Below are 54,757 nucleotides of genomic sequence, written 5' to 3'. Positions count from 1 at the left end.
CCAGTCAAAGTCCAGATCTAAATCCAATCCAGAATCTGTGGCAAGATCTGAAAACTGCTGTTCACAAACGCTGTCCATCTAATCTCACTGAGCTGGAGCTGTTTTGCAAAGAAGAATGGGCAAGGATTTCAGTCTGTAAATGTGCAAAGCTGGTAGAGACATACCCTAAAAGACTGGCAGCTGGAATTGCAGCAAAAGGTGGTTCTACAAAGTATTGACTCAGGGGGCTGAATAATTACGCACACCCCACTTTTCAATTATTTATTTGTAAAAAATGTTTGGAATCATGTGTGATTTTTGTTCCACTTATCACGTGTACACCACTTTGTATTGGTCTTTCACGTGGAATTCCAATAAAACTGATTCATGTTTGTGGCTGTAATGTGACAAAATGTGGAGAAGTTCAAGGGGGCCGAATACTTATGCAAGCCACTGTAAATGCAATCCATTATTATTATATGGATTAGAAGTCTCCAATTATCATTACCACCAAAGGTGGTTGAGAACAACAGGGCTAAGAAAAGCAGCTGCTGGCCAACCAACTAGATATAGTGGTGCTTCGAAAGGAACAGAAGATCACAGCTTTGACATGTGTGGCAATCCCAGCTGAAAGCAACATCAGGATGGAGCACAGGAAAAGTAACAGTGGCTAGAAGAACAACTGGTCCCGGTGGCAATAGAAGCATTAAGAGCTGCAACTGCCAAGCTGTGAGAGTGGCTCTAAAGATTCCACAGTCACAGAGGTCAGAGACAGAGGTGTCTGTTCAGAAAACTGCAGACCTAGGAACAGCAAAGATACCGTGCAGAACCCTCAAACTCCCAGGCCTCTGGCAGAGGACCTGGGCTTAAGAACCATGCTCTAACACTACCTCAGAGGGGTTAACTGGTAATTATAAGACAATACATTTCAGGACATTTTGTGGAATAATAATAATGAGAAGAAGGTAAGAATATTTCCTCTAGTAATCAAATTTAAAATGACATAAACTGTAAATCAAAAATACATGTGAGTGTAAGAAGATGTGGAGAGCGTTTTTGTTTTTAATTTTGTTTTTTTTTACTTTGCCTGATCAGAAATTCAGTTTTTCTTTGTGTGATAAGGGGTACTTTTGAGGAAGACTTTGATAACAGTGTGTTTGTTTATAATAATATTATTTCATGTAGCACCAAGTAATAATAATGATATCAGATTATTATTTTTACAATCCCAAGTTTACATTGGAAAGTGTGTCCATCTGCCTGAGCTTCCAGGTGTAGGGGCACCTGAAAATGAAAATGTGGTTTTAAATGCAAAATTGCTCAAAGTCTGTGCAAATCCAGTGTGGGATATCTCAAAAGCATGAAGAGAAAACAAGGAAGCAGAGACCCAGAGCGCCCATCCTTGAGTCTAGTTCTGTCGGAGCTTTCTTTCTGTTAAAAGGGAGTTTTCCCTTTCTACTGTAGCCATGTGCTTGCTTATAGGGGCTCGTCTAATTGTCAGGGTTTTCTCTGCATTGTTATAGGTTAATTGCATTACAATATAAATTGAATTGAATGGAACAAGGCGAGATGCAGGGTTCCTGGGTGCACAGAAAAAACAGAGGTAATGTCTATAAAGTGTAATGTGCGGCTCTGTTTTACAGCACAAAAGAACTGTTTTTGGAAGTTTCACACAGAATGACAGCAAAGTCTCACAACATGAGAATCAATATGACATTATATTGGACAATTCGAACTTAAGCCTGTATCAAGCCATAAAGCTAAATAATCTAAATGTGTTTTTCAATTCTTTGATCAAAATTGGTTGACATTTTTGGACGATTTTCTTATGTTTTTATTGCTTTCCAACAATTGTGTAATGATCTATGAGTTAATAATTGTCTCTGTTGTTTTATACAAGCCTAGTTGCCTAGGTGCAACGTTGTGGATATATCTCGGAAACGGGTGTCTGAAATATAACATTTTTTTTTTGTTTTGGCAATAAAATGGTCCAAAATGAGTCAGAAAATAATGTTGAATAATTTTAAGCATACACTATCACAATGTGTGAAGTGGAGGGTTAAAATTCACGGCGAGATTCCCGCCGGACCACTTATCTGCAGGCACTTCCTGTCCCACCCACATTTTCGTGTCGCTTCCGGGTGGTGGTTACAAGCAGGCTGCTGTCGTTATCTCAACGCTGTAAACAAGTTACTCAACGGTTTAGCTTCAACGACACATCAAGCGAAAAGAGATGCATATTAAAACAGGTGAGTTTGTGCTACATTTCGGTATATCTGAGTGAAACGCTTCACTTTCAGACGTGTTATTTATGTGTTTGGCCGCGGCATTAGCGGCGGGCTAGCAGCGCCGAGGGAAGCCTTTCTCCGCTTTGAATGAGGTGGTGGGGGGGAGTTACGAAACTTCGGCTAGCGTTCTGGGTGGCTTTTTACAACCGTAATACGTGTAAAAACAAACATATCTAATCGACCCGCTGTAGTTAATGTTCATACATTTTTCGATGGTCAAAATGGAACCTTTAGATACATAAAACCGTCGAGTTTTACGCTCCACATCGTGACGCTGCTAATTAAAGTTTGCTAACACCGGTGCTCGCTGTTAGCTTCTATCTTTTTAGCCGCAAGCACCGCTTACATGAACCAGCGGGAGTTGTTTTCCACAAATGGAAACTATTAAATCATTTCTGACATCTTTGTTTTTAAATAGTCGGGAGACTGAAGAGTCTGCGGAGGTAGCCGGCTTCTTGAAATTTCGGAGCGGTATATGAGACTGGGTCGGCCGGGCGGTGAACGGTCTCACCAGTTCTTTTGAAATGTGGCGCTTTGGAGCGGGTACGCTAATCAGGCCCGCTGTAAGCTATGTGCTTCCTCTTTTTATGTTTCAACTTGTGGTGCATTTGAAAACGGCCAACAGTAATGTCTGAGTCGGTCTGAGTCTGTTTCAGTGGCGCCATGCGGACAGAGAATGCTTTAACAACCAAAACGGGAGAGCCTTCCCGTAAAGACTCTGCTACCCAGTCACTCCTTTTCATGATGAGCCAGCAAGTGGGACAGCGTGACACAGGTCATTGGGCAAGATCAGACACGGGGACAAGTATGGTGATGACAGCTGAGAGCTGTGATGGGCAACTGCCAGTTAGGAATACAATTAGTTTACTCTTAACCAACGGCAACATTATTTATTTATTAATTTGAGATTAGTTGACCTGAATTATACCAGCATCTTGTGTGAGATTGCATTAATGGTCACATGGTACGGCCTGAGGTGAAGTCTGTTTAATTACATTTTTTCCACCTTCAGACTCAGGAAGTTGAACCCAAAACGTTTTATACTGGGCTTGATAAATTGCTCATCAAAAGTGTTGATGGTAGATTTCTTCAGAAGAGTTGTTTTGATTCCAGCTTTTGTTTTTGTCTATTTTGGGATTGGTCTTTTTTCTGTACAACTTCACAAGTAGCCAGCTATACAGGGAACTGTTGTTCAGCCTCACCTCCTCTGCCACACTGAAGTCACATGAAAGTGTGTCATCTACCCGCAATGTTTGTGTGCATGGTAGAGACAAGTGCAAAGACCATTATTAATCAATGCCAAGTGATAAGTCTTTATATGTACTACTCACTACAAGTATGCTTACTAAAGTAAGGGCAAGATACTAGTAGGACAGTAATGTTGATTGGAAGTGATTATGATTTAGTGATTTCACTTACAAATCACTCAGCACTGGAATTTTCTGCTCGTATGCATGATAACATATTAAAACAGCAGATACCTGATCAACTTGTCAATGCTCATTTTCTTCAGGTACATGGGAAGCCACCAACACTGTGTGTGAGCCTGATGGTCTATGTGACCAAGCAGTCCTTGTTTCAGCCGCCAATTCTGAGCCACACATTCGGAACCGCCGCTTGTCTCCTGGCTCGGGAAACTGTGGAGGTGGTGGGGGTGGAGGATGCATCTCTGGAGGTGACCAGCTGCCACGGCAGCTTTCACCCGATGGTGACCTGATGGGTCCCAGCCATGCCTTTAGCTTCCGCAGGGAAAAGGAACGCAGGGGCCCACAGCACAAAGGTCGTAGTCTGCGCAGGGAAAGTCAGAAGGGTGTTGGCCGTGTACGTGAAAGGCCACAAAAGGTTAATCAAAAGGAAAGATGGGTCGAGGACAGTTTGTCTCTACTTAAGCCCCCACCTGCCTTCCCAGTGCAAGACAGTCCTGCCAAGCTACAGCCTGCTGTTAGCTATGCCTCCAAGGTGAAGGCGGGAGCTGCAACTGGAGCACTGGAGGAAGACCGACCTGCCATCGGCATGCTGCTACAGAACCAGTGGGGTCTAAGTTTCATTAGCGAGGCAAGACCAGTCACAGAAGGCTCCGGCCCCAACTCCCGTTCCAGTACCCCACTGCCCACAGATTCTAAACATCCAGCAGACCTACAGCTCGACACAGTTCTCACAGTGAAGCCCCCAGAAGAAAGGCCAATTCCAGTGTCTACCTCCCTCAACCCAATTGCATGCGCAGAGGTCGACGAGAGCAATGGAAAGCTGCTGCTCAGTTGTCGCCACCTAGTGGAAGCTCTGAACTATCATAGTAAAGGTAACCACTACAAGAAGCTTTAAAAATGACATCTGGCTAGAGATCATTAAATCTGAAATTATGGTGAATAACAACTACCTCTTTTCTCCTCTCTCACTCCATAGAGTGGAACGCTATCTGCAACAGACAGAAAAAAGGTGAGTTTTCCTAATTTATGTGCATTCATTTTGGCGCAAGACATTATTCCCTACTATTTTCTCACACACACTCATTAATGGTAATTTGCTAAAATGTGTAGCATAACAGTCTTTTTCAAAGCGGTCTAATTTTTGCTGTTTGTATGAAGTGTCCCTTTTGACTTTTTTTTTTTTTTTTTTTTTTTTGGCTTCTCAGATCCAAAAAGGGTGATCTGGTACAAGGACGCCAAGGAGCACCCAGCCTAGCAGTGTGACAGGCCCCTAGTGGAAACACACACAACTACATACACATAAAAATACATAAAGATGGACGAATTTGAGTCCTGTTCTCACACACTGCACTCAGGATGATGTCTTCACGCAAAGCCACACTGAGACACTTTGGACTAACTCCTTTAAGATCTTACAGCAATGGACTTTTTTTAACGCCTTACAGAAAGCCTGCCTTAATTAATCAGACCTGTTTTCATTGTCTCTCATTACCATTTTAAGCTTGTATGTGTAGATTTTTTTTTTTTTTTTTAACTATAGGCGCTGTAATTTAATTTGTTTCCTTTTTGAAAGCTGCCGTTTTTATCATACTTTGTCCTCTGTGAAGCGAGTGGTCAATCAAGCACTTTGTTCAAAGAATTTGTTTACCAATCCCTGTGTGCAAGCCCTCACCAGAGTGACTTTCCCCCTCCCCCATCAATTACAAATCAGAAGAATGTCTCATTCCTGCTTGAGTTTTACCGTTAATGTATGCAGAGGACTTCTGTACCCAAGTCTTCAGTTTACAGGAGGGTGTAGTCAAAGGCACAGAAGAGTTCACCCTTTATCACATCACCATATTAATGCTGTGTTCCTTTTGTTTTCATTTGGTCCCAATTGGGTGAATGTTACTTATGAATCCATAAGGGATGTCACCATTTTCAGTATGTTGATTTTTGAAAAGAATTTATTAAATAAAAATTACACTGGAGAAGGAGGAAGAATGTAAGAGAACAGTATTGCTTAATAAAAATGAGTAAACTTGAGTGGATCTCTTAATCATCTTTATTTCAACACAAATTGTCATTTACTGCTGGCAGCCTCACAGGGTTGAAAATCTCACTTATTTCATGAGAAACTTTCTGTTGTAACTGTACATAAGAGCACATGCAAATGTGCAAGAAGTTATACTAGCAAGTTCTGGGAGGGGGGCTCAGCGGGTACATCTCCAGAACCTAAAGTTACAAAGGTGGGAATTTTAAGAAAAGTAACATTTTTGGTAATACAAAGCTACTCCATACAATCCAACACCGAGCTCTGTGTGTGAGCTGTTTAAATGTTAGTCAGGCACTAAAAATATGAAACCAGCTCCTTTGATATCAAATATCTGTCTGGATAAACCCTTCAAAATGGAAACTTGCAGTCTTCCTGGTTAATAGTCTGCATTTTTTGTTGTTGGCGTGTAAAGGCCTTAACCAGTGAAGCTGCGTAGCATAGCTCAGGAACTAAACTAATTTACAGTCTGAGCATTTGAGACATTTTTCATGAAGGACCATGTTATAGCAGTGTGTCTCTTGGATGTGTTTGAATAGTTTTTCAAACATGTGATGAGATCAGGTTTTGGATGTACAGAAAAGTATTCATCTGTGGAGCTGCCGTGTTATGTTCGAGGCCTGGTGTACCACGCTAAATGTGTCACAACAGACCACAAAATGATGGTTCTACAGTCAGTCTCTCCATGTCACCTCCACCTCATCTGTTCTATACCTGCAACAGGAGAGAAACCCACGGTCATTTACTGCAAGCACAGTAATATGAACACAAACACAATAAGAATGAATTTTTCCATCCTAGAGTCAGGATTAGCAACTTTTAAACCCAACAGCCACTTTAACTCATACAGACATATAATCTACCTATAATGAGTAAGGGACATAAATGTGATTCTTTGGTGGGTTATTAAATCACAACTGAAAAGGTCTATGAAGCCTTACCTTTGTGTGATCCATGAGTCTTCTAGCTCTGTCACCTGACCAGACCGAAACATCTCCCAGCCGGCCTGAGCGATCATCGCTCCATTGTCAATGCAAAATCTGTGGCAACAAACTGATCTTTGTTATGTGCATCTGGATCTGGATCTTTCAGACAGATCAAGATCCTGTCACACCAATTAAAAAAAGGCACAATGAAGAGCTCCATTGCATGTGTTCACACAAGGACAGCTTCATATATCAGATGTTTTTGTGGCTATGAATGGTACACTTTATAACCAAAAGTATTTGCTCATCTGCCTTCACACACATATGAGATTGAGTGACATCCAACTCTTAATCCACAAGCTTTGCAGTTATAACAGCTTCTGAACTTCTGGTGTGTCTATGGAAATTTTGGACTATGCGGCTCAACAGCCGCTGACCCCATTCTGTGATTATATGTAGCCTACCTCTTTATGTCCGAGTTGCTGTCATTCCCAATCATTTCTACTTTCTTAAAATATCACTAACAGCTGACTGTGGAATCAGCTAGGAAATTTCATGACTGTACGGTACCTGGAATTCACAGAGCTTTGAAAATAACAAACACATCGACTCTCAAAAGTAGGGTTGGTGAGAGTATACTGTACTCGGTCTTAGGACCAAACTGCTGCTCGTGCGTGTAAAAGTGAAACTAATTCTAGTGAAGTTTCAATGGAAATGAAAGTGAAGGATCTGAGTGTTGGGCAGACTGGGTTACCTTTCATCTGTGGCAAACAGCTTTGCTCCTCTCTCCTTACACATCACTCCCATCATCTCCTGCAGACGCAGATTACCTGTGGTTGGAACATGAGATAAACACATTTCTGAGAGCGTGAATTCATTTCCATTCATAGCAACAGTAAACAGAGAGGAGTTTCAATAATGGGCTTAGACTTTAAGGGATCCAAGGCATTCCTGGGTGACTGTAACAATAAGTACATAAACAAACAGTAGTTAGAAACAACAAACAACAGAACCTTGGAATCAGTAAGAAGGACTAGATGTTACAGTCCCTGATAATGCATTGCTTTAGATGGAGAGACTCTTGAGGGATGGCTGTTATGAGGAAAGGCAGCCCAGAAACTTTGTCAGCAGCACGCATCGTTGCGTGCCTCAACTTTCGGTCTTTTACCCAGGCTAATCTGCCATTTTCCTTCTTTGGTTAGGTTTAGGGATTAGAGATCTGATCTAGCTTATCATTTTAAAATTTGGGACACATCATCAGTAGTGGACCTTGGATTCATCGGGTGTTTCGGCCATTATCACTAGACACCCTCATCCAAGGAGGCCCTGCCAGGGTTGATCAGGCCCTGGAGTGTGTCACTGGTTTATGTTAACTTGTTATTTCTCTTCTTCTTTCTTCTGTTTAGTTTCCTACAGTTTATTTTCTATATATTCACTGCAACTGAGAAATAATACTTACCTCTTTAGCATTTATGGAGCCTAACCTCTTCAAAGGGATAGAAACTGTGATAGAGAGAAGTAAGACAAAAAGGGACAAGATAGGAGAGAGCAGAGAGGAGAGCCGGAAGGGGGGCGCCCGATCTGGCTTCTCACACCTCCCCGCCGGATCGGGCTGTACGCTCTACCTCCCCACTGCATCCCAGAAAAGGGAAGAAGAGCAGAGGGGAGAAGAGCGGAATATTTCTTTTCTCTCGTAAGCTGACTGCCTTAGCTGCCCAAGTGATGTCAGCCCTTTTTAACCATAGCCAGTGACTGGTCCTCTCAGCAGTGTTAGTTAGTTCTCTTATAGCCTCCCGTTGCGGCTGTCCTCTGATCCCAATCTCTCTAAGCAGCTTTGCTGTTGTGCTGGCAACAAAGCCCCTGCACCCCACTTCCACCGGGTGCACCTTGATCTTCCAGCCTCTGTCCTCTGCCTCAGCTGCCAAGTTGGCATACCACAGCTTCTTACGCTCAAACGCTTCCTCAATTGCTTCCTCCCATGGTACCGTCAGCTCAATGACGTACGCAAGTTTTTGGGAGTTAGACCAAAGGACAAGGTCTGGTCGCAAAGTTGTTGTTATGATCTCTGTGGGAATAATTAGCCTCTGATCCAAGTCCACTTGCATCTGCCAATCCCTGGCAACCTTCAGCGGGCCCAGGTCTGGGGTTGAAGGGCTCGTCCTCGGCTTGTCTCCTTCCCGGACAAATGTTGATGAAAACTGACGCTCCTCTTCGTTCGTGAAAGGTTGAGCGTTGATGGATTTTCTTTTGCACTCAACTTTCTCGGCTAGACACCTGAGAACCTGGTTGTGTCTTCATGTGTATCTGCCCTGAGTAAGGCTAGTCCTACAACCAACCAAGATGTGCATCCTGTACCCCCTCCAGGGGGCATCCAGGGAGCATCCTTTCCAAATCACAGCTGCAGATTTATTGGGGAAGTTAGCGCATCGTATGTCGCTCGGATGATGAAACTTAGTCTATTAGACTCCATGCCCCAGATTTCACTCCATGAGAGTTTTCTCTTTTCCACACTCTCCCAATTCACCCAGCGACCCTGTTTGGCCAGTGCCACGGCTCTGGCATGTCTGGCTGTTTCCTCCTGACGATTCACCTCCTCCACCACCATTTTTCGACGTTCGGTTACAGATGCCTTTTGCCACCGAGGTATTACTGCGCCAAGACCAAGTCCTCCTCTGCCCTGTTGGACGTGACCCACCACGTCACGATGCCGAAGAGCGGATTTCGCCTGTAGCACAGGTGTGGCTGAGGTCCACTTCCTCCCCGTTGCTAGGGTGGGAGCAGTGCCTCTCACTATGGGGTCGCGGGAGTCCGTGAGTGACATCTCAGGGCTCACTTCTGCACATTTAAAGTCCTCAACCAGGCTAGGGATAGGCAATGACAGTATCCCGTCGCTGTAGAGTATAATAATTAGAACTGCTGAAGTTCATGTAGACAGCTTTACTGCTTGTGGGAAGTCATTTTATTCTGTTGGATTTTACACAGAAGAAAACTGGTGTTCCAGTTTCTTTACAGATAAAATCGAGCCTTACACTCTGATTGCAAAGCATTTCATAACAGTAAAAATAGCGCACACAAAATGACTGCAAACACTTAAATGCTTCAGCATATTTGCTTTAATATTTTAGAATAAGCTGCAGCTGATCATTTCAGATATACTTACAGCCAACGCCCCCAACAATCAGCACTTCCTGGGAGCCACAATGAGCCATAGCTCTTTCTGTGATCTCCACCAGCATGGAGAACAATGTCTCCTGCAAAGACAGAAGCAATACTAATGGAAAATACTGACATCACTGATGCCAACACACCAATCAGGGCTACAACAAGTAGTTGATTAGCAGAAATTCAAGAGGTAAATATTTTGATAATCCAGTATGCTTTAATCACATCTTAAACAATTCAAATAATGTGCTGCTTTCAACTGATCATTTCAGTAATAAAAATGTAATTAATCTATTAGCTAAAACTCTCGTAACTCTCGCTAAAACTAATTGATAAAATAAACTAAAATTAAAAAAAGAACAAGCTTTTCACACACACTGATTTGAACATAAAGTCATTTTTTGAAACTTATAAAAGTGTGAAACCTCCTCTGGGCCGCTCCTTAAACAGATTGAATCATACTTTTCAGTAATCATACAATGTACAAAACCTGGTGAACCAGCTGCCAGAAATAAGCTCCAGTTGCACTTGAAATGAGAAGGAGCGTTTTTGTTTCAGAAATATGTTCTGACAATCTTATAAAGTCAATGAGGGAAACTCCTTTAAGGTGTTTTATCAGAGGATAACTACACTGCAACACCAAAGGTAACTGGATCAAATGTTTTCCACGTAACCAAAATATGAACTTTCTGACTTTCGTGTGTGTAAAGGTGCTATGCTGTACCTGAAGTGAGAAACACAGGTCTTCTGCTGTACACTGACCAGAGCTCAGCATCTTATGAGCAGCGTCCTGTGGAAGGAATATAAATGTAAAGAACGTAAACCAAAAGTAGCCTTGAGATAACTCAATCAATATGACACAACCAACTTTACAGAAGAGCAAAGGACTTACTTCAATGTAGGACAAAATGCCAGAAAAGGACACATCCATGCCCTTTACTGTATATGGCAGCTCCACATACTGACTCCCTCTGGCAATGTGGAGAGAAAGCAAAGTTTAGAATAAACATAAAAAACATTAAAAGACATAAAGAACACTAAATATTCACAACTATTCAGTGATCTCACTCACTTTTTGGCCATCTGCTCTATGTTGTAGCCTGGACTTGGATCATTGGAAATCTGAGTGTAGAAATGGTTTCATACAGATTTATGATCACACATCTGTTGCACTAAGTGAAATGCAACTTGATGGTTTCATGTTGAGAAGTATGACACAAACCTTAATAACTCTGGCAAACCTGTCTAAACAGTTGCCGACTGCAATGTCGATGGTCTCCCCAAATATTCGGTACCGCCGCTCTGAGTATGCAATAACCTGCACAAAATTCAGGATGAACAAAACTCAAACTGCATTTCTACTTCAAATATACTGCTGCTGATGAGCAGCTGACATGCAGTGCAAATGTTCTGTGCCAAAAAGCTCTGCATGAGGCTTACAGGGAGGAACCAACCTGTGTATTGCCCCCACTAACATAAAGCACGGTGGGGTTGTTGGCTTTGGTGATAAGTCGTCCCATCTCTATGTGTCCGATACAGTGGTTCACACCGAGCAGCGGCTTTCCCCAAAGCTGTGCAACTGTGCGTGCCACTAGAGCCACCGTCACCAAGGGTGCACCCATACCAGGACCTGAAGGAGAACAACTTATTGGTTTGGTCTTCTACAGACATCAGTCAAGAATCACAGTCCCTTTATTTCAATTCATATCTTAAAGACCTTTTAGTACAATAATATTCCTACAGAGCACTTTGCTCTCAGATTGCAGGCTTAATTTAAGTTCCTAGAGTTTATAAAAATAGAATGGGAGCCAGAGCCTTCAGCTCTCAGACTCCTCAGGGTCTGATTAAACTTACTTTTTGTTATAGTTGATAACTAGGGCTGGATCAGGTGGTTTTGAACCCTCCATTAGTTATGTTCTTAGAGTCTAAAGCTGCTATAGCACTAAGCTATATTCTCTCTGTCATAGTTTTAAAAAAACCAATATGTAAGATGTAAGTCAGATAAGCATGTGTTTCTTAAAGCAGGCTTTAATAATTGTCATAGTTGTCAAAGGAAGGACAAATAAGAGAAATTTTGACATGATCCATTTTCTTTATAAGCTGTGGAGCTTGACAAATGTTCTTTGGCTTGTTTATTAGGAAAAATCCCCCATCTCTTTAAGCCATCCTTTTTCTGACTGGGAGCGCTTCATTAACGAAGGTCTGAACTTTAATGGCACACAGAAATTAGTGACATTTTTGAGTAACTTGTGATATAAAACTAACGTTTGTTTGTTAACAAACAATCAACTCTCAGTTATTTAAAATCACTATGACCCTTATTTGATGAGAACATGTTTGGATCAATTTTTGACAGACATCTGAAAAGTTAAAATCTTTTATATTACCTTTGGTGTATGCCACACAGTCGATGTCTGCAGGTTTTAGCCCCGCTTGCTCCAGCGCCTCCTTCAGGACGTTTAGTATGACAGCACGGTGGTGTCTGGCTGTGTCACTTGGCAGGAACCCTGAGATATTAAAAAAAAGCATGCAGTCAACTAACAGATTTTCATATAAGCAGTACGTTGGAGTTATCATTAATATCTTAGAAGAACTCCAACTTACCTTGACCTGGAGGTGTAATGTAAGTCCGTCTGGGGTTGGAAAGCACTTCCCCATCCCTGATTATGCCTATGCCGATCTTATTGGCACTGCCCTCAAATCCAATCACTACAGTCATGGCTGCAGAAAAAACTGTTTCAGAAAGAAGGAAGTCACTGTGTTGTTATAGTGTCTTTTCATTTAAACCCTTCATCTCTCTTAGAAGTCTATTACAGGCAAGAAAAAGGCACAATAAAACTAAATCAGATTATACTAGAAAATTTTGGACTGGACATCCACATATATGTCTGGTATGGTAACTGCACCGTGTCAGATCGCAATACCCTACAACGGATAGTGAGAAAAGCTGAGAAGATCATTGGAACCTCTCTTCCCTCCAGCACATACACTCATCACACCCACTGCATCCACAAAGCCACCAGCATTGTGGAGGACCCCATGCACCCTTCACACACATTCTTTACCCTGCCTGCTTCCTTCTGGCAAGAGGTACTGGAGCATTCGGGCTCTCACTACCAGACTGCAAAAAAGTTTCTTCCTCCAAGCCGCCAGAACACTCAGTGACTGGACTGACACACACACACACACACACACACACACACACACACACACACACACCTTCATACACGTAACTACCTCAAGCACTCAGCTGCACAATCTCATACACACACCTTCATACATCAAGTTACTTTTTGCACAACCCACTGTCATTGTTACCCTTTTCTATTGCACTGTTGTGTCTGCACTGTCTTGTGTCTGTATCGTTCTGTTCTGTCTGGTGTTGCGCTGCGCATGGCTGAAATAACAATAAAGCCACTTGACTTGACCACAACACAACACAAATACAATCAACACCAAAATTTAAGATTCAAATTATTTAGCAGCAAACATTTTTATGCAGATAACATGTTATCGCGCGCATTTGTATTAACCCTGATAATACACCTTTAACCTACATATTTCAACATTAAACGTTTGGACAATCAGTACGTAAAAGAACCAAAGCATAAGCATCCTGATAGCTGTCTAATTAGCTCCTATGCTAACCGCCAGAGAACAGACCGACTTTTTTCCAAAAGTAAATTTATGGTGATGCGGTTTTAAAAACAAAATATATTTACCCACTTTTTAAAATTTCCTTCGGTAGGTCACATTAATCTTAATTCATATCACTTTAATTTTTACGCACGTAAACCTAACTGGCTGGGCTAATTTCTGTAGCTCAGCTCCTCCATAACGAAGCCCAGAGGACCCAAACACTGGTAGGTACACATTTTGCCTTAACATAAGACAACGTAAAAACAGAGCCTTACTTAACTAACATGCCATGGTAATACACTGTGTGCCTTATAGCAGCAAGTACGTATTTATTTTTCAAGAAGACATGCAAATGTGGAATTTTTCTCGGTAATTTTCAGGCATGTGTTTAGACAGTCAGTAGTTCAGCACAGCACGTGGACAGAAGTCTTAGCTGTGCTGTGGCGCGTGTGTTGTGTGTGTGTTTGGGGGGGAGTGCCTGGGAAGCAGCAGTTGTCTGGGCTTTACATCCTGTTGTGAAAGTGCAAGTAAGGTTATTTGCATGTCTTTTCCCTGAAACGTGTTTGAAATGAAGACGCTAATTATTTTCAGCGCATTTGCATTCGTTGATAATCAGATAAGCTCGGAGGAAAGCTTGTTAGCTGGCTGCTTATTCTCCATTCATTCTCGGCGTAGGCCGCCTGCTTTCTTTGTCAGAGAGAAAAAGCTAGCGGTAGCACAGTCTGCTGTTAGCTAAACTTGTTGTTTAACATGGCAAACTTCCTAATAGCTCATTCTGTTGCTGTTAAATTATATGCATGCATTAATTTTACATCAGCTGGTCGCCAATTTCTACAATGTGTTGAATTTAAAGCACTCAACCAGAGACTTGCACTGAAATAAAAGCTAATCTCGCTTCCGCTTTGTCAGAAAATGTGATTAGGATGTAAATAGTCACATTGAAGTTGGCCATTGTAAGTCTAATTCTCGGCATACAGACAGAGAGAACTAGAAAAACTTACTGTACGTATTTATTGCTCCTCTGCACTATGTTTATGTTCGCTTATTTTCGTTTTACGTATGTTTATGCGATAAAAGGACTTAATTTTATCCAAATTGTTAACTGTGAAACATAAACATTGATATCAGCAGCATGTCCAGTATTAGTTACTTTTATTAATAATACATTTCAGATGTAGTTAAGACGCTCCGCAAGGTTTTGAATGTAACCTTGAGCATCTTTGAATATAATAATATAAGTCAGCAACTGCCGATCGTACTGGTGAAGTTTCTTCAAGACATCTCTGGTGTACCTGCTACCTTTACAGTGTTGAAACCTTTTCCATTTTACTTCTATTGTTTTTTCTTTAATTTCCGTTTCTAGTTTTGAACATGTTGGCCTTAATCATGTTTACAGCTCTGTATTCAGCCAAACTACTTATATAAATGCTCTGCTAAATCAATCGAGTTTTAATTTATTTGAATTAAAACTTGAACTAACGCTGATTTTCTGAATTTGTCTTGATTCAGAAAAGAGCTGGTCGCAATTTTCCAGAACACGGGATGATTGTTTCACACTGCTGTGGGTTACATTTTAAAACGCTGATTACGTGTACACAAAGACATAAAAGTGGAAACGCAACAAATCCTCAATGTTGAGATTTAGTTTTCTATTATGTATGAGATTCCTACCTGTGTGTCCTGCATACTGGTGCTGTATTTGACCTTTGTGCACTGAACAGATGCATTACTTAAATTGTTCTTGTTTTGTTTTTCAGCGGCGCGTGTGGTGTTGTGTGTGCGTGTTGTGTGTCTGCGAGGTGTGCTTGCCGTCAGAGTGAGTTCAAGTATGAAGAGGGGCAAGAAGGCAGAAGAAGCAGCTGCGGAAGGAGAAAATGACACAGCCTCTGGTACTACCAGCATGCCCTGATGAACTGAAATGGATTTTTCCTTTACTATAGATAGATTTTCCAACATCATCTATTATCCAACCCTGTGCTATTTGTCTTTCATTTCACAGCTCCTTCAAAGAAAGCAAAGGCAGCCAAGGAACCAGAGGCTCCGATACTGTATGATGACCCTCCTGACAAAATGACCAGCAAAGATGGACGCAACGCAAACATGAAGATCACGTCGTGGAATGTGGATGGGCTGAGGGCCTGGGTTAAAAAGAAGGGCCTGGATGTGAGTTTGCTGTCTGGAGAAGCATTAATTAGCTAGTTTTGAGACTGACTGATACTAACAAGCACATTTGTCTTTTCCCAGTGGGTGCGAGAGGAGGATCCAGACATTTTATGCCTACAGGAGACAAAGTGTGCAGAGAAAGCCCTCCCTGCTGAAATCACCTCAATGCCTGAGTACCCTCACAAGTACTGGGCTGCATCAGGTGACAAGGAGGGTTACAGTGGGGTGGCTATGCTCTGCAAGACTGAACCCATCAAAGTGACCTATGGAATTGGTAAGGGGGAACTTTGTGTTCTGCTTAGTTATTTATGGTGCCCAGAAATGGCAAAAAACATGTACAGCAACATTTTAAAGATGTGTAATCTTCTATGTTTGAAGTAAATGATTATTTGAAATTATTAGTGGATAACAGCAAATAGGGACTGTTTAGCATGAAGCCCCATTGGTAGTTTAGAAGGTCCTCCCATAATGAGCACATTGTGTGTGATTATCAGATTCCTGCTCTTGAAAAACTGTTTTTGCCTTATCAGCATAAAATTTTAGATGAAACCAACAGAGACATTTTTAGTATGCTTTACCAACACATTAAACCTATACAAACAGTTTAAGTACTGGTGAAGCAACTGACTTAATTTTGACTAATGTTCTAGGCAAAGAAGAGCACGATAAGGAGGGCCGTGTCATCACTGCCGAGTTTCCCAGCTTCTACCTGGTGACGGCCTATGTGCCAAACGCTAGCAGAGGCCTTGTTCGCCTCGATTACCGCAAAACCTGGGACGTGGACTTCCGGGCGTACCTGAGTGAGCTGGACATGCAGAAGCCCCTGGTGCTGTGTGGAGATCTCAACGTTGCTCACCAGGAGATCGATCTGAAGAACCCCAAGGGGAACAAGAAAAATGCCGGCTTCACCCCCGAGGAGCGCGAAGGCTTCAGCCAGCTACTGGCGGCAGGTTTTGTCGACAGCTTCCGCGAGCTCTACCCTGAGCAGACCAACGCCTACACCTTCTGGACCTACATGATGAACGCCCGCTCAAAGAACGTGGGCTGGAGGCTCGACTACTTTGTGCTGTCGTCCTCTCTGCTGCCGGGCTTGTGCGACAGCAAGATCCGCAACAAGGCGATGGGGAGCGACCACTGCCCTATCACTCTGCACATAGCTGTGTAAGCTCACTCTGAGTTCAACAGGCTTTGCATAACCTTCAGTCTGTTCATACGTCTGTTTCAACTTGTATACTCCGGTCACCCTGAGGTGTCTTCTCTATGTGCTGCTCACACAGAGTGAGTTACTCTTATAGTAAAATCAGCGTTTCAGCTTAGCAGTTTAGGACATACTTTCTTGTACTTTTTTCCCCCCTCTCTACATAAAATGCCCTTCCTTCCTGTAACTGAATTCTGTCCCTAAATGAGATCGAAATTTCTTTTGACAATTTTATAACAAATGCAACACTAAATAATCAAAATGTGTAAGCTAATTTTCAGGAACTGCCAGATATTTGTTACTGTGTAAAATGAATCAACTGCTGTTAAAAGAAAATAACGTGTCTTGTTGTAAACATTTTTTTCCCAAACCTTTGTTAAAGTTTCTGTTGCCACACTTACCAATAAAAGACTGAATTTCTATAGTACCTTGTTACTTTTATTATTTGAGGAATTCAAGCCAAGATGACAAACACAAACTTCTAGTCAGTGTGCTTTACCTGCAACACAATTCAAATGCAGTCAATACAATAAAAATCATTTCTATGGCAACTTCATGACGTGTGTCCTCTGATGCATTTTCAGATTATAAGACTGCCTGAAACCCTTCCCACATTCTCCGCAGACATAAGGTTTCTCCCCTGAATGTGTTCGCTGGTGTCTTTTCAGGCGGTTGGCACTCAGGAAGCTCTTGTCACACTCGTTGCAGGCGTATGGTCGGACTCCGGTGTGGTAACGCAGATGGATAGTAAGGTAGCAAGACTGAGTGAACTTCTTGCCACAGTGGGGACACTGGAAGGGCTTGTGGCCTGTATGGAATCGTTCGTGCTTCAAAAGCTCGGCGTGGGAGAAGAAACCCTTCCCACAATCAGAGCAGAGGTACGGCCTCTCACCTGAATGCGTCAGCTCGTGTCTGACAAGTGTTGCCTTGTACACAAAACTCTTGTCACACTGTGAGCAGCTGAAAACGTTTTCTCTGGTGTGGCAACGCTCGTGTTTCTTCATGTTGCGTTCTCTCTTGAAGCTCTTGCCGCAGAAAGAACACATGAATGGCATTTCCTTGGAGTGGATCTTCATGTGGCTCAGAAGACCTCCCTTGTAGAGGAAGCCCTTGCCACACTGTGTGCACGTGTGTGGCCGTTCTTTCTGATGAATACGCTGGTGTGCAGTAAGAGCTGCTCGGTAGGCAAAGCTCTTTCCACAGTTGCAGGTATGGACTCGTTCCTCCTGGTGAGTCTGGAGATGCCTGTTGAGGTAGCTGGCACAGCTGAAACTCAAATCACAGCGAGGACATTTGTAAGAATCCTCTGACTTGCCAGCATCCAGGCTGTGGGTCTTTAGGTGCCTCACCAGTGCTGACTTCCAGGTGAACGCGCGCCCACACTCTGAACACAGGTACTCCCCATTTTCCATGTGGGTGCTCTTGTGCTCTTTCTGAGCAGCCAGGGACTTGAAGACCTCCCCGCAGATCACACACTCGTACTGGCGTCCCAAGGTATGTGTCTGCTTGTGCCTCTCCAGCGACTGTTTGAAAGAGAAATGGCGCCCGCACTGGGAGCACGAGAAGGGCTGCTCACCTGTGTGGATGCGCTGATGGGCTTTTAGTAAGGAAAGGAACCTGAAGCTTTTCTCGCAGTCTGCACAACTAAAATTTCCCTCTTCATCTGTGAGTGCCTGAAGAAGTGACTTGTCCTCAGTGATCTCAACGGAGTGAACGTCATAGATGTGCTGCTGAACCTGTGCTTGTTCTGAGTGATGGAAGGAGCACTCAGGACAGGAGAAAGCAGCCGATGAGCTGTCTGCTGCAGAACCTGACAAAATGATCATAAATGAGAGTTTAAAAAAAAAACACATACTAAAAATAAAACAAAATCAATGTTGGATAAATTGTTATAACTTTTGTGTTTTAACAGTTACATGCTTTTATATTTTTTGTTGTTTAATAAGGTACTTCAGGCTTCCCAACATCTTTTTTCACTGCTATGCACTATAAGAAGCCACAGATACACCTAGCCTGTGACCCTAAATGCCATTTGACAGTTATATAAAGCACATTGAGGTGACTTGTTTTGAACAGCTCTAACTCAAAGGTTATTTATATAAAGTAAACTGAATGACATGATTCAAAGGTGACGAAGCTTTATTAGATATGTCATAATATAATACTTATACAAAAAAAAGTCGACTTTGAGGGGGGTCAGGTGGAATTTTTCCCCCTGTATTTTATTTGGAATTCAAAGTAATTCAAATTATTTTCTAGCATTAAAAAAAACTAAGCTCTCCTGTTTCCAAGTAGTTCATTATGTGGCAGCCTGACTTCGCACTGGCTTCATCAATCCTACCTTCATGTACAGTTTTTAAAATTAATTTAAGACTGTACCGATAACTCTATACACAGCAGGAATATTGACCAGGACAAGGTGAACTGGTTGTTCCACAATTGAGGATAAACCTCCAGATAACCTTGCTTTTGCTGTCAGATCCCCTGTGCCATGAAATCACCTGCCCAGTGAGCCAATCCTAACAGAATCAGTGACCTCCTTGATCACTTCTCATGCACACCCTTGTAGATTTGCGTTTATGTGATTTTTTTTTTTATGATCGCCCTTTTATTTTTACTATTTCAATTTCTTAATGGATTTTTTTATTCCTTTATTAGTGTGCTTGCGTTTTTAAAAAGGTGCTATATTAATAAAGTTATAATTTCTACACCTATCAATACTTTGACATTTATAATATTATTTTGTGTTATAAATCAACTTTCTATTCAATCTTATTTATGAATTGTTCTCTCTGTGATTTTGTATTAATGGTGCAAAGATTCAGTAACTTCAAAATGCTAAAGAACACTTGCTCTCATTAGCATCCTTCGACGAGACCACAGGTGACCCATATGAGTGTTCTGCACTGTAAAATAAAAGAGAAAAGAGACATTAATCAAAAATGATTTTAATCAGCCTCTTTCCCATTATTTTTATACTCAATCATATGTACAACTAAACTTGTAATATGTCTTGATGCATTCTCAATCATCCAGGAAAGTAAATCTCCAAAAGTTGAATCTGTTCATCTGGATGTAGCGTTTTGTGGGAGAAACGTTTCGTCACTCATCCAAGTGACTTCTTCAGTCTCAGCTGACTGCAGGTTTCCCCAAACCTTATAAACAGTACATTTGCATAATGACTGAAACCAGCCCACTGAAGGAACAATGGGCTGTGAGGTCAGTTCCTTAATCATACCTAAGGTTTGACTCTCATCATCCACTGGAGCACAAACTGGGTGTCATCAGGACGCTACAACACAGAGCGAACACCATCCCCACAGACACAGCAGCCAGGGAGGCAGCAGAACAGCACATCAAGAAGGCCCTGAGTAAATGTGGTTATCCCAGCTGGACTTTTGTCAAAGCTGGAAAGACACCTAAAGAAAGCTCCAGCCGATCCAGTAGAGAAGGACAACCGCTGCCCAAGTGACAACCTGTAGTGATCCCATATGTGTCAGGAGTATCGGAGCAGTCGAGACGCATTTTTTCTAAACACCGTGTCTCTGTGGCTTTTAAACCCCAAAATACGCTGCGCCAAAAACTGGTCCACCCCAAGGATCGGGTCCCCCGACACAAACAGAGCAACATAGTGTACGCTGTTAAGTGCCAGGAGGATTGCCAGGATTTATACATCGGGGAAACCAAACAACCTCTGGCGAAGCGGATGGCACAACACAGAAGAGCTACCTCGTCAGGCCAGGACTCTGCAGTCTATTTACACCTACAGGCCAGTGGACACTCTTTCAATGATGAGGATGTACACATCCTGGACAGGGAAGAACGCTGGTTTGAGCGCGGAGTCAAGGAGGCCATTTACGTGAAAAGGGAAAGACCATATCTGAATCGAGGAGGGGGCCTAAGGGTACATCTTTCGCCATCTTACAATGCTGTGATTGCAGCCATTCCCCAACTCTCTGTGAATGGTACTCATGGCCATTGATCAGTGTTCTTTGATCAGTGGGTTTTGGTCAGTGATTGTTGATCAATGGTCATGAGAATTTGCATAATTATGATTAAGGAACTGACCTCACAGCCCATTGTTCCTTCAGTGGGCTGGTTTCAGTCATTATGCAAATGTACTGTTTATAAGATTTGGGGAAACCTGCAGTCAGCTGAGACTGAAGAAGTCACTTGGATGAGTGACGAAACGTTTCTCCCACAAAACGCTACGTCCAGATGAACAGAATCAACTTTTGGAGATAAACTTGTAATAAAAAGTGTAAGCAAAACAGGATGCATCATGCCACCACAACAAAATCAGAAACTAGCTAAACCATATCTAAAACATGACGCATCAAAAGCAAGTTTTTACCAGCTTAAAGGCAAAGGCTTCAGTGGAGGAGGGTTTGCACTCGTGATCTCTTTCCTGCTTTTAGTCATCATTTGCTTCTGTAAATTTATCAGCTGGATCTTCATGGTTGGTCTGCGTTTGCGCCCACTTGTGCGGACCTTGACTGGAGTAATGACATGATTGTCAGGTTCAGAGATGAGACCCTGAGGCTCTCTGCCCTTATGTTGCTCACCCTCTGGGCTGCAGTTATCATATGCCTGCACCTGGCACTGCAGTTCAGAGAGTTCAACATTAGCCTCACTGATGTTGGCCTCGGCCATCGCAAAGTCTTTCCCATCTTCACAGCGGTCTGTAGGCACGTTTGCAGTCTGCTCATCAGTGTGAGTTTTTAGATGCCTCGCAAGCGACAGCTCCCAGTTAAATGTCTTGTTGCACTGCTGGCAGGTGTAAACGCAGTCTTTCATGTGCGTTTGCTTGTGCTCAGTGCGTGCTGACAGGGAGTTGAAGGTCTTTCCGCAGATGAGGCAGTTGTACTTGCGCCCAGTTTTGTGTGTGTGCCGGTGTCTGTCGAGGGACTGCCTGAAGGAGAAGCAGCGGCCACAGTCGCTGCAACGGTGAGGGCGCTCCCCGGTGTGGATGACTCTGTGGGCAATTAGTGAAGACGCAAACTTGAATTTCTTTTCGCAGTCAGGGCAGTCATGCGGCCCCGCAGGCATTACAGGCTGAGGGGATGCCGAGTCAACCATGTTCACTTCTGAATGGGCGTTTAATTTTTCTTTTCTTTCTTTCTCATCTGCTTCACCTGACCCCCCTTCCTTGGCTCTCTCTTCAGCAAATGTGACCAATGAATCTTCAGCCACTGCATTAGCACCTCTTCCTTCAAAGCAGTGTTCTCCCATCAGCACTTCAATATCAGTGCTTGGACCCAATTCAACCTCTGCATAATCAGTCACTGCGATTATTTCAACTGCAATGTCATCCACAAATGTCACAGTGTGTGCGTCTTCACTGGTACCCTGTAGTGGATCTGACTCGTTGGCCTGTTCTATGCATTTTGATCCTCTGCTGGGGAGGACTGCAGAGAGTGAGGAAACGATGCTGTCGCCCATACTTGAAGGTGGAACTGCACAAACGGAATGAGGCAGATTCATGAGTTACTTCCACAGGTTTGCAGAAAAATGTAAAATACAATTGATGCGATTGCAGGAAGTGACTAACCATGTTGCTCTAAATGCGCGAGGTTTTTGTGGTGTTGGAGTAGATTTTTCAGATCTGCAGGTTCACAGACTGCATGAACACAATCCTCCAATGCAGAGGATTCAGCTCTGAGCCAGGACACAGTCTGTGGCAAAGGTAATAAATATGCAGTATACTTGAATTAATTACCTAAACACAGGTTTGAACTTCAAAAATAGCTTAAAAATGACCTGAACCATTGGTATTTCAAGTAAAATGTGCCTTTACTGTAGTTCAGGCATTATTAGTACAAGTGATTAAATAAATGAAAAGGCCTAAGTCCTCCTCAGAAGTGCAGACAGTTACCAGTTCCTAAACAGCGTTACTAATGCACGTGGCATTAATAGCAGTGACATAATGTAGTATGTATTAATCACAAACTTTATCTTTTTCCATATGTCATAACAGGTGACACTACAATAAGTAGGTTTTAAAATATTAGGTCACAGCTTTCATTTAAGAGCATTAATTTGTTACGTGTTGACTCAACCTTTTGCAGTTTTCTACACATCTATAATACAGACCCATACAGGTTCCTAAAATTACAACAGGTGTAAGATTCATCACTGGTTTAGGACTAAGAATGCAGAAGCATTTTAATAATATTATTATTATTCATAATGATATATTATTATAATAATATATTGTTAACAAAAATACATTTTTAACTTATTTTGACTCATTTAACATATAATTTATCAGCAGTAATTTCTTGTGTCATTGGGCTTGAAACTTTACTAAAACTGACTGCTCAGAGTAAAGTATGCTGACACAGTGGGCGGTGGAGAGCTAAACAAAGACACCAAGTTAGACAAATACAAGGATACAAGGATCTCTTATCCATTTACCTTTAAGAGTTAGACAAAAAACACATTTTGTGAACTGACGAGCATGAGCATATAGTGCAAAGACTACTGGAATAAATGCTACATGGACAGAAAGTTGTAGGTTTTCAACCAGTTTTGTTGTTTGGATTTTATACAACAACTTTTTATTGTTATTGTATATTAAAAAATATTTTTAAAAAATCTTAAAAAAATCTGAAGCCAGATAGCACAAATATATCCTGGGTATACTGAACTTGCTTCATAGTACAGGGCCCATGACTCGCTGCCTGACTGAGGGTTCAGCAATTTTCCCAGCAACTATCATCAACCTCGAGCAACCAATCACAACCAGTCAGGCACACTCATTTTTCCCTCATGACCAGTGGCTACAAGATGGTTGTGGACTGGTCTTTAGGCCTGAGTGACTGGGGCCTTACTCACTTGATCCTACATTGTCACCATGATTGTCCAAAATGGCAGACAACTTAATGTCACATCTCTATAAAACCTCAGTACATCACTATCACCATGCCTGTAATAATAAACACAAAGTAGAATTGCCAACTTTCTGACATCAAAGACTCAAATGACTGAAGCTTCATATATGCTGTATTAAACTGCATTAAACTTAAGAGCTGTACCAAATAGCTGTAAACATACAATTAATAGGGGTGTTTTTTGGTAATTTTGTGGGAAACCTCCATATAACATTTCCTTTATATTACCACATCAGTATTTGTACAATAATCCTATATAGTGACTCACTAAATCATAGTGATTTATTGAACAATTTTTATTGTTACTCAGTTTTAGGAGTTAAGTGTCACACTGTATTTATCAGTACAACACCTCTCACCTGCTCAACGTCAGGAACAGGCAGCAGTTGAGCCAGTCGACAGTAGAACTCCCAAAACAGCGTCTGCAGATCACGGTCATACTGAGGTCCAAACTCTGCAGGAAAGACTTCCTGTGATAAAAATAATGTTACTGGAACCCAAATAAAAACCACACCCAGGCATTGCAGCAGTGTAATATATTATTTTAACATTTTAACCCCTAAAAATAATACATTTTGGATATTTTGTTTATGTCATCATTATTATCTTTTATGGAATTTTCATTCATGCATTCTTAATTACAATAAACAATAAAGAACATGGTATATTGTAGCTTGATAACAATAATGACAACAGAAATCTGCTTCATATGAAGTTTACTGTCACTACAAATAACACGATTGGGTGCATTTGGTTTAACGGGTTGTAAATTATGCTGCCTCACCGTGAAAAAGTCTTGTCTCTCTTCAGGGTCTTTGAGGAGAGTCTGAATCAACTCAAGAAAGGTAACTGTAACATCTTCCTCTTTTGAGGCTTCTATCTGCAACACGTATAAAAATTATGTTCCTCATAAAGCCATGACTAAGCGGATTAAGGGTCAAACACAGGTGTGCTGAATATGAAAACTTAATCTATGTGTATAAACACTCACATCTACCAGGGTGGCGTGTGGCGATTTAACCTTGTCCAGGTAAGGCATGATAAACTCAGGTTTCACAAGGTCTTCATTTCGACACAATTCAAGGATATACTGTTGAGGGGAAGAAAAAAAGTAGAAAAGCCCTTTGTTCACAGCAGAGTTTACTAGTCATGTAGTTTATCTGCATCCATGAGGGTGATGAGCCTAAAGCCTTATTTTATTTTATTTTTAAATAACTCGCATTAGTACTCACTCTAGCTCTTAACCCTAGGTTCAGTTGAGTCCTGTGTTTGCACATTAGCAGCTCAGGGACCATATCCACCACTAATGAGACAAACTCTGCCACCTTCCAGTAGTTCATCACGTCCTGTTTCTTTAGCACCTGCCACATTGATGCTGTCATAAGCTGCAAAGGAGATACCAGAAGGCGCAGTGATGCCAGAGGTAATGAGTCACCTGTAAAGCAAAAGAAACCACTGAAAGCTGTACTTCCATTTATGCTGAACCAAAAGCCCATCATTTCAGACAATCCAGTTTAAAAAAAAAAAAAGGTTGCATGCCCTGTAAAATTTAATTAATAACAATGAAATTTAATTATGTATGCAAATAATTTACATCTTACATTTAATTGAGAATAGGACAAAAATTGTATATAGACACCATATTGGAAAATCACATTAGCTTGTGATGTTAACGATTACGTTACACTAAAATATATATATGATTTTGGGATGTAAATTGTAAGTTATCATTTACAGTTACTTCCGAGACATTATGTGATTTTTTTGTATTGAATGATAAAAAACGGTATAATCAATAAAACAAATATGGTGTTAGATAATAATATTCTGTAGTTCACAGTGAGCAAAAGCGTTTTCGTTCATTAGCTACTGGAGCTTTTTGTTTTTGAATGCAACCTCCAAGTGAATGTTCAACAACAACAATGTTTCTCAAACTCCGTTACCTTCATTTTCCCCATGTTTGCTACCTAGTCTGTACATTCAGCATTCACGTTCATAAGACATGCGTGTAAAATTATTTGTCAAGGTAACCTTAGCACTCAGGAATAAGACAATAAGCTAGCATACAGAGCTAATTTCAAAGGTATGTTGTATACTTAAGCTAATTTAGCTAGGTACGAATCCCTAAATGTCTGCGTTAACCCAACTGTGACCTGCTCCTAATTGTTTAGAAAATGTGTTTTAGTGTGTTAAGTGTTCCTCCACAAACCGACCTCTGGAGGTGGCCATTAAAACTCCTGAATCCATCTTCTTCTCGGATCGGTGCTGAAAAGTTTGAGTAGCTGCTATTAGCTGTTAGCCTGACAACTACCCACACAGCCAGAGGAAGACACAGCTCTGAACGCGGTCGTTATCCAACTGGAAGCTCTTTTCTAAATTAAGCGAGATGCTAGAGGAAAAACGTATGAATATTAAAAACACACATATTTACATGATACATGTTACATTTTCGTTGCTAAGGGCTTCTTCTTCTTTATATAGGGTTTTTTTTTACGTTACGTTACAATCTTCGTCTTGTTACCGCCATCTGCTGGAGATTCTTTGTATCACGTCCTATGTTCCCCCAAATAAACTTCTTTTGCCCCCACCCCTTTTTTTTCCAAATAGCACTGATGACAAATTATTATATTTCTAAACTTAATAATTTCATACACATAATTTAGACCTCATAGAACGGAATCCTTGGGCCTATTTCACACTCGTTGACATTACAAAGTCTCACACACCACCACACAGCTGTGATTATGAATGACTGGCTCATATTAAGCCGCACAACGTCTTCATGGAGTCTGCTGAGTGTGTTCCATCGGCTCTGGGGCGCTTACCTTTCAATAACACCGTACTGAAAAAACTACCAATAGATGACTCGGACCAACCCGGGTCTCGGGTGGTGCCAGAGGCTTGTTTCTCCCGAATTCGGGCTCTCCAACCGCTGGTCCGACCTGTTTTTGTGGCACTATCCCAGCCAGCACTCTCTCTACTGGGCCTGAGTGCGCATGAGGTGCTCAGCGATCCTCTGGGTCCGGAGTATATGAGCGGCTCCAGGCTGTTCCCGGGCTCCGAACCAGCAGCGCACTGCTACAGCGGGCACCAGTTCGGGCTGTTTGCGGGTCAGCTCGGAGATGGGGCTGTGATGTATCTCGGGGAAGTGGAGTCTTGTGCACACGGGAGATGGGAGATTCAGGTGAAAGGCGCAGGAGTCACACCTTACTCCAGGTATTGTTTGCTTCCCTTAACCTCCTAGGACCTGGCGTGCACATATGTGGACATCACATTTTGGGTTGTCTAGACCAAAATACTAAATTTTGCTCTACAAGAGTTCAGGTCTTAGGAGGTTAATGAACACGTGAATAATCTCAGTTTTCAAACATTATACAGACTCATCTCAAGGACAAAGTTGATATTTATACATCCGGGACCGTTTTTCCTCTTGCTAAATGATAAATAAGGTCACTTCAGTAAGTGACATAGCAAACATTAGTATAGCTCACGTGAAAGCGTTCACCCGGGCAGAGCTGCTTAAGAGATTAACTGCCTGGCACACATTAAATGCTGCTCAATGGCTGTGTGGCTGGTACAAATAAACGCATGCAGCCTCTCCAGCTTATTTGATTAGTGTAGGGGTGTCCAATTAAAAGTTAAGGAGGTTAAGCAGAGAAAGTTTCCTCTAACAGAGGTCCAAAATATCATACTATTCCAAAAGCGTTATATGCACAGCAAACATCTGACTGTCAACTAAAAGAAAGAAAGTAGCTATAATTCAGCAGTCTTGCAATCCATTATTTATTATTATTTTCACACTGACCTGGGGGTAAAAAGCTTTTGAAAAGGTTTTCTTCAAATTAAAAATAAATCAGTAAATAAAAAATGAAAGGATGTAGTTTTTCAATCTTTCCTAACCACATTTCTAGCACTCTTTTTTTTTTTTTTTTTTTTTTTTTTAAACCTGTCCCATTTGGTTCTTTTGCCATCAGAATTATTGTCTAAAGGCGAAGAAAGATGCCCAACGGATTTACTTTACCAAATGGACCATCCCAGCCTTGCCGTAATGGTCCATTTGATTCACCTTTTATTGGTTATTTTATTTTCACTTGCTGAATACGGGACAGACTTGACTGGTGGAAAGAAAGGGGAGAAAGAAAGAGGGAAAGAAAAAAAACTGAGAAGAGGGATGGGGAAAAAGGGCAAAAAACAAAAACCAACAGAATAAGCAGACAAAAAATACATATATCGATCACCTGGATCACCTGTTGAGAAAGAAAAAAGAAAGCAAGCAGAAGAAAACGAGAGTAATAAACAACATCACAATGATATATGGGAATATGATAGTAAATACTAAATATTAAACATTATTGTGCAGCACGTGAGATCGACAGCGCACAGTGTGCTTTGAGGTAGGAGCCAAAAAGGGTGTAGTTTGTGTGTGTGATCACCTGTGTGTACATCTGTGAGCATGGACGCGCTTGTTTTTTTAAAAGGTTCCTTCATGTAATGATCTGCTAGAGGGTGTGGGGGGCCACTGCCCCGTCCTCCAGGGCATGAAGCAGGTATGGAGGAGATCGAAACTCCAGACATCCAGAGGCCCCCAGAACACAAGAGACCAAGGAAGACCAACAGAGGGGCAGCCGCGCCACTATCCCAGAAAGAGCTGAGGAGAGTCCCAGATGAGGGGTCACTCAGCAGCCGCGGAGCAGAAGCCAGGGGGGGTTGCAGTGACGTGCCCATGAGCTCCGCCGGCAGCCAGCTGCGCCTGAGTGACCGAGCCCCGGGCCGAGAGGCCGAGGGCACCCCATCGCTGAAGTGGCCCGAGCGAGCCCCAGGCTCCAGGCCCCGATAAGCAGCCGCCAAGGAGTGAGCCGGTGTGTACCTGGGCACCCACCCCCGGACACAAAGAACCACCAACGCACCGATGTCTGAGGGCGTCCGCCACCGGCAGGGGAAGTGGTGGGGGGAGATAGGCCTCCAAACCTTGGAGGGCCTGAGATGTCCCCAGAGAGGTGGCGTCTGATACCCAACCTGACATATAGACACAGACATACAGGCACACACAGATACAAACATCCATTCCCACCCTCATGCTCTCATAGGCAATTACTCCACACTCAACCAACGTGGAGACAGACATAAAGAGACGCTGTACACACAATCATACTCCCCAAGCGTACTCTAAGAACCGGGTCTAGGTACCCTTGCCCCTGGAGGGGGAAACTGCACCCAGACCCAGGTAGTGTTACCCTTTTCCCTGCGGTGGGGAGAAGCAGACCGCCCCGACTCCGCAGCAGCAGGGAGGCCCCACATTCCAGACCCCAGTCGGACGGCCAACTCCTCCTCCTAGCCTCCCCGCTCTAGCAGGCCGCAGAGAACGGGGGTGTAGGAAGACTCCAAACCTCCCTCCACCTGCTCATATGTAGTGTTGATGTATGTGTGTTCTAAGGTGCATTTAAAACCCAGGAGGGCATGGAGCTACCTGCCAGAGCAGCAGGTAAGCGTATAGCCCCTCCTGCTAGCCCTCAATGTCTACGTGTATTTAAAATTGAGAGGTGGGCAACGACGCCAGGGGTGAGGTGTACACCCTGATGGTCTTTTGGAATCCGTGTAGCGTGCCCACCCCCAAGATCCTATATGTATGTGTAATGAGAGTGTGAGTAATGTGAATGTCTAAGTTGTGGGATAAAATTGAGGCAGAGGCAGCCAGAAGGGGACGGGGGGGGGGGGGGGGGGGGGGGGATGCCTCCTCTGCACCCTGGTGACATACCCCTACCCCAAGGCCCTGCATGTGTGGGTGATTGTGGTGGAGCGGGAAGAGGGAGGCAGCTGGAGATGGGGAGGGAAGGAAGGGAGGGGCAAGTGACCCCTCCCTGGGGCCAGCTCCCCCGCTGACCCCAGTAGGCACCCCCATACTCTGCAACCCGCCAGGGAAAGGGGGCCCAGGCCCATCCCATGGCTTCCCAGTGGATGAAGTTAGCTAAAAAAAAAATCTGCTTTAAGGACCATTGGATGCAGCTAAAGTTAAGGGGGAATAATCTGACATATATATTTGGATTTTCTCAGAGACGGCGATGGCAGGAAGGTGCTGCGCTCTAGCATCAGAGAGTTCCTTTGCAGCGAGGCCATGGCTGCCTTAGGGATACCCAGCACTCGTGCAGCATCCCTTGTCACCTCTGACCTTTATGTCAGCAGAGATCCACTCAACAATGGCCAACGCATTCTCGAGCGCTGCTCGGTTGTCCTTCGTGTCGCTCCTACATTCATCAGGTTGCCACACAGGAAGCAGTATAGAGAGAAAAATATAAGCAATAATGGTGTTGTTAAAAAACAGATGCTATCATGGCTCTTTCTCTTTTCTTTTTTTTTTTCTTTTTTGAAGGTTTGGCTCTTTTGAAATCTTTCTGGGCCGAGATGAATTCTCAGGTCTGCAGGGTCCCAGTGCCGGGCGGGATGATATCCGTGCTCAGCTGCTGGATTATATTGGTGACACTTTTTATCCTCAAATTCAGCAGGCTCACAGCATCCGGAAAGACAGGAATTTGGCGTTTTTCAGAGAGGTGAGAACTAACAAAAATTTCACGTGTTTTACTCTCCGTTTAGGTTGGTTCATTCCATGCTGGTGTGTCAGTTTTCAGTTTCTACTTGTTTATTTTCAGGTGATGACTCGAACTGCTAGGCTAGTGGCCCAGTGGCAGTGTGTTGGCTTTTGCCATGGTGTCCTTAATACAGACAACATGAGCATCCTGGGTCTTACCCTGGACTATGGCCCCTTTGGCTTCATGGAGAGGTATGCAGCAGGAAGTAGAAGCCTTACAGTCTAACTATGCAGTGTTTGGAGACATAGTAACTGAAAATTACATTCTGTGCTTGTATTATATGATACATGATGACCGTCTTTCTGTGTGTCAGATTTGATCCAGACTTTGTCAGCAATGCCTCAGACAAAAAGAGGCGCTACTCGTACCAAGCACAGCCATCTGTGTGCCGCTGGAACCTGGCTCGCCTAGCTGAGGCGTTGGGCTCTGAGCTTGATCCAGCAGAGGCAGGAGCCGTCCTGGATGAATTCATGCCCACGTATGAGGCGTTCTACCTATCTATCATGAGGAAAAAGCTGGGCCTTGTAAGAATACAAGAGGCAGAGGACCGAGAGCTTGTATCAGATCTGTTGCGTGTCATGCACAACACAGGTTAAAAAAAAAAGGATTCTTGGAAGCCTAACCATTAAACCACCTATATGTCCTCTCCCTCTCACTCTGTCACCATTGTGCTTTGGTATTATGCCTTCCAGGTGCCGATTTCACAAACACCTTCCACTTGCTGAGTCGTGTCCCCTGGCCTGAAGAGGGCGATAGTGAAAGAGCCACTGTGGGCTCAGTGGTGGACCTCATCCTAGAGCAGTGTGCCTCTATTGAGGAGCTAAAGGTGGCTAATAAGCCAACAATGGAAGATCGGTGAGGGGGTGTATGGTGGCTGATGTTCTTTTCATAGAACAACCAGAACATGTATATAAGGTCTGCCAATTGCCCACCATATACTCCCAATGTTACTCGAATCTTTGCTTACCACTGTAGTTTCAAATCGTTACATCTGTTTTTCTTTTTATATGCTAGCAATTTGGGAGCCAATCTTACCAAGATAATATGTAAGTTAAATTTAAGCTTTGTGGTATTTTAAATGGGTATATTGTGGAAGACTCTAATATGTATATATGGAAAAACCAAGAAGCACTAGAGGTGGACTTAAAATGAACTTTAAACATAACCATGTCTCTTTTTAGTGAACTGGCAATGATCCTGTCTCTGGCACAAACCAATCCACTCATGTTTGGGATGGTGGCAGACAGCCCAGGTATGACCCAACAGCTTGAATTATTGGGCCGACTCAAGGAGCTCGTCGAGACCAACGAAGATGACCTTAAAAGGAAGCAACGTGATGACTGGATCCACTGGATTGGTCGATACAGGTATGAAAAGAAAGCCAGAATTTTTTTAATGGCTTCTACAAAAGCGGCTGGTGCAGCACATTAATTGAAAAGCTGATTTGGTCCCTAGATCCTCCAATCTGCAAGAGCACTTGAGCACAGCACATGCACAATCAATCACAAGCACAAGGTACTTGTGATTGATTGTGTTGCACTTTGATTTGTTGGAATAGCATCGCTGACGAATGTTTGCCAGAAAAACTGAAAAGAAGATGCAAAACAAAAGAACAATTGTTGTATTCTACATCGGCGGTCCCCAACCTTTTTTGCACCATGGACCGGTTTATGTCCGACAATATTTTCACGGACCGGCCTTTAAGGTGTAGCGGATAAATACAACAAAATAAAACCAGTATAAAACCAAAAAAAAAGAAGAAGATTTATTCATAACACACGGGAAAAGACCCAGGGAAACCGAGTTAACAATAAAAACGATAAAAAAATAACGACAAAAACCGATAAAAACCATGACTTTCACACCTGAGCCTCAACTTTCGCTGACCGTTACCAAACGACTCACAGACCAGTACCGGTCCGTGGCCTGGGGGTTGGGGACTGCTGCTCTACATAAGGGACATCAAACTCATTTTATATAGTGGGCAGCACACATCTTCACACACCCCCGTTCTCTGTTATCCATTGGGGCGGAGGGGCTGGAAGGAGGTGTTGGCCGTCCGATTGGGGTCTGGGATGTGGGGCCTCCCTGCTGCTGCGGAGCTGGGGGCGGTCTGCTTGCCTCCACCCCAGAGGAAAGGGTAACACCTCCTGGGTCTCCTGGGTGCGGTTTCCCCCTCTGGGGGCGAGGGTACCTGGACCTGGGGTATAGAGTATGTTTGGGGAGTGTGATTGTGTGTGCAGTGTGTATTTGTGTCTGTCTTTACGTTGGGTGAGTGCCGAGTGTTTGTATATGTGTGCATGAGGGTGGGAATGCACGTTTGTGTCTGTGTGTGCCTGTTTGTCTGTGTCTATATGTCAGGTCGGGTCTCAGACTCCACCTCTCTGGGAACATCTCAGGCCCTCCAAAGTATGGAGGCCTATCTCCCCTCACCACACTCCCTGCTGGTGGCTGATGCCCTCAGGCGTTGGTGCGTTGGTGGTTCTTGGTGTCCGGGGCTGGCCGCTCAGGTATGTACAGGCTGGACCTCCTCCATGCCTGCTTCATGCCCTGGGGGACGGGGCTATGTCTCCCTACACCCTCTAGCAGATTATTACATGGAGAAACCTTTTGAATACAAGCGCGCTCATCCACACAGGTGTGCACACAGGTGTGCACTGTTCATAGGCACAAACTACACCTTTCTTGGCTGCTACCTCAAAGCACATTGTGCTGTCGGTCCTGCGTGCTGCAAAACAACATTCAATATTTAGTATTTACTGTTAATTACACTTAGCTAGATTAATGCGATGGTGTTGTGTTTATTATGTTGCGCTCTTTTTTTGCATGTTTTCTCTCTTTTTTTTCTCTCAACAGGTGATCCGGGAGATTTTTTTTCTTTTCAAGTGTCCTTTCTCACTGTCCCTCTTCCCCTCTGTTTTTCTTTTCCTTCATCTTTCTTTCTCCCTTTCCTATCCCCCAGACATGTCTGTCTTGTTTGTGACAACTGAAAATAAAATAAAATAAAATAAATAATAACAACAAAGGTCGATCAAGTGGACCAATACAGCAAGGCCGTGATGATCCACTTGGTAAAGTAAATCCGTTGGGTATATTTGTTGGCCTTCAGACAACAATTCTGACGGCTAAAGAACCAAACGGGATAAGCAGAAAACAAAAAAACAAACAAAAAAATAAAATAAATAAATATATATATATATATTTTTTTTTTTTTTTCATGGGACCATGAAAGGAAGCTAAAGTACCGGAAAGAAGCCACGTATGCACAAAACACCGCACCACAGTGCTGCCTAGCTAAATATCTGTTTATGCTGATTTACACATTGTTTCAGATTGTATGAATCAGCAGGAATGTCTGTTTTACCCCCCATCATTTTTCTACCATCTTGCTTTTTTATGTGTTTAAATCTCAGGAGGCGTTTAGGACGGGAGTGTGATAGCACAAGAGACTTACCTGTTATCATAAAGGAGCGACTCAAAGTGATGAACGGCATCAACCCCCGTGTGGTCTTACGCAATTACATTGCTCAGAATGCAATTCAAGCTGCAGAAAAAGGAGACTTCTCTGAGGTTAGGCAACATTTTTTTTCATGAAACTTTAATGTAGTCCTTAAGGAGTGTGAATTTCTCATTGAAGTGCTTGTTTACCTCAGCATTATTGTTGGAATTAATTGAAGTGAGTACAAGTCAGTTAAACTGACTCCGTCACTAGGTGGAGAAAAACATGTTTCAGTCATCACCTGCCTTGTTGCATGTCTAGCAGCTGTTTCATTTCTTTGAGTGAACTTATTGTACCTCCAGTTAGAGGTCATTTAAAGGTTATTGTCAACGTGTCCTGCAGATTGTTAGGGTTCTCAAAGTTCTCGAGAAACCATATTCTGATCCTGAAACTTTGTTCGGACCTGATGGATGTGGTGAGATGGAGCACAGTGGGGCGGAGCTGGATGTTGCATATGACAGGAAGCCTCCAGCCTGGGCACAAACAGTTTGTGTCACATGATCCTCATAAAGCCTCCCAAGCAGGTGGAGGAAGGTCTGTAGGACAGCAATTTTACAAGCAAATGATATCTGTTGTTGCCATTTTGTTATCAACAACTCACTTATTTTCCATTTTCTCCTCAGACTTTATTTCCTGCTTCCTGTTAGGAGGATGTGATGCAGTCCTCTGTGTTCTGGTGTTCATCGTTGTGCAATTAGTTTGGTATTTGTGTGATCAAACGCTTTTATTTCAGTGTGCAAATGTGTCTGATGAAAAGACTAAAAAATAGACAAACAGAAACGTCACTGCTGATGAAGTATGATGGCTCAGGCTACCAGTCACACAATGACCTGCCTGGGCTTGAAACACACAAATATAGTTTTATAGAAAAATAAAATGAACTTTAGGATATAGCTGTAATAGTAACAAAATTAAGAAGTTTAAACTGCTGAACATGATATGATTAGTGGCCTAAGCATGTGAGAATTTGTGGGTATTAGTTAATAACAATATGTTGTTTGTTAAAAAACATGATTTTAGACCTGTTAATTAAAGTCCCAAAAAATCATTTGCAAATAACAGCCAGTATACTTTACAGCATTTTATTCCTCATTATTTTGTAATTTCTCAAATGTGTTTATTTTTTATTATTTGTTCACTATAATCATGTACATGTCTTACATTTACTCAGAAATAGTAATAGCAATACAGATAGATGATCGTTAGTAAGAAAGCCAGTGTGATTTAGTTACATACCATCTAGGGCAGGGGTCTCAAAGTCCAGTCCTCAAGGGTTGGTGTCCTGCAACTTTTCCATGTGTCCCTGTTGCAAAACTTCTGAATAAAATTAGTAGGTCATTAGCAAGAGTATAGAACCTGACTGCATGCTGAAGTGGCAACCCCTAACCCTAATCAAGTAAATTGAAGTAAATGTAAGTGTTTGGAAAAATGTACTTCTAAAAGTACTTTTATTGCAGCATGTTCATTCACTTATGCGCTGCTGTAACATGAATCAACTGACTAAATTGCCACCTCAGCATGCAGTCAAGTTCTATTGAGTCTTGCTAATGAACCTACCAATTATATTCAGGAGAGTTGCAACAGGGACACATGGAAAAGTTGCAGGACACCAGCCCTCGAGGACTTTGAGATCCCTAGATTCTAGGGATAATGGAGCACAAAAAGTAGATAAAGGGAGTTCCTGTTCCAGTCATCAAATCATGGTATAGCCAGTTTTTCAATAAAGTAGGATTTACTTAATCATATTTATATAAGAGAAATGTAAAAAATAACCACAAACATAGATAAAATAATAATAATACAACATGTATTACTACCTAAACCTAAGTAAAAAGTAGCTGTCATGCAGACCCCCGAATGGAGAGAGATATTAACAAAAAGCTACCCTTTATTTAGGCCTGCACAAAACATTACAAACCAAAAGCAGGATGGGAACTAACAAAACCTAAACTAAAAGCTAAAACACAAAACATTACATGAAACATGGAAGTTCATGGAACCTGGAATGTGAAGCAGACAAACCGACAACAGACAGAGGAAGACAGAGGACTAAATACACAAAGGGGTAATGAGGGAATGAGGACCAGGAGGGAAACACAGCTGGGACTAATCACACACACACACACACACACACACACACTTCTCAATTGAATTGAATTGAATTGAATTTTATTTATATGCCACCAAATCACGACAACAGTCGCCCCAAGGCGCTTTATATTGTAAGGTAGACCCTACAATAATACATACAGAGAAAAACCCAACAATCATATGACCCCCTATGAGGAAGCGCTTTGGCGACAGTGGGAAGGAAAAACTCCCCTTTAACAGGAAGAAACCTCCAGCAGAACCAGGCTCAGGGAGGGGCAGGGCCATCTGCTGTGACCGGTTGGGGTTAGAGAAGGAAGACAGGATAAAGACATGCTCTGGAAGAGAGACAGAGATTAATAACAAGTACAATTCAATGCAGAGAGGTCTGTTAACACATAGTGAGTGAAAAAGGTGACTGGAAAGGAAAAACTTAATGCATCATTGGAACCCCCCAGCAGCCTATGCCTATTGCAGCATAACTAGGGGAGGATTCAGGGTCACCTGATCCAGCCATAACTATACGCTTTAGCAAAAAGGAAAGTTTGAAGCCTAATCTTAAAAGTAGAGATACTGTCTGTCTCTCGAATCCAAACCGGAAGCTGGTTCCACAGAAGAGGGGCCTGAAAACTAAAGGCTTTCCCTCCCATTCTACTTTTAAATACTCTAGGAACAACAAGCCTGCAGTGCGAGAGCAAAGTGCTCTAATGGGGTAATGGGGTACTACAAGGTCATTAAGATAAGATGGGGCCTGATTATTTAAGACCTTGTATGTGAGGAGCAGGATTTTGAATTCTGGATTTAACAGGGAGCCAATGAAGGGAAGCCAATACAGGAGAAATCTGTTCTCTCTTTCTAGTCCCTGTCAGGACTCTTGCTGCAGCATTTTGGATTAACTGAAGGCTTTTCAGGGAGTTTTTAGGACTTCATGATAATAAGGAATTACAGTAGTCCAGCCTAGAAGTAATAAACGCACAAACTAGTTTTTCAGCGTCACTCTGAGACAGGATTTTTCTAATTTTAGAGATGTTGCACAAATGGAAGAAAGCAGTCTTACATATTTGTTTAATGTTTGCATTGAAGGACATATCCTGGTCAAAAATGGCTCCAAGGTTCCTCACACTGTTACTGGAGGCCAAGGTAATGCCATTCAGAGTAAGAATCTGGTTAGATACCATATTTCTAAGGTTTACAGGGCCGAGTACAATAACCTCAGTTTGATCTGAATTAAGGAGCAGAAAGTTAGAGGCTTTATGTCTCTAAGACATTCCTGCAGTTTAACTAATTATGTGTGCCTATGCCAAGAGGCACACATATTACTATTCGTCGGATTTATTATTATTATTGTGTGGATGCCTCATGGCATCCACACTATTGTTTTCCTGTTTCTCTTTATTCTTTATCTTTATTATTCCTCTAGTTGCTCCGTTCTTTGCCGATTAACTACTCCCTCAGTTTTCAGCCGATTTTCTCAGTTCAAACTTTAAAAAATTCTGCTCTTTCTGCTAATGTGTGCTATGACTTTTGGTGCTCATAGCTTCTATACTTTTTGAGATATTGAATATTTTTTGCAATATTTTTGCCCATTGAAATGAATGGAACACATTATCAATGTGGTCACTTGTTTCTGCTCGCTGGGCTGAGCTGTGTTTTAGCTCAGTGAGATGAGCAGCCGTTCTCAGACTGGGAGGCCTGGGTTCAAATCCCGCTTATGGCAACATTTCTTTCAGTTAACAATTAAACTTTTTTTTAACTCTTTTTAACTCAATTTCAGCTTTTTCACCCCTTTTCAGCAAAGTTTTCAGTTTTTTCACCACTTTTCAGCACAAATCCCAGCTTTTTCAGCTATTTTCAGCAAAAACCTCTTTTCAGCAGAATTCTGAAAAGAGTTCTGCAGAACTCTTTTCAGCAGAAATTCTGCTGATTGAAGTCTTTAGCAGAATTTTCAGAATTTTCACCTCTTTTCAGCCTAAATTCTGCCTATTCACCTCCTCTGCAAAATTTTCAGCCTTTTCACCTCTTATTAGCTCAAATCTCAGCTGTTTTCAGAAAAAACTCTTTTGAGCAGAGATTCTGCTGATTCATCTCTTTTCAGCGCAACGTTCTGCTTCTTTACCTCTTTTCAGCAGAAATTCTGCTGATTCACTTCTTTTCTGCAAAATTTTCAGCCTTTTCACCTCTTATCAACACAATTCTCAGCAGCTTCTGCTCATTTCAGCAGAATTGTCCGTCTTTCCACCTCTTCTTTGTGTAAATGAGTTTAGCTCAGTGAGATAAATAGCTACCTTGAGACCTGGAGGACCAGGTTCAAATCCTGCTCAGGGCAATGTGTTTTTTCACCACCATACAACTTTTGCTACTTTTCATCTTTTTCAGCTTTTCAGCAGACAGCTTCAGCCTTCAAAGGCATCCACACTATTGAGTTCCTGTTTCTCTTTATTCTTTATTATTCTAGTTGCTTCCGTACGTTTTTTGCCGTGGATCTACTCCCACAGTTTTCAGCCGATTTTCTCAGTTCAAACTCTAAACTGTTCTGCTCTTTCTGCTAATGATGGCTATGACTTTTGGTGTTTATTATTATTATACTTTTTAAAATATTACACTTTTTTCCTTTAATTTGTCCCATTGAAATGAATGGAAACCTTCCACAACTCTGCTAAAACTTGCTTGTTTTTGAAACTTAACTACTTCCTCATACTTTCACCTAGAAACTCCATTCAAACTTTAAAATGTTCTCAGATTATTGGGCTATGCCCGTTTGATTCAGCTTTTTCAGATCTTCTACCGTTTTAATTTAATGCCTCTTTAAGTTTTCAGTTGCAGCTTTGTGATTTTTCAGAAAATACATGCGTTGTTATGGTTGCTATGCAATTAACTCACAGTGAGCACTGGTCCTTTCTGAAACTTCTCTTCATGTCCGAACAACTTCTTGCTACTCGCTCAATTTTCACTCAACCCCCACAAATTATACATCAAAACATAGGTATTTTTGCTGGCTTTCAGACAATGTTACTGTCTTTATTGTGTGATTTACCGTTTTTTCGCAATTTGCCTCGAAGTGACACAATGTCTGACAACTCCCCATTCAAAGTCTATGGGAAGGTTTTGAAATTCAGAGCTTAAATTCTCTAATGAGAGGCATTTTCAAATCGTCATATCTCTTTAACAAAACAAAGTTAGGACATGAGGCTTGTGCCAATATATCTTCAGACAGTCCTGACACTCAAAGTGGAAGCAGTTTTTACAATTATCTTACCGTTGAGCAATGAATTACGTTTGTTTGAGGGGTGGAAATCTGTCCTTCTCTAAGTCTTCAAACTCTGGAAATGAAGCCGTTTCTTCTCTCGTCATATCTCCGCGACGGAGGTACAAAGAGCTATGGAAATCGCAGTCAAAGTACACCAAAGCCCGCTGATTCACCCAGTACAAGAATTATTCTGCTAGCCCTCCTAGTTTTTGAGTTACACGACGTTTTGTAACTCCAAAAAACGGCGCTTTTCGCCTCTCACCGCGATCTATTTCTGATTGCTGATCTATTTGTTTTTCAGCTGCCCGCCCCCTTCCCAGGTGGCGCAATCAGTAATGACACGGCTCTGCACCTCAAAGGTCGTGGGTTCAATCCCACCTTGCTTCAACTTTTTTTTTTCATTACAAATTTAAACACTATCACAGACCTGTCATTTATATTGATCATTTATCACAATTCTGCAAAGTTTCATCATTTTAGCAGCTTTTCTAATATAGACCGAAATACATACAAGTACACAGCCTAATGAAGCACACAAAGGCAGTAGCTCTGATTGGTGAATTTGAGCAGAATCAGGTTGTTCTTTCATTTCATTTCTTTATTTATTTCACACATGGTTCATCGTGTTTCTTTTTCTACATACAGAACCTTCTGCCTCTTTTCAGCACAAATTCTGCCTCTTTTCAGCAGAAATTCTGCTCATTCACCTCTTTTCAGCGCAACGTTCTGCTTCTTTGCCTCTTTTCAGCAGAAATTCTGCTCATTCACCTCTTTTCAGCGCAACGTTCTGCTTCTTTGCCTCTTTTCTGCAGAAATTCTGCTGATTCATCTCTTTTCTGCTCATTTCAGCCTTTTCACCTTTTTCAATGCTTTCATCTTTTTCAAATCATAGAGTTAAAATCAAAATATAGTATTTTTACCAAAGCATTGTATTTGTACGGAGTACAGTATTTTTGCCAAATCATAGAATTACTGCAATTTCATAGTATTTTGAGGAATCCCTTTTGTTATAGTATTACTTCTAAGTCATAGTATTTCTGCTTTGTCATAGTATTTGTACTGAAACATTGTATTTCTGCCAAATCATAGTAATACTGCTATTTCATAGTATTTGAGTGAAATTACAGTGTTTCTGCAAAAACATTGTATTTCTGCTACTGTATTTCCGCTGTATTACGTAGTGGCAAAGTAGGAGGCTGACTGTTACTAAGTGCATCAGTGTACATAGGTCATCTCTTGTGTTGGAGTGCCCTCTTGTGGCGCCTTTTGGGTAGTGCCTTACTAAATGTGAAAATGTGAACACTGCAAAGAAGTGGTATCGGACTGGTTTGTAGTGGAGGAATTTGTTGCCAGTTTCTTTCATCTTTAATCCGTATTCATGTTGTAATGTAGTAGTACCACAATATGGTAGAAACACTATGTTTTGGCACAAATACTTTGATTTGGTATACTTTAGCTTCTTCACTCCTTTTCAGCACAAATTCCAGCTTTTTTGGCTGTTTTCAGAAAAAAAAACTCTTTTCAGCAGAAACTCTGCTGATTCATCTCTTTTCAGCGCAAGTTTCTGCTTCTTTGCCTCTTTTCTGCAGAAATTCTGCTGATTCACCTCTTTTCTGCAAAATTTTCAGCCTTTTCACCTCTTATCAGCACAATTCTCAGCCGCTTCTGCTCATTCCACCATAATTGTCAGTCTTTCCATCTCTTTCCTTGTGAGAGTGAGTTTGGCACAGTGAGATGAGTCTCTGCCTTGAGTCCAGGAGGGCCAGGTTCAAATCCTCCTCAGGGAGGCATTTTTTTTTTCACACCACCATAAACTTTTTGCAACTTTTCATCTTTTTCAGCTTTTCAGCAGACAGCTTCAGCGTTAAGGCATCCACACTGCATTTTCGCAGGAAATGCAAATTTTCTAGTTATTCTTCAGTTTCCGCCTGAAATTTTGCAGCGAATCTCGCCTCGCAGTTTTGAGACAAGATTCATATATGTTACCTCATTTTGTGCGGCTGGATCAGGAATGGTGTGCTATGACTTTTGGTGTTTATGACTATTATAGTTTTTTAAATATTAATATTTTAGTGAAAATTTTCCCGCGCTTCTCTGCCAAACAGTTTTGACAATAGGGTTACATATGTTAGATCATTTTGTGCGGCTGGAGCTGGACTAGTATGGTATACACTTTTGGTGTTTATGACTTTTATAGTTTTTTAAATATTAATATTTTAGTGCAAATTTAGAAAGATTCTTCTTTTGGCGCCATAGAAACAGACTTCATTTGTGGTGTGTTGGCTCCATCTTTTGGTCCCACTGATACAAATTTCAAACTTCATTTGTGGTGTGTTGGCTCTCTCTAGTGGTATGCCGGGAGTAGTACGGCCTGTCTACCCTTATTTGGATTACCGTAATGATGACAATATCAACGGTGCGCACAGCGTCGGAGCCATTGGAATTTTTAAGGTTGCGCAAATCATTCAAAAGTTACGGTAATGCTTGGTGGAAAACTCAATATCCCACAATTCATAGCACGCCTCTGCCGAGTCAAACAATGGCGGCCATCACTTAGTTTTTATTTTCCTCTTAATACTGTTTCTAGGTCACAAAATAAACTTTTAAGATATTTTCAGGCGAGAATATAGGTGTGTAAACTTCAAATATCTGCTCGTTTTGTCAAAACATCCCATATTAGCGACAATGTTCTGACGATGTCGTTTCTGCTTGAGGCTAGCTGGCTAGTGTGGCTAGCGCGGCTTTGCTAACAAGCTACAGCCGGCCTGGATGACAGTGAGAGCGGCTTACTCTGGTTTCACACCCGGTCCTTCGTAAAGTCTCGTGGTCACAGCTGGACTTATTTTAAATAAATAAATGATTTATTTATTTATTCATTTTAGTAACGGTATAAACAGTGAAAGGTGGTGGATTGGCCAGATGTAAACTTCAAATATCTGCTTGTGTTACCAAGACATCCCATATTAGCTCTGATGGTTTCGGTGCCTGCAAAGAGCTAGACAGCTAGCTAGCTAACTGGCTGTCTTTTTGACTCAGGGTCATAGCTGGACTTATTTTTCGTTTTTATGAGATGATGAGGGTTTTTTTTTAGTAACGGTACAAACAGTGAAAGGCGGTGGATTGTCCAGATGCTGGTCGATGTGGAAAAAATAACTGAGTTGTTTGGTGGTCGCTGACACGGAGCTACAACCGAGGGCAGCTATCCACCGGTGTGTGTCAGACAGAGCATGCAGGGAACCAAGACATCCCATATTAGCTCTGATGGTTTCGGTGCCTGCAAAGAGCTAGACAGCTAGCTAGCTAACTGGCTGTCTTTTTGACTCAGGGTCATAGCTGGACTTATTTTTCGTTTTTATGAGATGATGAGGGTTTTTTTTTAGTAACGGTACAAACAGTGAAAGGCGGTGGATTGTCCAGATGCTGGTCGATGTGGAAAAAATAACTGAGTTGTTTGGTGGTCGCTGACACGGAGCTACAACCGAGGGCAGCTATCCACCGGTGTGTGTCAGACAGAGCATGCAGGGAACGAGACATAAGAGGCGGCGAGGCGACCGCCGATCGACCGGTGGTAGATCGTGGATCAGGGAAACCGAAGGCAGGAGAAGCAGGCGGCTGCCGGTCAGAGCGTGAGGTGAACTGAATTTCAGGTAAGAAGTTATGAACTGCACTCTATTTGGGTCAGATATAAACCGAGTTTAGGTGTAGTTTATTTTCGTTGTGCTGACTTTTTACAATCAGTTATAATAACTCGTACTGCGTGCTAGCTAGCACGACGGAGTTTCTATACAGCTGTGTGCGCGCTAAGTTACTGATGTTGAACTTTATGACAGCCTCCCCTGTCATTCTCTCGCCTGTTCAAACTTCAGTCATGAAACTGATCAATGATCGGCTTTTCTCTCTTGTTTGTTTATTGCGCTAAACAACAGCAGCACGTTTAAGCTTGATCAGCTGTTGTTAGAATTCATTTGATTTTAATTTCTAGTATCAGCTGATGTTTGCTGGAGCCACAGCTGTAGAAGCGGCTGGTGGAAACCAGGAGATGACCTTACCGAATCATTAGAGCTGAACTGGTGATGGAGAAACAGGTTTACCTTTTTTTTAGGTGACATGAATGAGTTGAAGGGAAGTTATGAACTATTTCTGAGAGAAATAAACACCAAGCTCCTTTTTTATTTAGCTGACAGCTGGTAACTGTGCAGGGGCGGATCTAGCAAAGCTTTTGCCAGGGGGCCAGGTAGGGCATCTTACAACCAAAGTTTGTATAATAATACACAAGATTGGCTGTAGACCATTGTTAATCATTCAGAACACTGTGTAAAAATAACAAAAAACAAAAAGTGAATGCAAAAGTGCATAAATATTTATTTTACGTGATTGATGTGTGTGGCGGGGCGTGGTCTGCAGTGCCGCTGCAGGGGAGGTGGACCCACCTGAGCGGCATCTGCAATCACGCCTCTCTGGCGTAGTCTGTGCTCTCTCGGCTGTTTTTTGGGTGTGTGTCAGGCTGTGAGTTGAAAAGCTACAGCCGGCTGTGTGGGTACACCAACTATGTGTGAAAAGTGGTCCATAACGTAATGCTTCAAAGCGTGTTCATGCAAACATTGTCGGGTCTGCCGTGGTACAATGGGACTTCTGCTCATGAAACTATGTGCACAGCGTCTGCAAATCGGGGCTGTACAAAGTCACTTCATCTTTACCCAAAATTGTAAGCTGTCATCTGTGAGGCGCGAGCGGTGTTTGTTTTTACCATAGTTCATGGTGGAGAATGGCTGCTCTGCTGAGTTTTGCTCTCTGTAGCTGTATGAATGGCAAACTACACTGTTTACCAGCGGCATAGGCACACTTAAAATTTCTTCTGAAATTTTCGCTTTCTAGTTGGTGTGTGTTATCTGGCTTCATGGACAGATAGAGCTGCGTGTCATCTGCATAGCAGTGAAAATGTATGCTATGTCTTCTGATGATACTGCCTAAGGGAAGCATGTATAATGTAAACAGAATTGGTCCTAGCACTGAACATGTGGAACACCATTGTTGACCTTAGTGTGTGAAGAGGACTCTCCATTTACATGAACAAATTGGAGTCTATTCGATAGATATGATCAGTGTTGGTCAAGTTACTTGAAAAAAGTAATCAGTAAATAATTACTGATTACTTCCTCAAAAAAGTAATCCCATTACTTTACTGATTACTTATTTTCAAAAGTAATTAATTACTTAGTTACTTAGTTACTTTTTAAAAACACGATTTACAACCTGAATAGGTGATAAAGCAATAGATCTTTCAGCCCAATTCTACTTTTTCTGCATAATCCATCATACAAAATGTAATCAAATGGAAACGTCTCTTTTTAAAACTTTAAACTTTAAATCTTTTAATTTTATGCATCAAGCAAAAACTTAATTATATGCAACATTCTCTGACTGGAAGAAATTTGTTTAACATTTAACCTATTTTCTGCACATTCCAGCACACAAAATAAAATATTTTTTTGTGTTTAGACTCACTCTTTCAAATAGATGCAAGTAAAACACAGCAGAAAATAAATAAAATCAAAGACTCAGCGGTCCTGTTGCTCTATTTTCACCTTGTTAGATCCCAGTTACCCCTGTACAGGTGGGCTGGACCGGCTCTCCATCCTTCGGGTCAGAGTCTCTTAATCCCTATGGGTATTACCCTGTTAGGTGATGTTGAGACTAGTTTAAGCCGGTGGCGAGGAGACTCGCTCAGCCTCTAACTACCTTCGTCTAAGCGCCCGCCCTGCACTACCTCTGACTCTATGCTCTCATTGGCAACCTTAATGAAAGATATTTGTCAGCCACACTTGTTAATGGCAGCTCTCCTCTAATGATCTATGGCACTTGTTATTGTGCTGAGTAAAATTTAGTGACCTGGACAGTAGGTCCCAAGGACGTGTTATAATGATTGACTAGAATAACCTATAAGAACCCTAAATCTGATGTTATGAGTTAACACACATAAAGTCTTACCATTTACTGTTTTAAGGAAGTAATAGAATGAATGTCCACAATTCTGACTTTAAATGCGGATAGATAATTTTTATTAAAGCAAGATTTTAGCAGGGGTTAGCAAACAGCTTAATTGCAATTTAATCAATTTAATCAATCAAATCCAAATAATCAATTTATCATACTATAAACCCTAACTATTCTGTTGCTAAATGACTACAACCGTTGTTGAGGTGGGTCTTCTTTTAGGAGGGAAGGAGGATCATCGTGCGCACTGATAGAATCCAGCTCCCCGCTGTGTTGGCCGAAGTCCAAAGCAAAGATAAAGTGTAGCCCAGTACAAGGCTCCCCGACTTCACCTTCTTGACTCCGATCCTAACTCAGCAAACGATGAGTAGGCAGTTCAAACTTCATGATTCAATCAGTCGATCCCCAGTGAAGGGTTATGACTTCTCCTCTTGCCGTCCCTCGCTCGTCTTCTCACCGTGGATCTTCAGTCTCTTCTCAACCTACTCACCGGCTCGGGACTAGAGGAAAAAGCCCCTCTCCGCTTTTGCCTCCCCTCTTTATACACCTCTACGGACCTGTCCAGACATGTCTAGACATCTTCCGGACGGAAACACCATCTATGGACATGTCATGTTCCTCTTTAGGCCCCTTTGACGCACTAGCATTACTTGCAGTTTCGGTGCATTTCTTATCTTCCACTCCACCCAACAATGCTGCAGCTGAACTTCCCTAATAATTCTTAAGTTTCATACAGACAGAAATTACTTCTCCTTTTTCTCATGTCTTAAGGACTGTTTCATTCATACACACACATTATGGTTTTTTATTAATCTTTTAGCAATGCAATGCATACATAACTCTTTTTATTTATTTGATTCTACGCTTTAACAAACACAACAACTTCGCTTATTTCCATTTGTGACAAACATGCCAGAGACTCTCACATTCTTCTGACAACCTATAAAGCAGGAGTGGGTTAGGCAGAGGTTTGCCCTGGTGCAGGTGTGCCGCAGCGGTCAGTTGAAGAATCCGCGAGTTTCTCTGTGAATTTCCCATTACGTTGTAGCGCACTCGGTGCTTGCTTGGAAGTTTAGGGGGTTTTTTTCGCTGTAAAAAGAAGTTTTCTTCCCACGCAGTGACACTAATGTTTTTGTCACTTTTTATGGAATCAAACTCAAAATAAGGTCAGTACTTCCACACTTTAAACGCTGCACACTCATACTCTCTCCCGCACTCGATATATTATCCATTGTTGATCTGCACACAGCTGTTGTCACGAACGTCGCACTCGCTTACGTCACTGTCATGAGACATTCTTGCAAAAAATCATGGTTTTAGTAACGCAGTAACGCAGCGTGCTTACGTGAAAATAATGGTAATCTAATTACCGTTTTTGCAATAGTAGTCCCTTACATTACTCGTTACTTGAAAAAAGTAATCAGATTACAGTAACGAGTAACGCGTTACAAGTAACGTTACAAGTAACGTTACAAGTAACGCGTTACTGCCCATCTCTGGATATGATACAAACCACTGCAGTGCAGTACCTGTAATACCTACAGCGTGCTCTAATCGCTCTAATAGGATATTATGGTCGACAGTATCGAACGCTGCACTGAGGTCTAGCAGGACAAGCACAGAGATGAGTCCACTGTCAGAGGCCATAAGAAGATCATTTGTAACCTTCACTAAAGCTGTTTCTGTGCTGTGATGAGCTCTGAAACCTGACTGAAACTCTTCAAATAAGCCATTCCTCTGCAGATGATCTAAAAGACACGTTGATGGTTTGGAGGAAGTAATTATTGAAGTTAACTCAGAAAGATCGACTGGAGAAAAAGAGTCTAATTGAATAGCAATGGTACTAAAGATAGCTGTAGAAAATTTTACATCTGTGAGATGGTTATGGGTAATTTTTTTCTCTAATGATTAAAATTTTATTTGTAAAGAAGTTCATGAAGTCATTACTAGTTAACGTTAAAGGGATGGTTGGCTGAACAGTGCTCTGACCTTTTGTCAGCCTGGCTACAGTGCTGAAGAGAAACCTAGGGTCGTTCTTATTTTCTTCAATCAGTGATGAATAGTAAGATGTTCTAACTTTATGGATGGCTTTCTTATAAAGCAATAAACAATTTCTCAAATGATGATCTTCTGAATTAGTGACACGCCATTTCCTCTCCAGCTTATGAGTTATCTGCTTTAAGGTACGTGTTTGAGAATTACACCACGGAGTCAGGTACTTCTGATTTGAGGCCAATTGATTCTAATAACAGATTAAATGCCATGTTGAGGCTGTCATTTTTAGCATCTACATGGATGTTAAAATCACCCACAATAATTATTTTATCTGAGCTGAGCACTAAATCAGATAACAAATCTGAGAAATCAGAGAGAAACTCTGTGTAAGGCCCAGGTGGACGATAACAAGTAAGACTGGTTTTTGAGTTTTACAGCTGGGGTGGACAAGGCTAAGCATCAGGCTTTCAAATGAATTAAAAATCTGTATTGGTCTTTCGTTAATTAATAGGCTGCTGTGAAAAATTGCTGCCACACCGCCACCTCGGCCTGTGCTTCGAGATTTCTGGTAGTTAGAATGACTCGGGGGTGTTGATTCATTTAAACTAACATAATCATCCGGCTGCAACCAGGTTTCTGTAAGGCAGAGTAAATCGATTTGTTGATCAATTATTAAGTCATGTACTAACAGAGACTTGGAGGAGAGAGACCTAATATTTAATAATCCACATTTCACTGTTTTACTCTTTGGTTCAGATGTGGATTCTGTATTGTTCTTTCTTTGTGATTTTTTATGTTTAAGTTGTTTATTGCTGTTTTTTAGTTTTTTTTTTGTCTGTTTGGGAGCTGACACAGTCTCTATGGAGATGGGTTTTTTTTTTTTGGGGGGGGGGGGGTAACAGGAGGAGAGAAGCTGCAGAGAGGCGTGTAAGACTGCAACTCTGCTTCCTGGTCCCAACTCTGGATAGTCATATTTTGGGGGGTTTAATAAATTTGTCCATATTTCTAGAAATGAGAGCTGCTCCATCCAAAGTGGGATGGATGCCGTCTCTCCTAACAAGACCAGGTTTCCTCCAGAAGGTTTGCCAATTATCTATGAAGCCCACATCGTTTCTGGGACACCACTCAGACAGCCAGCAATTTAAGGAGAATATGCGGCTAAACATGTCACTCCTGGTCTGATTGGGAGGGGACCAGAGAAAACTACAGAGTCCGACATTGTTTTGGCAAAGTTACACACCGATTCAATATTGATTTTAGTGACCTCCGATTGGCGTAACCGGGTGTCATTACTGCCGACGTGAATTATGATCTTACTGTATTTACGTTTACCCTTAGCCAGCAGTTTTAAATTTCCCTTAGTGTCACACTCGCATATAAACACACAAGACACGGGACTAGGGATGGGTATCGTTTAGGTTTTATCCGATACCGGTGCCAAACCGGTACTTTTGAAACGGTGCCGGTGTTCCAGATCAACTGGCGTTTAGGTTAACTGGCATTGGTCGAACAGATGTGTGGCAGACTTGCGTTTCAGGAGCTGCTACCGACAAAACAGCAAAAAAACGCCAAATATGTCATCCGTGACACTTGTGAGGTTATCTCAAACACACTCCGTCAGTCTTGATGCCATTGAACAACAAAATGTGTAAAAATGTCGCGAATTTACCTGGTGATAGCCTCATGCTCGACGCGATCGCGAAAACAGCAAACAATTAACGCCACGCCGGTGTTGTTCACAGGACAGCGAGAATAAATGATCGAGAGACTCTTGTCGTCGTTATCGTTCCCCTCGCACGTCGTATTTCTCCGGTTTCAGCGTTTTATGCTCAAAACTACAGCGTGCAGTTTACTTTGTGTGCACTAACATAGACTCTAATCAACCAGCGCCACCTCTGGCTAAGTGCCACAGCCTACAGCCAGATCAACTTGTGACACACATCTGCACTACGTTTGAATTCGTTTCATGCACAACACATTTGTACCTTTCAATTGTGTCTGTTTGTGCGTCATGCAAAGAAACCTTTGAAATGAATGAAATGATATCATGTATCTATTTTGGACCACATCTGTAAGAAATTCCAAATTATATACACAAAGTCATAGGAATCACCACCCCTGTTCATCATGATCTTAATATGTTTTGCCCATAAGAAAAACGTCTTGAACAAAAATGACACATCAATATTTCATTAGTGTTGTCACATCACATCCTGTAAGCATAGTCTGTCTGTGTCTTTTCTCTGCAAACAAACATTTTAGAGTTGGTAGTTATATACAGTCTGTATAAGTGTGGTTAATCCAATAAAAATTTGTAAGGAGATGGCAGTTACTGTGAATTTACAGCAGTTACACAGTGATTGGTAATAAACAGTCCCCAAAACTTGCATATGATCTTCAATTTGGAATCCATCTACTGACTCTTACATAGCAGCTGGAGCAGTCTCCAATGGAGGTGAGTCCACTGCTGCCACCTGTGGCCAAGAACCATAGCCTACTACTAGATTAACTTGTGACACATCTGCACCTGCTTCTATGATCACATTGAGTAGAGGCTGAGTGGCTGCACTTACACCTGGTGCATTCAAATCTACCCACAAACATGTTGAAAGATGCAATCCCAGCAATGTGGATTGTCAACACTAAAAACAATCATTAAGCAAAGACAACAGAGATCAATTGTTTCTGTTTATTATCCAGCCAGATTAACTTGTGACACACATTTGCAGCTGGCTCTATCACCACATTTGAATTTGTTTTATGCACAATACATTTGTAACTGTCATTGTTTTCCATCCTTTCCAAAAAACCGTTCAACTGAATGATATGCAGTTTTGCTTATTTTGAGCTTATCATACACTTGAATATTCCGAAATCAGCGCTCCTTTTGTTTATATCATTTCACAGCAAAGACTTATGTATTCAACAAATATATTACACATTAATGTTTGACTACTGTTCTCACAACACATTCTGTCAGCACAGGCAGCATGTCTATCCCTATTGTGGAATATATTTTCAATGACCTTTCGCAGGTATGTTGTGCCAGTGGTGAGAGAAGCTCAGGTGCAGAGACTGATCAGTGTGTAAGATCACCAAATCGATACCTAAGACGGAAACACCTTGAATGGGTTACTTAAACATCACTGGGTGAAATGTCACTTTGGTGCACCAACAGAACACTTGTAGTTCACGTAACCTGCATGCCTTTGCACTTTAAAGAGACTGGAGCACCTAAAGGACACATGAAAACATTGACAGATTCACAGATAAGGCTTTTGCACAGAAATCTACAGTACCTGCACATCTGAACATGTTTAACTGCTTCACTCAACAGCCTGACGTCAGATGAATGACTCTGATTCTGATCTAATTTTTCCTGCAGATTGAATGTACCTTCTGTGCAAATTGGTACCATACAGTGTTCGTGGACTTCACCTGTAAAGAAGGCGACTACAAATGTTGTGCATGCCAAATAAACGTGAAAAAAAAAACACCTTTATTTAACCACACTTATACAGACTGTATATATCTACCACCTCTAAAATGTTTGTTTGCAGAGAAAAGACACAGACAGACTATGCTTACAGGATGTGATGTGACAACACTAATGAAATATTGATGTGTCATTTTTGTTCAAGACGTTTTTCTTATGGGCAAAACATATTAAGATCATGATGAACAGGGGTGGTGATTCCTATGACTTTGTGTATATAATTTGGAATTTCTTACAGATGTGGTCCAAAATAGATACATGATATCATTTCATTCATTTCAAAGGTTTCTTTGCATGACGCACAAACAGACACAATTGAAAGGTACAAATGTGTTGTGCATGAAACGAATTCAAACGTAGTGCAGATGTGTGTCACAAGTTGATCTGGCTGTAGGCTGTGGCACTTAGCCAGAGGTGGCGCTGGTTGATTAGAGTCCATGTTAGTGCACACAAAGTAAACTGCACGCTGTAGTTTTGAGCATAAAACGCTGAAACCGGAGAAATACGACGTGCGAGGGGAACGATAACGACGACAAGAGTCTCCCGATCATTTATTCTCGCTGTCCTGTGAACAACATCGGCGTGGCGTTAATTGTTTGCTGTTTTCGCGATCGCGTCGAGCATGAGGCTATCACCAGGTAAACTCGCGACATTTTTACACATTTTGTTGTTCAATGGCATCAAGACTGACGGAGTGTGTTTGAGATAACCTCACAAGTGTCACGGATGACATATTTGGCGTTTTTTTTGCTGTTTTGTCGGTAGCAGCTCCTGAAACGCAAGACTGCCACACATCTGTTGACCAACGCCAGTTAACCTAAACGCCAGTTGATCTGGAACACCGGTGCTTAAAAAATGGAGAACACAAAATTGGTCCAAAAACCTTTCATGTTTAGCTGTTTTTTTTGTAAAAAGATAACAATGTAAGCCTTTTCTTCAGCTATAGGGCATATATGGTATCACTCTTGGCTGGAAGCAGTGCTTAAACAATGGAATAAACACAAAATTGGTCCAAAAACCTCTCATGTTTAACTGTTTTCCACTTTTTCTTTGGCCATTTTAGCCTTTTTGGCCAGGGTGAAGGGAGTATCTGCCATCAAACAAGAAGACAGCCGCATGTAACTACGACGGTGTTTGCTAGTTCACCTTACATGCATTAATGTAATAACGTGGTTAGCCTACTCAACGTAAATTACACACGAACAACATTAAGCTACTCACGCAGAGAAGAACGGCTGCTGCTGCCATCATCATCCGTCATCATTTCTGCTACACTGGCAGGGCTAGGGGCCAGGACTCTCCTCTTCGGGTTTTTGGGGGATGTTGTTAACTCCGGGTCCGATAACAGGCACCACACCCGCAGTAGATGTGCACGGTGTGAGGTCTCGCAGCAAGCTATCAAACACGGTGCATTTCTCGGCTTTAAAAAAAACGCTATGCGTCGCCAGGTGTTTCATCAGATTCGAGGTGTTACCTCCTTTGACAGTATCACAGTATCAGCTTAAAGCACTTGTTGCAGGGTGCTGGGTTTGCATCTTTTGCTGTGAAGTACAGCCAGACTTTTGACCGCTTCGCCTTGGGCATTTTTAATGTGTAGCTCTGCTCTAAAAGAACGTACGTACCTGGGCCCGCCTACTATCCTCGGAAACGTAAAATGATTGGCTAGAATTGGCTCAGGAAAAAAAAAAGAAAGCACCGAAATAAAGCACCGAAATGTGCGCTGCTTTTCGGTCTGGTTACTACCGTTTATGTCAGAACCGGTACCCATCCCTACACGGGACTGTCAAAGTGAAACAGGAAATAACAATCATAGAGACAAGGTTGATTAGACGTAACACAAGGAACACAGGTGAGGCACACTGACAAAACCTAAAAACTAGAAATCACAAAATACTAAAGAATAACTAAAGGAGCTAGAAATACAAAGACTAAACCATGAAAAACCACAAAATCACAGAATATTGATAATCAGAACACTGTGTCATTAGACCCAGGACCATGAGAGCAGCCAACCAAAGGAGATATACTAATATCTCTCTTCAGTGCATATAAATGAATAGCTGGAGAAAAGAGTGTGAAAGAAAAAGCAATTTTTCCGCTTCAGTGCTACAGACAATAATGTTATTCACATTTACACAGAAAGAAAGCAATCTAAGGGCAGTTAACCTAAACTAAACTCAAATGTGTTAACAAGACAGGATAAATGCAGAAACTACTGGAAGTACTCACACCCAAGTTTAAATGGTACAAAAGTGTGGCAGTGTCACTGTTTGCATGGAATGCATCCATTCATCCATTTTCTTCTGCTTATCCAGTTCAGAGTGGGGAGTGTATCCCAGCTGCTATGGAGTATGAAGGAGCTTACACCCTGGACAGGTTGCCAGTATATAACAGGGCTAACAAAGACAGAAACAACCATTCGCAGTCACATTTAAACCTATGGGAATAGCCAGTTAACCTAACCTCACTAACTAGATGCCCTTGGACTGTGAGAGAAAGCCACAGTACCCAGAGAGAACCAACGCAAACATGGGGAAAACATGCAAACTCCACACAGAAAGGCCCCAGCCAGATGGTGGATTTAAGACTTATTTGCTAACCGCCAAGCCACCATTTTGACCTGCAATGCAACCAGTTTGGCAAATAATGGCCAGTAACTCTAGCTTGAGGTGCGAAAGGTCTGGATGACCCTCCATTTTATGTTAAACGAATATGTATAATGTTCATATAAGAAAAATTTAATGATAACAGAAAGCACAATATTAATCAGTTGTATGGTATATGGTTGTATGGTAATTTTTTTGTTTTGTTCTTTTTTTAAAAATAACTTTTTACTTATATCGTGAATTAGGCCATTTCAAAAGATTTTTCAGGAAGTACACATGTACATTTCTATTTGTGGAAACCTGACAACCTTTTGAAACACCTAAATTATAAGCTATTGCCCAAGCCAAAATATTTGCATTACACAGTAAAAAAAATGTTAAATATTCCAAGACTGTCATGCACTGACTTGCACATAAGAAGGTATGTCGCTGAGAAAGGCAAGTATGAGGTCAATAAGAATGGTGACTTTGAATCAAAATAATAAAGTTTTAGCCTATAAAATCAGTGGGATAACCCAAAAGCTGCTAAAATCTTGGACAGAGCACAGGAGAACTAAAGATATTAAAATATATGTCAAAATATAGATTTGCACTACTAATACCTCTGAAACTGTGCACAGGTTTGACTTAGGTCCTATGGTTATTCTATGTGTATATAAGGTAAGGCTTATAACAATCAGGTCAGATTCAACTTTTCTGACAACAATAAAGTGAAATCTTACCTGATGTTTTTCATAAATGTATAATGTGAGTCACATTTATTTGTACAAAGCACTTTATAAAAACTACTTTATTATTACTTTATAATAATAATAAGTAAGCAACCCCCATATCCACATACCACCACCTTCAGTGGACTAGCTGAACCTGTTCTTCCATACACTGTACTGACTTCTATGAAAAACAGACAGAAAGGGCAGAGGTAAAGCACTTACAGTAAAAACCCGGCTCTTAACTGTGTGCAGTGAGAGCAGTTTCTATCTGATTACATGACTGTGAGGTCAGCAGGAAGTGGGCGAGACGACAACAACAACAGCAGACTAGATGAACTCAAAACTGAAAGTGCTTCTGCATTTGAACTCAAGCAGAGGGTGGACACAAAAACAAGCAGTGCAACTAATTACATGACATGTAACTATGGCCCGTGTTCCAGAGCTGCTTCTTGGGATTTTGGAAGAAATGGTCGACAAGCAACTCAGGACTTTCCACTGGTACCTTTCAAGTAATGTGCTTGAAGGATTCACGCACATTCCAAAGTCTCGGGTTGATGGGATGGACAGAACAGGCACTGTGGATCTGTTGGTGCAAACATTTGGCTACGATGGTGCTGTTGCTGTTACTGAGGATATACTGATGAGGATGAAACTCAAGCTGTGGGCTGATACTCTAAAGGAGGATTATAGTAAAGGTTAAACATTTTTTACAGGTACAAACTTTACTGTTTAAAGTTTGAAAGGCAAAAGAGCTTGGTTACATAACAGCTCTTTCTTTTTTTTGTTTCCTTATCAGTTCCTAGCAATCATGTGGACAAAGGTAAGAAT

At 41.8% G+C, this 54,757-nt stretch overlaps 6 protein-coding genes across 9 annotated transcripts in view; 4 read left to right on the top strand and 2 right to left on the bottom strand.

The window, feature by feature from the left end:
- The first annotated feature begins 2,111 nt into the window (after positions 1–2,111).
- si:ch211-214j24.10 (uncharacterized protein LOC558894 homolog) lies at positions 2,112–5,704 on the top strand. The gene is made up of 4 exons (XM_063501055.1): positions 2,112–2,228; positions 3,781–4,566; positions 4,671–4,703; positions 4,900–5,704. The coding sequence occupies exons 1-4, from the start codon at positions 2,213–2,215 to the stop codon at positions 4,947–4,949; spliced, it is 885 nt and encodes a 294-aa protein (XP_063357125.1). The 5' UTR covers positions 2,112–2,212; the 3' UTR covers positions 4,950–5,704.
- Positions 5,705–5,720: 16 nt separating this feature from the next.
- Positions 5,721–13,661, bottom strand: osgep (O-sialoglycoprotein endopeptidase). The gene is made up of 12 exons (XM_063501054.1): positions 13,541–13,661; positions 12,419–12,547; positions 12,202–12,321; positions 11,269–11,444; positions 11,037–11,132; positions 10,887–10,936; positions 10,707–10,785; positions 10,539–10,604; positions 9,813–9,903; positions 7,407–7,482; positions 6,668–6,766; positions 5,721–6,440 (listed from the first exon to the last, which is right to left on the bottom strand). The coding sequence occupies exons 2-12, from the start codon at positions 12,531–12,533 to the stop codon at positions 6,401–6,403; spliced, it is 1,008 nt and encodes a 335-aa protein (XP_063357124.1). The 5' UTR covers positions 12,534–12,547; positions 13,541–13,661; the 3' UTR covers positions 5,721–6,400.
- A 206-nt stretch (positions 13,662–13,867) lies between these two features.
- apex1 (APEX nuclease (multifunctional DNA repair enzyme) 1) lies at positions 13,868–17,238 on the top strand. The gene is made up of 5 exons (XM_063501390.1): positions 13,868–13,980; positions 15,211–15,342; positions 15,453–15,616; positions 15,698–15,890; positions 16,267–17,238. The coding sequence occupies exons 2-5, from the start codon at positions 15,282–15,284 to the stop codon at positions 16,779–16,781; spliced, it is 933 nt and encodes a 310-aa protein (XP_063357460.1). The 5' UTR covers positions 13,868–13,980; positions 15,211–15,281; the 3' UTR covers positions 16,782–17,238.
- A 105-nt stretch (positions 17,239–17,343) lies between these two features.
- LOC134647167 (zinc finger protein 530-like) lies at positions 17,344–26,197 on the bottom strand. Of its 2 annotated transcripts, XM_063501388.1 has the most exons (9): positions 25,921–26,197; positions 24,940–25,142; positions 24,699–24,797; positions 24,492–24,587; positions 24,067–24,177; positions 22,366–22,489; positions 21,169–22,270; positions 19,668–19,720; positions 17,344–18,624 (listed from the first exon to the last, which is right to left on the bottom strand). In XM_063501388.1, exons 1-9 carry the CDS (start codon positions 25,952–25,954, stop codon positions 17,357–17,359), a joined length of 3,090 nt encoding a protein of 1,029 aa, XP_063357458.1. In that variant the 5' UTR covers positions 25,955–26,197; the 3' UTR covers positions 17,344–17,356. The 2 variants fall into 2 exon arrangements, with proteins under 2 accessions (XP_063357458.1, XP_063357459.1); XM_063501389.1 differs by lacking the exon at positions 24,492–24,587.
- Positions 26,198–26,452: 255 nt separating this feature from the next.
- Positions 26,453–34,826, top strand: selenoo2 (selenoprotein O2). Of its 2 annotated transcripts, XM_063500362.1 has the most exons (10): positions 26,454–26,923; positions 29,759–29,962; positions 30,075–30,252; positions 30,352–30,482; positions 30,605–30,882; positions 30,984–31,146; positions 31,473–31,658; positions 33,705–33,861; positions 34,133–34,324; positions 34,414–34,826. In XM_063500362.1, exons 1-9 carry the CDS (start codon positions 26,490–26,492, stop codon positions 34,298–34,300), a joined length of 1,899 nt encoding a protein of 632 aa, XP_063356432.1. In that variant the 5' UTR covers positions 26,454–26,489; the 3' UTR covers positions 34,301–34,324; positions 34,414–34,826. The 2 variants fall into 2 exon arrangements, with proteins under 2 accessions (XP_063356433.1, XP_063356432.1); XM_063500363.1 differs by lacking the exons at positions 34,133–34,324; positions 34,414–34,826 and adding an exon at positions 31,306–31,337 and having other exon boundaries at positions 26,453–26,923; positions 30,984–31,117; positions 31,473–33,818.
- Positions 34,827–51,393: 16,567 nt separating this feature from the next.
- Positions 51,394–54,757, top strand: part of LOC134646904 (NACHT, LRR and PYD domains-containing protein 12-like) — a 14,285-nt gene continuing 10,921 nt past the window's right edge. Inside the window, exons 1-2 of one of the 2 annotated variants that reach the window (XM_063500935.1) lie at positions 51,394–54,624; positions 54,726–54,749. In XM_063500935.1, the coding sequence (XP_063357005.1) occupies positions 54,354–54,624; positions 54,726–54,749 (295 nt within the window). In that variant the 5' untranslated portion in view covers positions 51,394–54,353. The remainder of the gene's footprint in view (positions 54,625–54,725; positions 54,750–54,757) is intronic. The other variant, XM_063500934.1, reaches the window with a different exon arrangement.

This window comes from Pelmatolapia mariae, linkage group LG17 (assembly GCF_036321145.2).
Source record: "Pelmatolapia mariae isolate MD_Pm_ZW linkage group LG17, Pm_UMD_F_2, whole genome shotgun sequence".
NCBI classification, from domain to species: domain Eukaryota; kingdom Metazoa; phylum Chordata; class Actinopteri; order Cichliformes; family Cichlidae; genus Pelmatolapia; species Pelmatolapia mariae.
This window is presented reverse-complemented; position numbering and strand designations above follow the sequence as displayed.

Coding starts and splice junctions, on each gene's coding strand:
- si:ch211-214j24.10 (XM_063501055.1), top strand. Junction 4,567..4,670: donor TCTGAACTATCATAGTAAAG/GTAACCACTACA, acceptor CTCACTCCATAG/AGTGGAACGCTATCTGCAAC. Junction 4,704..4,899: donor CTGCAACAGACAGAAAAAAG/GTGAGTTTTCCT, acceptor TTGGCTTCTCAG/ATCCAAAAAGGGTGATCTGG.
- osgep (XM_063501054.1), bottom strand. CDS start 12,533: ATGACTGTAGTGATTGGATTTGAGGGCAGTGCCAATAAGATCGGCATA. Junction 10,937..11,036: donor GGTTTGCCAGAGTTATTAAG/GTTTGTGTCATA, acceptor TTCTACACTCAG/ATTTCCAATGATCCAAGTCC. Junction 6,441..6,667: donor GACTCATGGATCACACAAAG/GTAAGGCTTCAT, acceptor CTCCTGTTGCAG/GTATAGAACAGATGAGGTGG.
- apex1 (XM_063501390.1), top strand. CDS start 15,282: ATGAAGAGGGGCAAGAAGGCAGAAGAAGCAGCTGCGGAAGGAGAAAAT. Junction 15,617..15,697: donor TTAAAAAGAAGGGCCTGGAT/GTGAGTTTGCTG, acceptor GTCTTTTCCCAG/TGGGTGCGAGAGGAGGATCC. Junction 15,891..16,266: donor CAAAGTGACCTATGGAATTG/GTAAGGGGGAAC, acceptor CTAATGTTCTAG/GCAAAGAAGAGCACGATAAG.
- LOC134647167 (XM_063501388.1), bottom strand. CDS start 25,954: ATGGATTCAGGAGTTTTAATGGCCACCTCCAGAG. Junction 19,721..21,168: donor AAGCCTTTGCCTTTAAGCTG/GTAAAAACTTGC, acceptor TTTATTTTACAG/TGCAGAACACTCATATGGGT. Junction 18,625..19,667: donor GTCGAAGGATGCTAATGAGA/GCAAGTGTTCTT, acceptor TCATTTTGTCAG/GTTCTGCAGCAGACAGCTCA.
- selenoo2 (XM_063500363.1), top strand. CDS start 26,490: ATGGAGTCTGCTGAGTGTGTTCCATCGGCTCTGGGGCGCTTACCTTTC. Junction 30,483..30,604: donor CCCTTTGGCTTCATGGAGAG/GTATGCAGCAGG, acceptor TCTGTGTGTCAG/ATTTGATCCAGACTTTGTCA. Junction 31,338..31,472: donor CAATCTTACCAAGATAATAT/GTAAGTTAAATT, acceptor GTCTCTTTTTAG/TGAACTGGCAATGATCCTGT.